General features: G+C 34.4%; 1 protein-coding gene across 1 annotated transcript; it reads right to left on the bottom strand.

The window, feature by feature from the left end:
- Positions 1 to 33480: 33480 nt before the first annotated feature.
- Positions 33481 to 60722, bottom strand: LOC126745077 (uncharacterized). Its single transcript, XM_050452765.1, has 11 exons — positions 60496 to 60722; positions 60068 to 60440; positions 51379 to 51818; positions 51045 to 51326; positions 46503 to 46843; positions 39680 to 39884; positions 39442 to 39611; positions 34553 to 34784; positions 34270 to 34496; positions 34034 to 34198; positions 33481 to 33651 (listed from the first exon to the last, which is right to left on the bottom strand). The coding sequence occupies exons 1-11, from the start codon at positions 60572 to 60574 to the stop codon at positions 33526 to 33528; spliced, it is 2640 nt and encodes an 879-aa protein (XP_050308722.1). The 5' UTR covers positions 60575 to 60722; the 3' UTR covers positions 33481 to 33525.
- Between the last annotated feature and the right edge of the window lie 11367 nt (positions 60723 to 72089).

Here is a 72089-nt window from a genome sequence, read left to right as displayed (position 1 = left end):
CCGTTATAACCCGGTGTTTTCGTAATGTAGGTGATGGAAATAAGCCGCTGATAGGGATTTCTAATGCAATTTTTGGGTTTAAAGAAAATCGATTTTTCGCATTTTCAAAGTGCTATAATTCCCTTAGTTTTTATCGAAACTCATTATAACCCGGTGTTTTCGTGTTGTAGGTGATGGGAACAAGCCGCTGGTATAGTTAATTCAAATTCGAAAAAAATCAATTTTTGGTGAAAAATTCGATACGGGGGGGTATACCCGAAAAATGAAAAAACCCAAACTTTGAAGGCCTATATCTCGGCTTCTATGGGAGCTATCGGGAAAATTCCAACGGTTTTGTCTTAGTTTCGCCGTTCTAAATCCAACGAGACCATCCGCAAGGTCGTAGCTCTTACGATAGCCGAGATATGGCATTTTTGATGCCCATTTTTGGCCTCAAAAACGGGGTAAAAAATTGACTTTTTTCCGAATTTTCAAAGAGCTATAATTCCACTTGTTCTGGTCGAATTCCGTTATAACCCGGTGTTTTCGTAATGTAGGTGATGGAAATAAGCCGCTGATAGGGATTTCTAATGCAATTTTTGGGTTTAAAGAAAATCGATTTTTCGCATTTTCAAAGTGCTATAATTCCCTTAGTTTTTATCGAAACTCATTATAACCCGGTGTTTTCGTGTTGTAGGTGATGGGAACAAGCCGCTGGTATAGTTAATTCAAATTCGAAAAAAATCAATTTTTGGTGAAAAATTCGATACGGGGGGGTATACCCGAAAAATGAAAAAACCCAAACTTTGAAGGCCTATATCTCGGCTTCTATGGGAGCTATCGGGAAAATTCCAACGGTTTTGTCTTAGTTTCGCCGTTCTAAATCCAACGAGACCATCCGCAAGGTCGTAGCTCTTACGATAGCCGAGATATGGCATTTTTGATGCCCATTTTTGGCCTCAAAAACGGGGTAAAAAATTGACTTTTTTCCGAATTTTCAAAGAGCTATAATTCCACTTGTTCTGGTCGAATTCCGTTATAACCCGGTGTTTTCGTAATGTAGGTGATGGAAATAAGCTGCTGATAGGAATTTCTAATGCAATTTTTGGGTTTAAAGAAAATCGATTTTTCGCATTTTCAAAGTGCTATAATTCCCTTAGTTTTTATCAAAACTCATTATAACCCGGTGTTTTCGTGTTGTAGGTGATGGGAACAAGCTGCTGGTATAGTTAATTCAAATTCGAAAAAAAACAATTTTTGGTGAAAAATTCGATACGGGGGGGTATACCCGAAAAATGAAAAAACCCAAACTTTGAAGGCCTATATCTCGGCTTCTATGGGAGCTATCGGGAAAATTCCAACGGTTTTGTCTTAGTTTCGCCGTTCTAAATCCAACGAGACCATCCGCAAGGTCCTAGCTCCTACGATAGCCGAGATATGGCATTTTTGATGCCCATTTTTGGCCTCAAAAACGGGGTAAAAAATTGACTTTTTTCCGAATTTTCAAAGAGCTATAATTCCACTTGTTCTGGTCGAATTCCGTTATAACCCGGTGTTTTCGTAATGTAGGTGATGGAAATAAGCCGCTGATAGGGATTTCTAATGCAATTTTTGGGTTTAAAGAAAATCGATTTTTCGCATTTTCAAAGTGCTATAATTCCCTTAGTTTTTATCGAAACTCATTATAACCCGGTGTTTTCGTGTTGTAGGTGATGGGAACAAGCCGCTGGTATAGTTAATTCAAATTCGAAAAAAATCAATTTTTGGTGAAAAATTCGATACGGGGGGGTATACCCGAAAAATGAAAAAACCCAAACTTTGAAGGCCTATATCTCGGCTTCTATGGGAGCTATCGGAAAAATTCCAACGGTTTTGTCTTAGTTTCGCCGTTCTAAATCCAACGAGACCATCCGCAAGGTCGTAGCTCTTACGATAGCCGAGATATGGCATTTTTGATGCCCATTTTTGGCCTCAAAAACGGGGTAAAAAATTGACTTTTTTCCGAATTTTCAAAGAGCTATAATTCCACTTGTTCTGGTCGAATTCCGTTATAACCCGGTGTTTTCGTAATGTAGGTGATGGAAATAAGCCGCTGATAGGGATTTCTAATGCAATTTTTGGGTTTAAAGAAAATCGATTTTTCGCATTTTCAAAGTGCTATAATTCCCTTAGTTTTTATCGAAACTCATTATAACCCGGTGTTTTCGTGTTGTAGGTGATGGGAACAAGCCGCTGGTATAGTTAATTCAAATTCGAAAAAAATCAATTTTTGGTGAAAAATTCGATACGGGGGGGTATACCCGAAAAATGAAAAAACCCAAACTTTGAAGGCCTATATCTCGGCTTCTATGGGAGCTATCGGGAAAATTCCAACGGTTTTGTCTTAGTTTCGCCGTTCTAAATCCAACGAGACCATCCGCAAGGTCGTAGCTCTTACGATAGCCGAGATATGGCATTTTTGATGCCCATTTTTGGCCTCAAAAACGGGGTAAAAAATTGACTTTTTTCCGAATTTTCAAAGAGCTATAATTCCACTTGTTCTGGTCGAATTCCGTTATAACCCGGTGTTTTCGTAATGTAGGTGATGGAAATAAGCTGCTGATAGGAATTTCTAATGCAATTTTTGGGTTTAAAGAAAATCGATTTTTCGCATTTTCAAAGTGCTATAATTCCCTTAGTTTTTATCAAAACTCATTATAACCCGGTGTTTTCGTGTTGTAGGTGATGGGAACAAGCTGCTGGTATAGTTAATTCAAATTCGAAAAAAATCAATTTTTGGTGAAAAATTCGATACGGGGGGGTATACCCGAAAAATGAAAAAACCCAAACTTTGAAGGCCTATATCTCGGCTTCTATGGGAGCTATCGGGAAAATTCCAACGGTTTTGTCTTAGTTTCGCCGTTCTAAATCCAACGAGACCATCCGCAAGGTCCTAGCTCCTACGATAGCCGAGATATGGCATTTTTGATGCCCATTTTTGGCCTCAAAAACGGGGTAAAAAATTGACTTTTTTCCGAATTTTCAAAGAGCTATAATTCCACTTGTTCTGGTCGAATTCCGTTATAACCCGGTGTTTTCGTAATGTAGGTGATGGAAATAAGCCGCTGATAGGGATTTCTAATGCAATTTTTGGGTTTAAAGAAAATCGATTTTTCGCATTTTCAAAGTGCTATAATTCCCTTAGTTTTTATCGAAACTCATTATAACCCGGTGTTTTCGTGTTGTAGGTGATGGGAACAAGCCGCTGGTATAGTTAATTCAAATTCGAAAAAAATCAATTTTTGGTGAAAAATTCGATACGGGGGGGTATACCCGAAAAATGAAAAAACCCAAACTTTGAAGGCCTATATCTCGGCTTCTATGGGAGCTATCGGGAAAATTCCAACGGTTTTGTCTTAGTTTCGCCGTTCTAAATCCAACGAGACCATCCGCAAGGTCGTAGCTCTTACGATAGCCGAGATATGGCATTTTTGATGCCCATTTTTGGCCTCAAAAACGGGGTAAAAAATTGACTTTTTTCCGAATTTTCAAAGAGCTATAATTCCACTTGTTCTGGTCGAATTCCGTTATAACCCGGTGTTTTCGTAATGTAGGTGATGGAAATAAGCCGCTGATAGGGATTTCTAATGCAATTTTTGGGTTTAAAGAAAATCGATTTTTCGCATTTTCAAAGTGCTATAATTCCCTTAGTTTTTATCGAAACTCATTATAACCCGGTGTTTTCGTGTTGTAGGTGATGGGAACAAGCCGCTGGTATAGTTAATTCAAATTCGAAAAAAATCAATTTTTGGTGAAAAATTCGATACGGGGGGGTATACCCGAAAAATGAAAAAACCCAAACTTTGAAGGCCTATATCTCGGCTTCTATGGGAGCTATCGGGAAAATTCCAACGGTTTTGTCTTAGTTTCGCCGTTCTAAATCCAACGAGACCATCCGCAAGGTCCTAGCTCCTACGATAGCCGAGATATGGCATTTTTGATGCCCATTTTTGGCCTCAAAAACGGGGTAAAAAATTGACTTTTTTCCGAATTTTCAAAGAGCTATAATTCCACTTGTTCTGGTCGAATTCCGTTATAACCCGGTGTTTTCGTAATGTAGGTGATGGAAATAAGCCGCTGATAGGGATTTCTAATGCAATTTTTGGGTTTAAAGAAAATCGATTTTTCGCATTTTCAAAGTGCTATAATTCCCTTAGTTTTTATCGAAACTCATTATAACCCGGTGTTTTCGTGTTGTAGGTGATGGGAACAAGCCGCTGGTATAGTTAATTCAAATTCGAAAAAAATCAATTTTTGGTGAAAAATTCGATACGGGGGGGTATACCCGAAAAATGAAAAAACCCAAACTTTGAAGGCCTATATCTCGGCTTCTATGGGAGCTATCGGGAAAATTCCAACGGTTTTGTCTTAGTTTCGCCGTTCTAAATTCAACGAGACCATCCGCAAGGTCGTAGCTCTTACGATAGCCGAGATATGGCATTTTTGATGCCCATTTTTGGCCTCAAAAACGGGGTAAAAAATTGACTTTTTTCCGAATTTTCAAAGAGCTATAATTCCACTTGTTCTGGTCGAATTCCGTTATAACCCGGTGTTTTCGTAATGTAGGTGATGGAAATAAGCCGCTGATAGGGATTTCTAATGCAATTTTTAGGTTTAAAGAAAATCGATTTTTCGCATTTTCAAAGTGCTATAATTCCCTTAGTTTTTATCGAAACTCATTATAACCCGGTGTTTTCGTGTTGTAGGTGATGGGAACAAGCCGCTGGTATAGTTAATTCAAATTCGAAAAAAATCAATTTTTGGTGAAAAATTCGATACGGGGGGGTATACCCGAAAAATGAAAAAACCCAAACTTTGAAGGCCTATATCTCGGCTTCTATGGGAGCTATCGGGAAAATTCCAACGGTTTTGTCTTAGTTTCGCCGTTCTAAATCCAACGAGACCATCCGCAAGGTCGTAGCTCTTACGATAGCCGAGATATGGCATTTTTGATGCCCATTTTTGGCCTCAAAAACGGGGTAAAAAATTGACTTTTTTCCGAATTTTCAAAGAGCTATAATTCCACTTGTTCTGGTCGAATTCCGTTATAACCCGGTGTTTTCGTAATGTAGGTGATGGAAATAAGCCGCTGATAGGGATTTCTAATGCAATTTTTGTGTTTAAAGAAAATCGATTTTTCGCATTTTCAAAGTGCTATAATTCCCTTAGTTTTTATCGAAACTCATTATAACCCGGTGTTTTCGTGTTGTAGGTGATGGGAACAAGCCGCTGGTATAGTTAATTCAAATTCGAAAAAAATCAATTTTTGGTGAAAAATTCGATACGGGGGGGTATACCCGAAAAATGAAAAAACCCAAACTTTGAAGGCCTATATCTCGGCTTCTATGGGAGCTATCGGGAAAATTCCAACGGTTTTGTCTTAGTTTCGCCGTTCTAAATCCAACGAGACCATCCGCAAGGTCGTAGCTCTTACGATAGCCGAGATATGGCATTTTTGATGCCCATTTTTGGCCTCAAAAACGGGGTAAAAAATTGACTTTTTTCCGAATTTTCAAAGAGCTATAATTCCACTTGTTCTGGTCGAATTCCGTTATAACCCGGTGTTTTCGTAATGTAGGTGATGGAAATAAGCCGCTGATAGGGATTTCTAATGCAATTTTTGGGTTTAAAGAAAATCGATTTTTCGCATTTTCAAAGTGCTATAATTCCCTTAGTTTTTATCGAAACTCATTATAACCCGGTGTTTTCGTGTTGTAGGTGATGGGAACAAGCCGCTGGTATAGTTAATTCAAATTCGAAAAAAATCAATTTTTGGTGAAAAATTCGATACGGGGGGGTATACCCGAAAAATGAAAAAACCCAAACTTTGAAGGCCTATATCTCGGCTTCTATGGGAGCTATCGGGAAAATTCCAACGGTTTTGTCTTAGTTTCGCCGTTCTAAATCCAACGAGACCATCCGCAAGGTCCTAGCTCTTACGATAGCCGAGATATGGCATTTTTGATGCCCATTTTTGGCCTCAAAAACGGGCTAAAAAATTGACTTTTTTCCGAATTTTCAAAGAGCTATAATTCCACTTGTTCTGGTCGAATTCCGTTATAACCCGGTGTTTTCGTAATGTAAGTGATGGAAATAAGCCGCTGATAGGGATTTCTAATGCAATTTTTGGGTTTAAAGAAAATCGATTTTTCGCATTTTCAAAGTGCTATAATTCCCTTAGTTTTTATCGAAACTCATTATAACCCGGTGTTTTCGTGTTGTAGGTGATGGGAACAAGCCGCTGGTATAGTTAATTCAAATTCGAAAAAAATCAATTTTTGGTGAAAAATTCGATACGGGGGGGTATACCCGAAAAATGAAAAAACCCAAACTTTGAAGGCCTATATCTCGGCTTCTATGGGAGCTATCGGGAAAATTCCAACGGTTTTGTCTTAGTTTCGCCGTTCTAAATCCAACGAAACTATCCGCAAGGTCGTAGCTCTTACGATAGCCGAGATATGGCATTTTTGATGCCCATTTTTGGCCTCAAAAACGGGGTAAAAAATTGACTTTTTTCCGAATTTTCAAAGAGCTATAATTCCACTTGTTCTGGTCGAATTCCGTTATAACCCGGTGTTTTCGTAATGTAGGTGATGGGAATAAGCCGCTGATAAGGGTTTCTGTAGCTATTTTTGATTTTAAAGAAAATCGATTTTTCGCATTTTCAAAGTGCTATAATTCCCTTAGTTTTTATCGAAACTCATTATAACCCGGTGTTTTCGTGTTGTAGGTGATGGGAACAAGCCGCTGGTATAGTTAATTTAAATTCGAAAAAAATCAATTTTTGGTGAAAAATTCGATACGGGGGGGTATACCCGAAAAATGAAAAAACCCAAACTTTGAAGGCCTATATCTCGGCTTCTATGGGAGCTATCGGGAAAATTCCAACGGTTTTGTCTTAGTTTCGCCGTTCTAAATCCAACGAGACCATCCGCAAGGTCCTAGCTCTTACGATAGCCGAGATATGGCATTTTTGATGCCCATTTTTGGCCTCAAAAACGGGGTAAAAAATTGACTTTTTTCCGAATTTTCAAAGAGCTATAATTCCACTTGTTCTGGTCGAATTCCGTTATAACCCGGTGTTTTCGTAATGTAGGTGATGGAAATAAGCCGCTGATAGGGATTTCTAATGCAATTTTTGGGTTTAAAGAAAATCGATTTTTCGCATTTTCAAAGTGCTATAATTCCCTTAGTTTTTATCGAAACTCATTATAACCCGGTGTTTTCGTGTTGTAGGTGATGGAAACAAGCCGCTGGTATAGTTAATTCAAATTCGAAAAAAATCAATTTTTGGTGAAAAATTCGATACGGGGGGGTATACCCGAAAAATGAAAAAACCCAAACTTTGAAGGCCTATATCTCGGCTTCTATGGGAGCTATCGGGAAAATTCCAACGGTTTTGTCTTAGTTTCGCCGTTCTAAATCCAACGAGACCATCCGCAAGGTCCTAGCTCTTACGATAGCCGAGATATGGCATTTTTGATGCCCATTTTTGGCCTCAAAAACGGGGTAAAAAATTGACTTTTTTCCGAATTTTCAAAGAGCTATAATTCCACTTGTTCTGGTCGAATTCCGTTATAACCCGGTGTTTTCGTAATGTAGGTGATGGGAATAAGCCGCTGATAAGGGTTTCTGTAGCTATTTTTGATTTTAAAGAAAATCGATTTTTCGCATTTTCAAAGTGCTATAATTCCCTTAGTTTTTATCGAAACTCATTATAACCCGGTGTTTTCGTGTTGTAGGTGATGGGAACAAGCCGCTGGTATAGTTAATTTAAATTCGAAAAAAATCAATTTTTGGTGAAAAATTCGATACGGGGGGGTATACCCGAAAAATGAAAAAACCCAAACTTTGAAGGCCTATATCTCGGCTTCTATGGGAGCTATCGGGAAAATTCCAACGGTTTTGTCTTAGTTTCGCCGTTCTAAATCCAACGAGACCATCCGCAAGGTCGTAGCTCTTACGATAGCCGAGATATGGCATTTTTGATGCCCATTTTTGGCCTCAAAAACGGGGTAAAAAATTGACTTTTTTCCGAATTTTCAAAGAGCTATAATTCCACTTGTTCTGGTCGAATTCCGTCATAACCCGGTGTTTTCGTAATGTAGGTGATGGAAATAAGCTGCTGATAGGAATTTCTAATGCAATTTTTGGGTTTAAAGAAAATCGATTTTTCGCATTTTCAAAGTGCTATAATTCCCTTAGTTTTTATCAAAACTCATTATAACCCGGTGTTTTCGTGTTGTAGGTGATGGGAACAAGCCGCTGGTATAGTTAATTCAAATTCGAAAAAAATCAATTTTTGGTGAAAAATTCGATACGGGGGGGTATACCCGAAAAATGAAAAAACCCAAACTTTGAAGGCCTATATCTCGGCTTCTATGGGAGCTATCGGGAAAATTCCAACGGTTTTATCTTAGTTTCGCCGTTCTAAATCCAACGAGACCATCCGCAAGGTCCTAGCTCTTACGATAGCCGAGATATGGCATTTTTGATGCCCATTTTTGGCCTCAAAAACGGGGTAAAAAATTGACTTTTTTCCGAATTTTCAAAGAGCTATAATTCCACTTGTTCTGGTCGAATTCCGTTATAACCCGGTGTTTTCGTAATGTAGGTGATGGAAATAAGCCGCTGATAGGGATTTCTAATGCAATTTTTAGGTTTAAAGAAAATCGATTTTTCGCATTTTCAAAGTGCTATAATTCCCTTAGTTTTTATCGAAACTCATTATAACCCGGTGTTTTCGTGTTGTAGGTGATGGGAACAAGCCGCTGGTATAGTTAATTCAAATTCGAAAAAAATCAATTTTTGGTGAAAAATTCGATACGGGGGGGTATACCCGAAAAATGAAAAAACCCAAACTTTGAAGGCCTATATCTCGGCTTCTATGGGAGCTATCGGGAAAATTCCAACGGTTTTGTCTTAGTTTCGCCGTTCTAAATCCAACGAGACCATCCGCAAGGTCCTAGCTCTTACGATAGCCGAGATATGGCATTTTTGATGCCCATTTTTGGCCTCAAAAACGGGGTAAAAAATTGACTTTTTTCCGAATTTTCAAAGAGCTATAATTCCACTTGTTCTGGTCGAATTCCGTTATAACCCGGTGTTTTCGTAATGTAGGTGATGGGAATAAGCCGCTGATAAGGGTTTCTGTAGCTATTTTTGATTTTAAAGAAAATCGATTTTTCGCATTTTCAAAGTGCTATAATTCCCTTAGTTTTTATCGAAACTCATTATAACCCGGTGTTTTCGTGTTGTAGGTGATGGGAACAAGCCGCTGGTATAGTTAATTCAAATTCGAAAAAAATCAATTTTTGGTGAAAAATTCGATACGGGGGGGTATACCCGAAAAATGAAAAAACCCAAACTTTGAAGGCCTATATCTCGGCTTCCATGGGAGCTATCGGGAAAATTCCAACGGTTTTGTCTTAGTTTCGCCGTTCTAAATCCAACGAGACCATCCGCAAGGTCGTAGCTCTTACGATAGCCGAGATATGGCATTTTTGATGCCCATTTTTGGCCTCAAAAACGGGGTAAAAAATTGACTTTTTTCCGAATTTTCAAAGAGCTATAATTCCACTTGTTCTGGTCGAATTCCGTTATAACCCGGTGTTTTCGTAATGTAGGTGATGGAAATAGGCTGCTGATAGGAATTTCTAATGCAATTTTTGGGTTTAAAGAAAATCGATTTTTCGCATTTTCAAAGTGCTATAATTCCCTTAGTTTTTATCGAAACTCATTATAACCCGGTGTTTTCGTGTTGTAGGTGATGGGAACAAGCCGCTGGTATAGTTAATTTAAATTCGAAAAAAATCAATTTTTGGTGAAAAATTCGATACGGGGGGGTATACCCGAAAAATGAAAAAACCCAAACTTTGAAGGCCTATATCTCGGCTTCTATGGGAGCTATCGGGAAAATTCCAACGGTTTTGTCTTAGTTTCGCCGTTCTAAATCCAACGAGACCATCCGCAAGGTCGTAGCTCTTACGATAGCCGAGATATGGCATTTTTGATGCCCATTTTTGGCCTCAAAAACGGGGTAAAAAATTGACTTTTTTCCGAATTTTCAAAGAGCTATAATTCCACTTGTTCTGGTCGAATTCCGTTATAACCCGGTGTTTTCGTAATGTAGGTGATGGAAATAAGCCGCTGATAGGGATTTCTAATGCAATTTTTGGGTTTAAAGAAAATCGATTTTTCGCATTTTCAAAGTGCTATAATTCCCTTAGTTTTTATCGAAACTCATTATAACCCGGTGTTTTCGTGTTGTAGGTGATGGGAACAAGCCGCTGGTATAGTTAATTCAAATTCGAAAAAAATCAATTTTTGGTGAAAAATTCGATACGGGGGGGTATACCCGAAAAATGAAAAAACCCAAACTTTGAAGGCCTATATCTCGGCTTCTATGGGAGCTATCGCGAAAATTCCAACGGTTTTGTCTTAGTTTTGCCGTTCTAAATCCAACGAGACCATCCGCAAGGTCGTAGCTCTTACGATAGCCGAGATATGGCATTTTTGATGCCCATTTTTGGCCTCAAAAACGGGGTAAAAAATTGACTTTTTTCCGAATTTTCAAAGAGCTATAATTCCACTTGTTCTGGTCGAATTCCGTTATAACCCGGTGTTTTCGTAATGTAGGTGATGGAAATAAGCTGCTGATAGGAATTTCTAATGCAATTTTTGGGTTTAAAGAAAATCGATTTTTCGCATTTTCAAAGTGCTATAATTCCCTTAGTTTTTATCAAAACTCATTATAACCCGGTGTTTTCGTGTTGTAGGTGATGGGAACAAGCCGCTGGTATAGTTAATTCAAATTCGAAAAAAATCAATTTTTGGTGAAAAATTCGATACGGGGGGGTATACCCGAAAAATGAAAAAACCCAAACTTTGAAGGCCTATATCTCGGCTTCTATGGGAGCTATCGGGAAAATTCCAACGGTTTTGTCTTAGTTTCGCCGTTCTAAATCCAACGAGACCATCCGCAAGGTCCTAGCTCTTACGATAGCCGAGATATGGCATTTTTGATGCCCATTTTTGGCCTCAAAAACGGGGTAAAAAATTGACTTTTTTCCGAATTTTCAAAGAGCTATAATTCCACTTGTTCTGGTCGAATTCCGTTATAACCCGGTGTTTTCGTAATGTAGGTGATGGAAATAAGCCGCTGATAGGGATTTCTAATGCAATTTTTGGGTTTAAAGAAAATCGATTTTTCGCATTTTCAAAGTGCTATAATTCCCTTAGTTTTTATCGAAACTCATTATAACCCGGTGTTTTCGTGTTGTAGGTGATGGGAACAAGCCGCTGGTATAGTTAATTCAAATTCGAAAAAAATCAATTTTTGGTGAAAAATTCGATACGGGGGGGTATACCCGAAAAATGAAAAAACCCAAACTTTGAAGGCCTATATCTCGGCTTCTATGGGAGCTATCGGGAAAATTCCAACGGTTTTGTCTTAGTTTCGCCGTTCTAAATCCAACGAGACCATCCGCAAGGTCGTAGCTCTTACGATAGCCGAGATATAGCATTTTTGATGCCCATTTTTGGCCTCAAAAACGGGGTAAAAAATTGACTTTTTTCCGAATTTTCAAAGAGCTATAATTCCACTTGTTCTGGTCGAATTCCATTATAACTCGGTGTTTTCGTAATGTAGGTGATGGGAATAAGCCGCTGATAGGGGTTTCTGTAGCTATTTTTGGGTTTAAAGAAAATCGATTTTTCGCATTTTCAAAGTGCTATAATTCCCTTAGTTTTTATCAAAACTCATTATAACCCGGTGTTTTCGTGTTGTAGGTGATGGGAACAAGCCGCTGGTATAGTTAATTCAAATTCGAAAAAAATCAATTTTTGGTGAAAAATTCGATACGGGGGGGTATACCCGAAAAATGAAAAAACCCAAACTTTGAAGGCCTATATCTCGGCTTCTATGGGAGCTATCGGGAAAATTCCAACGGTTTTGTCTTAGTTTCGCCGTTCTAAATCCAACGAGACCATCCGCAAGGTCCTAGCTCTTACGATAGCCGAGATATGGCATTTTTGATGCCCATTTTTGGCCTCAAAAACGGGGTAAAAAATTGACTTTTTTCCGAATTTTCAAAGAGCTATAATTCCACTTGTTCTGGTCGAATTCCGTTATAACCCGGTGTTTTCGTAATGTAGGTGATGGAAATAAGCCGCTGATAGGGATTTCTAATGCAATTTTTGGGTTTAAAGAAAATCGATTTTTCGCATTTTCAAAGTGCTATAATTCCCTTAGTTTTTATCGAAACTCATTATAACCCGGTGTTTTCGTGTTGTAGGTGATGGGAACAAGCCGCTGGTATAGTTAATTCAAATTCGAAAAAAATCAATTTTTGGTGAAAAATTCGATACGGGGGGGTATACCCGAAAAATGAAAAAACCCAAACTTTGAAGGCCTATATCTCGGCTTCTATGGGAGCTATCGGGAAAATTCCAACGGTTTTGTCTTAGTTTCGCCGTTCTAAATCCAACGAGACCATCCGCAAGGTCGTAGCTCTTACGATAGCCGAGATATGGCATTTTTGATGCCCATTTTTGGCCTCAAAAACGGGGTAAAAAATTGACTTTTTTCCGAATTTTCAAAGAGCTATAATTCCACTTGTTCTGGTCGAATTCCGTTATAACCCGGTGTTTTCGTAATGTAGGTGATGGAAATAAGCCGCTGATAGGGATTTCTAATGCAATTTTTGGGTTTAAAGAAAATCGATTTTTCGCATTTTCAAAGTGCTATAGTTCCCTTAGTTTTTATCGAAACTCATTATAACCCGGTGTTTTCGTGTTGTAGGTGATGGGAACAAGCCGCTGGTATAGTTAATTCAAATTCGAAAAAAATCAATTTTTGGTGAAAAATTCGATACGGGGGGGTATACCCGAAAAATGAAAAAACCCAAACTTTGAAGGCCTATATCTCGGCTTCTATGGGAGCTATCGGGAAAATTCCAACGGTTTTGTCTTAGTTTCGCCGTTCTAAATCCAACGAGACCATCCGCAAGGTCGTAGCTCTTACGATAGCCGAGATATGGCATTTTTGATGCCCATTTTTGGCCTCAAAAACGGGGTAAAAAATTGACTTTTTTCCGAATTTTCAAAGAGCTATAATTCCACTTGTTCTGGTCGAATTCCGTTATAACCCGGTGTTTTCGTAATGTAGGTGATGGAAATAAGCCGCTGATAGGGATTTCTAATGCAATTTTTGGGTTTAAAGAAAATCGATTTTTCGCATTTTCAAAGTGCTATAATTCCCTTAGTTTTTATCGAAACTCATTATAACCCGGTGTTTTCGTGTTGTAGGTGATGGAAACAAGCCGCTGGTATAGTTAATTCAAATTCGAAAAAAATCAATTTTTGGTGAAAAATTCGATACGGGGGGGTATACCCGAAAAATGAAAAAACCCAAACTTTGAAGGCCTATATCTCGGCTTCTATGGGAGCTATCGGGAAAATTCCAACGGTTTTGTCTTAGTTTCGCCGTTCTAAATCCAACGAGACCATCCGCAAGGTCGTAGCTCTTACGATAGCCGAGATATGGCATTTTTGATGCCCATTTTTGGCCTCAAAAACGGGGTAAAAAATTGACTTTTTTCCGAATTTTCAAAGAGCTATAATTCCACTTGTTCTGGTCGAATTCCGTTATAACCCGGTGTTTTCGTAATGTAGGTGATGGAAATAAGCCGCTGATAGGGATTTCTAATGCAATTTTTGGGTTTAAAGAAAATCGATTTTTCGCATTTTCAAAGTGCTATAGTTCCCTTAGTTTTTATCGAAACTCATTATAACCCGGTGTTTTCGTGTTGTAGGTGATGGGAACAAGCCGCTGGTATAGTTAATTCAAATTCGAAAAAAATCAATTTTTGGTGAAAAATTCGATACGGGGGGGTATACCCGAAAAATGAAAAAACCCAAACTTTGAAGGCCTATATCTCGGCTTCTATGGGAGCTATCGGGAAAATTCCAACGGTTTTGTCTTAGTTTCGCCGTTCTAAATCCAACGAGACCATCCGCAAGGTCGTAGCTCTTACGATAGCCGAGATATGGCATTTTTGATGCCCATTTTTGGCCTCAAAAACGGGGTAAAAAATTGACTTTTTTCCGAATTTTCAAAGAGCTATAATTCCACTTGTTCTGGTCGAATTCCGTTATAACCCGGTGTTTTCGTAATGTAGGTGATGGAAATAAGCCGCTGATAGGGATTTCTAATGCAATTTTTGGGTTTAAAGAAAATCGATTTTTCGCATTTTCAAAGTGCTATAATTCCCTTAGTTTTTATCGAAACTCATTATAACCCGGTGTTTTCGTGTTGTAGGTGATGGGAACAAGCCGCTGGTATAGTTAATTCAAATTCGAAAAAAATCAATTTTTGGTGAAAAATTCGATACGGGGGGGTATACCCGAAAAATGAAAAAACCCAAACTTTGAAGGCCTATATCTCGGCTTCTATGGGAGCTATCGGGAAAATTCCAACGGTTTTGTCTTAGTTTCGCCGTTCTAAATCCAACGAGACCATCCGCAAGGTCGTAGCTCTTACGATAGCCGAGATATGGCATTTTTGATGCCCATTTTTGGCCTCAAAAACGGGGTAAAAAATTGACTTTTTTCCGAATTTTCAAAGAGCTATAATTCCACTTGTTCTGGTCGAATTCCGTTATAACCCGGTGTTTTCGTAATGTAGGTGATGGAAATAAGCTGCTGATAGGAATTTCTAATGCAATTTTTGGGTTTAAAGAAAATCGATTTTTCGCATTTTCAAAGTGCTATAATTCCCTTAGTTTTTATCAAAACTCATTATAACCCGGTGTTTTCGTGTTGTAGGTGATGGGAACAAGCCGCTGGTATAGTTAATTCAAATTCGAAAAAAATCAATTTTTGGTGAAAAATTCGATACGGGGGGGTATACCCGAAAAATGAAAAAACCCAAACTTTGAAGGCCTATATCTCGGCTTCTATGGGAGCTATCGGGAAAATTCCAACGGTTTTGTCTTAGTTTCGCCGTTCTAAATCCAACGAGACCATCCGCAAGGTCGTAGCTCTTACGATAGCCGAGATATGGCATTTTTGATGCCCATTTTTGGCCTCAAAAACGGGGTAAAAAATTGACTTTTTTCCGAATTTTCAAAGAGCTATAATTCCACTTGTTCTGGTCGAATTCCGTTATAACCCGGTGTTTTCGTAATGTAGGTGATGGAAATAAGCCGCTGATAGGGATTTCTAATGCAATTTTTGGGTTTAAAGAAAATCGATTTTTCGCATTTTCAAAGTGCTATAATTCCCTTAGTTTTTATCGAAACTCATTATAACCCGGTGTTTTCGTGTTGTAGGTGATGGGAACAAGCCGCTGGTATAGTTAATTCAAATTCGAAAAAAATCAATTTTTGGTGAAAAATTCGATACGGGGGGGTATACCCGAAAAATGAAAAAACCCAAACTTTGAAGGCCTATATCTCGGCTTCTATGGGAGCTATCGGGAAAATTCCAACGGTTTTGTCTTAGTTTCGCCGTTCTAAATCCAACGAGACCATCCGCAAGGTCCTAGCTCTTACGATAGCCGAGATATGGCATTTTTGATGCCCATTTTTGGCCTCAAAAACGGGCTAAAAAATTGACTTTTTTCCGAATTTTCAAAGAGCTATAATTCCACTTGTTCTGGTCGAATTCCGTTATAACCCGGTGTTTTCGTAATGTAGGTGATGGGAATAAGCCGCTGATAAGGGTTTCTGTAGCTATTTTTGATTTTAAAGAAAATCGATTTTTCGCATTTTCAAAGTGCTATAATTCCCTTAGTTTTTATCGAAACTCATTATAACCCGGTGTTTTCGTGTTGTAGGTGATGGGAACAAGCCGCTGGTATAGTTAATTTAAATTCGAAAAAAATCAATTTTTGGTGAAAAATTCGATACGGGGGGGTATACCCGAAAAATGAAAAAACCCAAACTTTGAAGGCCTATATCTCGGCTTCTATGGGAGCTATCGGGAAAATTCCAACGGTTTTGTCTTAGTTTCGCCGTTCTAAATCCAACGAAACTATCCGCAAGGTCGTAGCTCTTACGATAGCCGAGATATGGCATTTTTGATGCCCATTTTTGGCCTCAAAAACGGGGTAAAAAATTGACTTTTTTCCGAATTTTCAAAGAGCTATAATTCCACTTGTTCTGGTCGAATTCCGTTATAACCCGGTGTTTTCGTAATGTAGGTGATGGGAATAAGCCGCTGATAAGGGTTTCTGTAGCTATTTTTGATTTTAAAGAAAATCGATTTTTCGCATTTTCAAAGTGCTATAATTCCCTTAGTTTTTATCGAAACTCATTATAACCCGGTGTTTTCGTGTTGTAGGTGATGGGAACAAGCCGCTGGTATAGTTAATTTAAATTCGAAAAAAATCAATTTTTGGTGAAAAATTCGATACGGGGGGGTATACCCGAAAAATGAAAAAACCCAAACTTTGAAGGCCTATATCTCGGCTTCTATGGGAGCTATCGGGAAAATTCCAACGGTTTTGTCTTAGTTTCGCCGTTCTAAATCCAACGAGACCATCCGCAAGGTCGTAGCTCTTACGATAGCCGAGATATGGCATTTTTGATGCCCATTTTTGGCCTCAAAAACGGGGTAAAAAATTGACTTTTTTCCGAATTTTCAAAGAGCTATAATTCCACTTGTTCTGGTCGAATTCCGTTATAACCCGGTGTTTTCGTAATGTAGGTGATGGAAATAAGCCGCTGATAGGGATTTCTAATGCAATTTTTGGGTTTAAAGAAAATCGATTTTTCGCATTTTCAAAGTGCTATAATTCCCTTAGTTTTTATCGAAACTCATTATAACCCGGTGTTTTCGTGTTGTAGGTGATGGGAACAAGCCGCTGGTATAGTTAATTCAAATTCGAAAAAAATCAATTTTTGGTGAAAAATTCGATACGGGGGGGTATACCCGAAAAATGAAAAAACCCAAACTTTGAAGGCCTATATCTCGGCTTCTATGGGAGCTATCGGGAAAATTCCAACGGTTTTGTCTTAGTTTCGCCGTTCTAAATCCAACGAGACCATCCGCAAGGTCGTAGCTCTTACGATAGCCGAGATATGGCATTTTTGATGCCCATTTTTGGCCTCAAAAACGGGGTAAAAAATTGACTTTTTTCCGAATTTTCAAAGAGCTATAATTCCACTTGTTCTGGTCGAATTCCGTTATAACCCGGTGTTTTCGTAATGTAGGTGATGGAAATAAGCCGCTGATAGGGATTTCTAATGCAATTTTTGGGTTTAAAGAAAATCGATTTTTCGCATTTTCAAAGTGCTATAATTCCCTTAGATTTTATCGAAACTCATTATAACCCGGTGTTTTCGTGTTGTAGGTGATGGGAACAAGCCGCTGGTATAGTTAATTCAAATTCGAAAAAAATCAATTTTTGGTGAAAAATTCGATACGGGGGGGTATACCCGAAAAATGAAAAAACCCAAACTTTGAAGGCCTATATCTCGGCTTCTATGGGAGCTATCGGGAAAATTCCAACGGTTTTGTCTTAGTTTCGCCGTTCTAAATCCAACGAGACCATCCGCAAGGTCGTAGCTCTTACGATAGCCGAGATATGGCATTTTTGATGCCCATTTTTGGCCTCAAAAACGGGGTAAAAAATTGACTTTTTTCCGAATTTTCAAAGAGCTATAATTCCACTTGTTCTGGTCGAATTCCGTTATAACCCGGTGTTTTCGTAATGTAGGTGATGGAAATAAGCCGCTGATAGGGATTTCTAATGCAATTTTTGGGTTTAAAGAAAATCGATTTTTCGCATTTTCAAAGTGCTATAATTCCCTTAGTTTTTATCGAAACTCATTATAACCCGGTGTTTTCGTGTTGTAGGTGATGGGAACAAGCCGCTGGTATAGTTAATTCAAATTCGAAAAAAATCAATTTTTGGTGAAAAATTCGATACGGGGGGGTATACCCGAAAAATGAAAAAACCCAAACTTTGAAGGCCTATATCTCGGCTTCTATGGGAGCTATCGCGAAAATTCCAACGGTTTTGTCTTAGTTTTGCCGTTCTAAATCCAACGAGACCATCCGCAAGGTCGTAGCTCTTACGATAGCCGAGATATGGCATTTTTGATGCCCATTTTTGGCCTCAAAAACGGGGTAAAAAATTGACTTTTTTCCGAATTTTCAAAGAGCTATAATTCCACTTGTTCTGGTCGAATTCCGTTATAACCCGGTGTTTTCGTAATGTAGGTGATGGAAATAAGCCGCTGATAGGGATTTCTAATGCAATTTTTGGGTTTAAAGAAAATCGATTTTTCGCATTTTCAAAGTGCTATAATTCCCTTAGTGTTTATCGAAACTCATTATAACCCGGTGTTTTCGTGTTGTAGGTGATGGGAACAAGCCGCTGGTATAGTTAATTCAAATTCGAAAAAAATCAATTTTTGGTGAAAAATTCGATACGGGGGGGTATACCCGAAAAATGAAAAAACCCAAACTTTGAAGACCTATATCTCGGCTTCTATGGGAGCTATCGGGAAAATTCCAATGGTTTTGTCTTAGTTTCGCCGTTCTAAATCCAACGAGACCATCCGCAAGGTCGTAGCTCTTACGATAGCCGAGATATAGCATTTTTGATGCCCATTTTTGGCCTCAAAAACGGGGTAAAAAATTGACTTTTTTCCGAATTTTCAAAGAGCTATAATTCCACTTGTTCTGGTCGAATTCCGTTATAACCCGGTGTTTTCGTAATGTAGGTGATGGAAATAAGCCGCTGATAGGGATTTCTAATGCAATTTTTGGGTTTAAAGAAAATCGATTTTTCGCATTTTCAAAGTGCTATAATTCCCTTAGTTTTTATCGAAACTCATTATAACCCGGTGTTTTCGTGTTGTAGGTGATGGGAACAAGCCGCTGGTATAGTTAATTCAAATTCGAAAAAAATCAATTTTTGGTGAAAAATTCGATACGGGGGGGTATACCCGAAAAATGAAAAAACCCAAACTTTGAAGGCCTATATCTCGGCTTCTATGGGAGCTATCGGGAAAATTCCAACGGTTTTGTCTTAGTTTCGCCGTTCTAAATCCAACGAGACCATCCGCAAGGTCGTAGCTCTTACGATAGCCGAGATATGGCATTTTTGATGCCCATTTTTGGCCTCAAAAACGGGGTAAAAAATTGACTTTTTTCCGAATTTTCAAAGAGCTATAATTCCACTTGTTCTGGTCGAATTCCGTTATAACCCGGTGTTTTCGTAATGTAGGTGATGGAAATAAGCCGCTGATAGGGATTTCTAATGCAATTTTTGGGTTTAAAGAAAATCGATTTTTCGCATTTTCAAAGTGCTATAATTCCCTTAGTTTTTATCGAAACTCATTATAACCCGGTGTTTTCGTGTTGTAGGTGATGGGAACAAGCCGCTGGTATAGTTAATTCAAATTCGAAAAAAATCAATTTTTGGTGAAAAATTCGATACGGGGGGGTATACCCGAAAAATGAAAAAACCCAAACTTTGAAGGCCTATATCTCGGCTTCTATGGGAGCTATCGGGAAAATTCCAACGGTTTTGTCTTAGTTTCGCCGTTCTAAATCCAACGAGACCATCCGCAAGGTCGTAGCTCTTACGATAGCCGAGATATGGCATTTTTGATGCCCATTTTTGGCCTCAAAAACGGGGTAAAAAATTGACTTTTTTCCGAATTTTCAAAGAGCTATAATTCCACTTGTTCTGGTCGAATTCCGTTATAACCCGGTGTTTTCGTAATGTAGGTGATGGGAATAAGCCGCTGATAAGGGTTTCTGTAGCTATTTTTGATTTTAAAGAAAATCGATTTTTCGCATTTTCAAAGTGCTATAATTCCCTTAGTTTTTATCGAAACTCATTATAACCCGGTGTTTTCGTGTTGTAGGTGATGGGAACAAGCCGCTGGTATAGTTAATTCAAATTCGAAAAAAATCAATTTTTGGTGAAAAATTCGATACGGGGGGGTATACCCGAAAAATGAAAAAACCCAAACTTTGAAGACCTATATCTCGGCTTCTATGGGAGCTATCGGGAAAATTCCAACGGTTTTGTCTTAGTTTCGCCGTTCTAAATCCAACGAGACCATCCGCAAGGTCGTAGCTCTTACGATAGCCGAGATATGGCATTTTTGATGCCCATTTTTGGCCTCAAAAACGGGGTAAAAAATTGACTTTTTTCCGAATTTTCAAAGAGCTATAATTCCACTTGTTCTGGTCGAATTCCGTTATAACCCGGTGTTTTCGTAATGTAGGTGATGGGAATAAGCCGCTGATAAGGGTTTCTGTAGCTATTTTTGATTTTAAAGAAAATCGATTTTTCGCATTTTCAAAGTGCTATAATTCCCTTAGTTTTTATCGAAACTCATTATAACCCGGTGTTTTCGTGTTGTAGGTGATGGGAACAAGCCGCTGGTATAGTTAATTCAAATTCGAAAAAAATCAATTTTTGGTGAAAAATTCGATACGGGGGGGTATACCCGAAAAATGAAAAAACCCAAACTTTGAAGACCTATATCTCGGCTTCTATGGGAGCTATCGGGAAAATTCCAACGGTTTTGTCTTAGTTTCGCCGTTCTAAATCCAACGAGACCATCCGCAAGGTCGTAGCTCTTACGATAGCCGAGATATGGCATTTTTGATGCCCATTTTTGGCCTCAAAAACGGGGTAAAAAATTGACTTTTTTCCGAATTTTCAAAGAGCTATAATTCCACTTGTTCTGGTCGAATTCCGTTATAACCCGGTGTTTTCGTAATGTAGGTGATGGAAATAAGCTGCTGATAGGAATTTCTAATGCAATTTTTGGGTTTAAAGAAAATCGATTTTTCGCATTTTCAAAGTGCTATAATTCCCTTAGTTTTTATCAAAACTCATTATAACCCGGTGTTTTCGTGTTGTAGGTGATGGGAACAAGCCGCTGGTATAGTTAATTCAAATTCGAAAAAAATCAATTTTTGGTGAAAAATTCGATACGGGGGGGTATACCCGAAAAATGAAAAAACCCAAAATTTGAAGGCCTATATCTCGGCTTCTATGGGAGCTATCGGGAAAATTCCAACGGTTTTGTCTTAGTTTCGCCGTTCTAAATCCAACGAGACCATCCGCAAGGTCGTAGCTCTTACGATAGCCGAGATATGGCATTTTTGATGCCCATTTTTGGCCTCAAAAACGGGGTAAAAAATTGACTTTTTTCCGAATTTTCAAAGAGCTATAATTCCACTTGTTCTGGTCGAATTCCGTTATAACCCGGTGTTTTCGTAATGTAGGTGATGGGAATAAGCCGCTGATAAGGGTTTCTGTAGCTATTTTTGATTTTAAAGAAAATCGATTTTTCGCATTTTCAAAGTGCTATAATTCCCTTAGTTTTTATCAAAACTCATTATAACCCGGTGTTTTCGTGTTGTAGGTGATGGGAACAAGCCGCTGGTATAGTTAATTCAAATTCGAAAAAAATCAATTTTTGGTGAAAAATTCGATACGGGGGGGTATACCCGAAAAATGAAAAAACCCAAACTTTGAAGGCCTATATCTCGGCTTCTATGGGAGCTATCGGGAAAATTCCAACGGTTTTGTCTTAGTTTCGCCGTTCTAAATCCAACGAGACCATCCGCAAGGTCGTAGCTCTTACGATAGCCGAGATATGGCATTTTTGATGCCCATTTTTGGCCTCAAAAACGGGGTAAAAAATTGACTTTTTTCCGAATTTTCAAAGAGCTATAATTCCACTTGTTCTGGTCGAATTCCGTTATAACCCGGTGTTTTCGTAATGTAGGTGATGGGAATAAGCCGCTGATAAGGGTTTCTGTAGCTATTTTTGATTTTAAAGAAAATCGATTTTTCGCATTTTCAAAGTGCTATAATTCCCTTAGTTTTTATCGAAACTCATTATAACCCGGTGTTTTCGTGTTGTAGGTGATGGGAACAAGCCGCTGGTATAGTTAATTCAAATTCGAAAAAAATCAATTTTTGGTGAAAAATTCGATACGGGGGGGTATACCCGAAAAATGAAAAAACCCAAACTTTGAAGGCCTATATCTCGGCTTCTATGGGAGCTATCGGGAAAATTCCAACGGTTTTGTCTTAGTTTCGCCGTTCTAAATCCAACGAGACCATCCGCAAGGTCGTAGCTCTTACGATAGCCGAGATATGGCATTTTTGATGCCCATTTTTGGCCTCAAAAACGGGGTAAAAAATTGACTTTTTTCCGAATTTTCAAAGAGCTATAATTCCACTTGTTCTGGTCGAATTCCGTTATAACCCGGTGTTTTCGTAATGTAGGTGATGGAAATAAGCTGCTGATAGGAATTTCTAATGCAATTTTTGGGTTTAAAGAAAATCGATTTTTCGCATTTTCAAAGTGCTATAATTCCCTTAGTTTTTATCAAAACTCATTATAACCCGGTGTTTTCGTGTTGTAGGTGATGGGAACAAGCCGCTGGTATAGTTAATTCAAATTCGAAAAAAATCAATTTTTGGTGAAAAATTCGATACGGGGGGGTATACCCGAAAAATGAAAAAACCCAAACTTTGAAGGCCTATATCTCGGCTTCTATGGGAGCTATCGGGAAAATTCCAACGGTTTTGTCTTAGTTTCGCCGTTCTAAATCCAACGAGACCATCCGCAAGGTCGTAGCTCTTACGATAGCCGAGATATGGCATTTTTGATGCCCATTTTTGGCCTCAAAAACGGGGTAAAAAATTGACTTTTTTCCGAATTTTCAAAGAGCTATAATTCCACTTGTTCTGGTCGAATTCCGTTATAACCCGGTGTTTTCGTAATGTAGGTGATGGGAATAAGCCGCTGATAAGGGTTTCTGTAGCTATTTTTGATTTTAAAGAAAATCGATTTTTCGCATTTTCAAAGTGCTATAATTCCCTTAGTTTTTATCGAAACTCATTATAACCCGGTGTTTTCGTGTTGTAGGTGATGGGAACAAGCCGCTGGTATAGTTAATTCAAATTCGAAAAAAATCAATTTTTGGTGAAAAATTCGATACGGGGGGGTATACCCGAAAAATGAAAAAACCCAAACTTTGAAGACCTATATCTCGGCTTCTATGGGAGCTATCGGGAAAATTCCAACGGTTTTGTCTTAGTTTCGCCGTTCTAAATCCAACGAGACCATCCGCAAGGTCGTAGCTCTTACGATAGCCGAGATATGGCATTTTTGATGCCCATTTTTGGCCTCAAAAACGGGGTAAAAAATTGACTTTTTTCCGAATTTTCAAAGAGCTATAATTCCACTTGTTCTGGTCGAATTCCGTTATAACTCGGTGTTTTCGTAATGTAGGTGATGGAAATAAGCTGCTGATAGGAATTTCTAATGCAATTTTTGGGTTTAAAGAAAATCGATTTTTCGCATTTTCAAAGTGCTATAATTCCCTTAGTTTTTATCAAAACTCATTATAACCCGGTGTTTTCGTGTTGTAGGTGATGGGAACAAGCCGCTGGTATAGTTAATTCAAATTCGAAAAAAATCAATTTTTGGTGAAAAATTCGATACGGGGGGGTATACCCGAAAAATGAAAAAACCCAAACTTTGAAGGCCTATATCTCGGCTTCTATGGGAGCTATCGGGAAAATTCCAACGGTTTTGTCTTAGTTTCGCCGGTCTAAATCCAACGAGACCATCCGCAAGGTCCTAGCTCTTACGATAGCCGAGATATGGCATTTTTGATGCCCATTTTTGGCCTCAAAAACGGGGTAAAAAATTGACTTTTTTCCGAATTTTCAAAGAGCTATAATTCCACTTGTTCTGGTCGAATTCCGTTATAACCCGGTGTTTTCGTAATGTAGGTGATGGAAATAAGCCGCTGATAGGGATTTCTAATGCAATTTTTGGGTTTAAAGAAAATCGATTTTTCGCATTTTCAAAGTGCTATAATTCCCTTAGTTTTTATCGAAACTCATTATAACCCGGTGTTTTCGTGTTGTAGGTGATGGGAACAAGCCGCTGGTATAGTTAATTCAAATTCGAAAAAAATCAATTTTTGGTGAAAAATTCGATACGGGGGGGTATACCCGAAAAATGAAAAAACCCAAACTTTGAAGGCCTATATCTCGGCTTCTATGGGAGCTATCGGGAAAATTCCAACGGTTTTGTCTTAGTTTCGCCGTTCTAAATCCAACGAGACCATCCGCAAGGTCCTAGCTCTTACGATAGCCGAGATATGGCATTTTTGATGCCCATTTTTGGCCTCAAAAACGGGGTAAAAAATTGACTTTTTTCCGAATTTTTAAAGAGCTATAATTCCACTTGTTCTGGTCGAATTCCGTTATAACCCGGTGTTTTCGTAATGTAGGTGATGGAAATAAGCCGCTGATAGGGATTTCTAATGCAATTTTTGGGTTTAAAGAAAATCGATTTTTCGCATTTTCAAAGTGCTATAATTCCCTTAGTTTTTATCGAAACTCATTATAACCCGGTGTTTTCGTGTTGTAGGTGATGGGAACAAGCCGCTGGTATAGTTAATTCAAATTCGAAAAAAATCAATTTTTGGTGAAAAATTCGATACGGGGGGGTATACCCGAAAAATGAAAAAACCCAAACTTTGAAGGCCTATATCTCGGCTTCTATGGGAGCTATCGGGAAAATTCCAACGGTTTTGTCTTAGTTTCGCCGTTCTAAATCCAACGACACCATCCGCAAGGTCGTAGCTCTTACGATAGCCGAGATATGGCATTTTTGATGCCCATTTTTGGCCTCAAAAACGGGGTAAAAAATTGACTTTTTTCCGAATTTTCAAAGAGCTATAATTCCACTTGTTCTGGTCGAATTCCGTTATAACCCGGTGTTTTCGTAATGTAGGTGATGGGAATAAGCCGCTGATAAGGGTTTCTGTAGCTATTTTTGATTTTAAAGAAAATCGATTTTTCGCATTTTCAAAGTGCTATAATTCCCTTAGTTTTTATCGAAACTCATTATAACCCGGTGTTTTCGTGTTGTAGGTGATGGGAACAAGCCGCTGGTATAGTTAATTCAAATTCGAAAAAAATCAATTTTTGGTGAAAAATTCGATACGGGGGGGTATACCCGAAAAATGAAAAAACCCAAACTTTGAAGACCTATATCTCGGCTTCTATGGGAGCTATCGGGAAAATTCCAACGGTTTTGTCTTAGTTTCGCCGTTCTAAATCCAACGAGACCATCCGCAAGGTCGTAGCTCTTACGATAGCCGAGATATAGCATTTTTGATGCCCATTTTTGGCCTCAAAAACGGGGTAAAAAATTGACTTTTTTCCGAATTTTCAAAGAGCTATAATTCCACTTGTTCTGGTCGAATTCCGTTATAACCCGGTGTTTTCGTAATGTAGGTGATGGAAATAAGCTGCTGATAGGAATTTCTAATGCAATTTTTGGGTTTAAAGAAAATCGATTTTTCGCATTTTCAAAGTGCTATAATTCCCTTAGTTTTTATCAAAACTCATTATAACCCGGTGTTTTCGTGTTGTAGGTGATGGGAACAAGCCGCTGGTATAGTTAATTCAAATTCGAAAAAAATCAATTTTTGGTGAAAAATTCGATACGGGGGGGTATACCCGAAAAATGAAAAAACCCAAACTTTGAAGGCCTATATCTCGGCTTCTATGGGAGCTATCGGGAAAATTCCAACGGTTTTGTCTTAGTTTCGCCGTTCTAAATCCAACGAGACCATCCGCAAGGTCCTAGCTCTTACGATAGCCGAGATATGGCATTTTTGATGCCCATTTTTGGCCTCAAAAACGGGGTAAAAAATTGACTTTTTTCCGAATTTTTAAAGAGCTATAATTCCACTTGTTCTGGTCGAATTCCGTTATAACCCGGTGTTTTCGTAATGTAGGTGATGGAAATAAGCCGCTGATAGGGATTTCTAATGCAATTTTTGGGTTTAAAGAAAATCGATTTTTCGCATTTTCAAAGTGCTATAATTCCCTTAGTTTTTATCGAAACTCATTATAACCCGGTGTTTTCGTGTTGTAGGTGATGGGAACAAGCCGCTGGTATAGTTAATTCAAATTCGAAAAAAATCAATTTTTGGTGAAAAATTCGATACGGGGGGGTATACCCGAAAAATGAAAAAACCCAAACTTTGAAGGCCTATATCTCGGCTTCTATGGGAGCTATCGGGAAAATTCCAACGGTTTTGTCTTAGTTTCGCCGTTCTAAATCCAACGAGACCATCCGCAAGGTCGTAGCTCTTACGATAGCCGAGATATGGCATTTTTGATGCCCATTTTTGGCCTCAAAAACGGGGTAAAAAATTGACTTTTTTCCGAATTTTCAAAGAGCTATAATTCCACTTGTTCTGGTCGAATTCCGTTATAACCCGGTGTTTTCGTAATGTAGGTGATGGAAATAAGCCGCTGATAGGGATTTCTAATGCAATTTTTGGGTTTAAAGAAAATCGATTTTTCGCATTTTCAAAGTGCTATAATTCCCTTAGTTTTTATCGAAACTCATTATAACCCGGTGTTTTCGTGTTGTAGGTGATGGGAACAAGCCGCTGGTATAGTTAATTCAAATTCGAAAAAAATCAATTTTTGGTGAAAAATTCGATACGGGGGGGTATACCCGAAAAATGAAAAACCCCAAACTTTGAAGGCCTATATCTCGGCTTCTATGGGAGCTATCGGGAAAATTCCAACGGTTTTGTCTTAGTTTCGCCGTTCTAAATCCAACGAGACCATCCGCAAGGTCGTAGCTCTTACGATAGCCGAGATATGGCATTTTTGATGCCCATTTTTGGCCTCAAAAACGGGGTAAAAAATTGACTTTTTTCCGAATTTTCAAAGAGCTATAATTCCACTTGTTCTGGTCGAATTCCGTTATAACCCGGTGTTTTCGTAATGTAGGTGATGGAAATAAGCCGCTGATAGGGATTTCTAATGCAATTTTTGGGTTTAAAGAAAATCGATTTTTCGCATTTTCAAAGTGCTATAATTCCCTTAGTTTTTATCGAAACTCATTATAACCCGGTGTTTTCGTGTTGTAGGTGATGGAAACAAGCCGCTGGTATAGTTAATTCAAATTCGAAAAAAATCAATTTTTGGTGAAAAATTCGATACGGGGGGGTATACCCGAAAAATGAAAAAACCCAAACTTTGAAGGCCTATATCTCGGCTTCTATGGGAGCTATCGGGAAAATTCCAACGGTTTTGTCTTAGTTTCGCCGTTCTAAATCCAACGAGACCATCCGCAAGGTCCTAGCTCTTACGATAGCCGAGATATGGCATTTTTGATGCCCATTTTTGGCCTCAAAAACGGGGTAAAAAATTGACTTTTTTCCGAATTTTCAAAGAGCTATAATTCCACTTGTTCTGGTCGAATTCCGTTATAACCCGGTGTTTTCGTAATGTAGGTGATGGAAATAAGCCGCTGATAGGGATTTCTAATGCAATTTTTGGGTTTAAAGAAAATCGATTTTTCGCATTTTCAAAGTGCTATAATTCCCTTAGTTTTTATCGAAACTCATTATAACCCGGTGTTTTCGTGTTGTAGGTGATGGGAACAAGCCGCTGGTATAGTTAATTCAAATTCGAAAAAAAACAATTTTTGGTGAAAAATTCGATACGGGGGGGTATACCCGAAAAATGAAAAAACCCAAACTTTGAAGGCCTATATCTCGGCTTCTATGGGAGCTATCGGGAAAATTCCAACGGTTTTGTCTTAGTTTCGCCGTTCTAAATCCAACGAGACTATCCGCAAGGTCGTAGCTCTTACGATAGCCGAGATATGGCATTTTTGATGCCCATTTTTGGCCTCAAAAACGGGGTAAAAAATTGACTTTTTTCCGAATTTTCAAAGAGCTATAATTCCACTTGTTCTGGTCGAATTCCGTTATAACCCGGTGTTTTCGTAATGTAGGTGATGGAAATAAGCTGCTGATAGGAATTTCTAATGCAATTTTTGGGTTTAAAGAAAATCGATTTTTCGCATTTTCAAAGTGCTATAATTCCCTTAGTTTTTATCAAAACTCATTATAACCCGGTGTTTTCGTGTTGTAGGTGATGGGAACAAGCCGCTGGTATAGTTAATTCAAATTCGAAAAAAATCAATTTTTGGTGAAAAATTCGATACGGGGGGGTATACCCGAAAAATGAAAAAACCCAAACTTTGAAGGCCTATATCTCGGCTTCTATGGGAGCTATCGGGAAAATTCCAACGGTTTTGTCTTAGTTTCGCCGTTCTAAATCCAACGAGACCATCCGCAAGGTCGTAGCTCTTACGATAGCCGAGATATGGCATTTTTGATGCCCATTTTTGGCCTCAAAAACGGGGTAAAAAATTGACTTTTTTCCGAATTTTCAAAGAGCTATAATTCCACTTGTTCTGGTCGAATTCCGTTATAACCCGGTGTTTTCGTAATGTAGGTGATGGAAATAAGCTGCTGATAGGAATTTCTAATGCAATTTTTGGGTTTAAAGAAAATCGATTTTTCGCATTTTCAAAGTGCTATAATTCCCTTAGTTTTTATCAAAACTCATTATAACCCGGTGTTTTCGTGTTGTAGGTGATGGGAACAAGCCGCTGGTATAGTTAATTCAAATTCGAAAAAAATCAATTTTTGGTGAAAAATTCGATACGGGGGGGTATACCCGAAAAATGAAAAAACCCAAACTTTGAAGGCCTATATCTCGGCTTCTATGGGAGCTATCGGGAAAATTCCAACGGTTTTGTCTTAGTTTCGCCGTTCTAAATCCAACGAGACCATCCGCAAGGTCCTAGCTCTTACGATAGCCGAGATATGGCATTTTTGATGCCCATTTTCGGCCTCAAAAACGGGGTAAAAAATTGACTTTTTTCCGAATTTTCAAAGAGCTATAATTCCACTTGTTCTGGTCGAATTCCGTTATAACCCGGTGTTTTCGTAATGTAGGTGATGGAAATAAGCTGCTGATAGGGATTTCTAATGCAATTTTTGGGTTTAAAGAAAATCGATTTTTCAACAAAGTGCTATAATTCCCTTAGTTTTTATCAAAACTCATTATAACCCGGTGTTTTCGTGTTGTAGGTGATGGGAACAAGCCGCTGGTATAGTAAATTCAAATTCGAAAAAAATCAATTTTTGGTGAAAAATTCGATACGGGGGGTATACCCGAAAAATGAAAAAACCCAAACTTTGAAGGCCTATATCTCGGCTTCTATGGGAGCTATCGGGAAAATTCCAACGGTCTTGTCTTAGTTTCGCCGTTCTGAATCCAACGAGACCATCCACAATGTCGTAGCTTTTACGATAGCCGAGATATGGCATTTTTGTTGCCCATTTTTGGCCTCAAAATCGGGGTCGAAAAAATACTCGATTTCTTAGTTCTGCTCGGATTCCCTTATAACCCGGTATTTTCGTGATCTACTTGATAAGAACAGTCCGCTGGTATAGTTAGTTCGAATTCGAAAAAAAAAAATTTTCTGAAAAAAATCCAAACGGGGGGGTATACCCGAAAAATGAAAAAACCCAAACTTTGAAGGCCTATATCTCGGCTTCTAGGGGAGCTATCGCGAAAATTTCAACGGTTTTGTCTTAGTTTCGTCTTTCTGAATCCAACGAGGTGATCCGCAAGGTCGTAGCTTTTACGATAGCCGAGATATGGCATTTTTGATGCCCATTTTTGGCCTCAAAAACGGGGTAAAAAATTGACTTTTTTCCGAATTTTCAAAGAGCTATAATTCCACTTGTTCTGGTCGAATTCCGTTATAACCCGGTGTTTTCGTAATGTAGGTGATGGGAATACGCCGCTGATAGGGGTTTCTGTAGCTATTTTTGGGTTTAAAGAAAATCGACTTTTCGCATTTTCAAAGTGCTATAATTCCCGTAGTTTTTATCGAAACTCATTATAACCCGGTGTTTTTGTGTTGTAGGTGATGGGAACAAGCCGCTGGTATAGTTAATTCAAATTCGAAAAAAATCAATTTTTGGTGAAAAATTCGATACGGGGGGTATACCTGAAAAATGAAAAAACCCAAACTTTGAATGCCGATATCTCGGCTTCTATGGGAGGTATTGAAAAAATTCCAACGGTTTTGTCTTAGTTTCGTCGTTCTGAATCCAACGAGGGCATCCACAATGTCGTAGCTTTTACGATAGTCGAGATATGGCATTTTTGATGCCCATTTTTGGCCTCAAAAATGAGGTCGAAAAAATCATCGATTTCTTAGTTTTGCTCGGATTCCCTTATAACCCGGTATTTTCGTGATCTACTTGATGAGAACAGTCCGCTGGTATAGTTAGTTCGAATTCGAAAAAAAAAAAATCTGAAAAAAATCCAAACGGGGGGGTATACCCGAAAAATGAAAAAACCCAAACTTTGAAGGCCTATATCTCGGCTTCTAGGGGAGCTATCGCGAAAATTTCAACGGTTTTGTCTTAGTTTCGTCGTTCTGAACGAGACATCCAACGAGACCATCCGCAAGTTCGTAGCTTTTACGATAGTTGAGATATGACATTTTTGATGCCCATTTTTGGCCTCAAAAACGAGGTCAAAAAAGTGACAATTTCCGAATATTCAAAGTGCTCTCATTTCCTTATTTTTGATCGAATCCTATTATAACCCGGTATTTTCGTGATCTACTTGATGAGAACAATCCGCTGGTAGGGTTAGTTCGATTTCGAAAAAAAAAAATTTTCTGAAAAAAATCCAAACCCCCCCGTTTATTTCGATTGGCGAAAAATTCGCAAAGCACAAAAGTCTTTATCGACCTCACTTCTCAAGAGTGCGTCAAGGTCCTATATTGTTACCAATGTTGTTTCCCTCTATGTAGATAAATATGAAAAGTTTTATGTGTTATTTTATTAGTCAATATACAGATGGTACGATTATAAATTCACTAGCAGATGAACCATTAAATATTTGTCAATACGTTTGTCGCATCCTACTGACTGCACCATATACGTATAAATTCAGGAAATAATAAGTAATTATGTACAATCATTTGTTAGTAACTCATATATGATTTTAGTCTTGACAACTTGGAATTTTAATACTAGTCAAAGTCTAGTAATTCATCACTAGTCAGTTAAATAAATCCGATGGAGTATGAATTTTAATTTAATTACGGACTAATTAAATAAATTTTAAAGCCTAAATATTGTTTTCATAGAGTAGAAATTTAATACTAATTAGATTAATCCACGTTCTATAAGTTTATCAAAATACGAATCGATTTTATATAATCTAATATATAACCATGACAATCATTAATATTATTTGAATTTGATTACCATGCATCCCACTAATAACGCGGTCGAAATTAAATTCAACAGCCATATTTTATATTTGATTAAATTTTGCATTTTGGCAAATGTACGAGTAAATTTTGTGATTATATTGATGTAGTAATTAAAGGTTTTTGTTCTCTTCGTGTAAAGCATTTAGTTATTAAATAACAGAGACATGATTCGCAAGGTAGCACGTTCCAAGTATTAAGCTAAATTAAGAGAATTTTAAATTAAAATGTAGACCAATAAAAATAGAAAGACTGTTTAATTATTGAACTAACAAGTGACGTCATGCCCCATATTGTAACATAAGCGGTCTTTAAAATATAGAGTGATATTTATTAAAAAAAAATATTTTAAAGAGTGGTTTTTTTCGTAATCCCAACGTAAACTTTTTCCAGTTGAAAAATCCCGTCCGAATTAATATTCACCGACGCTTAGTTCCGTCCATTTTCTGTTTATGAAAGTTGAACTGTGCATTCATAAATTAAATAAGTCTTCCTAAAGCGACAGATGCTCTCGTACGTAATGTTAACCGTATGGCATTAGAACTACTATTAAAAGTTGAACGCGAAACTTCTCTCTCGACATGTCACGGCTCTAAAACGACTTTTTCGTTCCGGTGAATTGTGGACTTTTATAAATGCATTCAACTTTTTTTTTATATATCCGTGATATGCTTTTAATTTGTTGCGTCAAATAGCTTTTAAGGGTCAGAAAAAAGGTTCTGTGAGTGCTTAACATTAATTTAAATAATTTGTTGTCTCCTTAGTACTCTCTGTCGTAAGGAATAACCAGAGTTCAAGTTATAGAACTAGGGGTCTCTTAATTAATTCCTGACATCATGGTGAATGCGTCAGGTGTCAGACATTGAGCATGCGTTCTAGCTTATGAAGGTTAATGATAAAGCAATAGGTTGATGGCTTATGATAAAAGCTCATAATTATCAAGTTTATTTAAAATAAGTCTATTAAATTCTCAATGTGGTCAGGATCTTAATCTGATTTGTGAACCATCAATTTTTCATTTTAGAAACAAGACATTCGACACAAATTTTTGAGGATTTTTTAAGTTATTTCTGCATGGTCATAGACAAATACGATCAGACATTTTTTTAAAATTCAGTAGCCTAACAAATACACAGAACTTGCATACTACTGGTTTGCACCCGTTAATGATTATAATATTGTGTTTTTTTCATATTAAGTATTGATAGGTTATTTAAATAAATTGTTCTCTTTTTCCTGAAGGAGTAATCAGTTTCAGATTTAGAACTAGGGTCTGCCAATAAGTTCCTGACGTCATGGTGAATGCGCCAAGTGTCAGACATTGAGCATGAGTAGGCGGAACTTGAGTTCTAGCTTAGGAAGGTTAAAACAAACATGTTTAATTTATATGATTTATGATAAAAAGTCGCATTTGTCAAGTAAGTCAAGAAATGTCAAGAAAGTCATGCATTCAATTTAAGAAGAACTTGCATAGCACTGGTTTTTATGTATTTATTACATTAATTTAATAATTTCTTGTCCTTAATGCTCCTTCCATAAGAAATGCCCAGAATGTCAGAAATAGAACTGAGGCCTCTCAATGAATTCCTGATGACATGGTGAATGCACCAGGTGTCAGATATTGAGCATGAATTGACGAAACTCGAGTAGGAAGGTTATAGGAAGGCTGATGAGAAGAAATCAAATTTATCAATTTACTAAAGCTTCTTTCTAAGGAATATTTCGTGAAAAAGTAAAATTTCCATGTCAAGCATAAAAGACTTTTTCCCATAAGTCCAAATTAGGCGGCAAAAGGAAGCGCGTTAATTCGAGCGAAACTGAAAAATTGATTTAACATATCCGAATCCGTTCCAGGAAAATATAGACAGAGCGCAATAAAAATGTTATTTTTCGGATTTCGAGACGCTTTTAGAGATCATTCGAGGGGAAGGATGCAGCTGCCAATTTTTATTTATATCAGAAAAATCTTCGAAAACAAACGTGGAATCCGCGCGAACAATGAGGCCAATTGATTTAGTCGGATGGGCTACTGTAGGTTTATTTATTTAACAAATAAGAATTGCTCAGAGTTTTCTGAAATTGCACTAGAACGCTTCGACTCTCTTTATACCCGAATAAACCTTTTACCGTATACACGTTTGGCCAAAACAGGTCTTGCGTGCAGAAATCAATGTGTTCACCTAAAATATCCCAGTCGTGTATATGATTATCGCTGAACAACTTAAAAATGAGTGATGATTGGGTCCAAAAACAATAATACACATTTGATTAATTTACAAAAATACTATATTAAAGCATATGAGTGTTTTCATGTTTTTCTTAATAAATGCACAGAATGTCGAACGAGATACACAAACGAGGACGGACTTATCCAGCATCTACCACTATCCATATGATTTTCTTGCATTTGTTGGGTCGATTTGGGTACGTTATCCTAAAAAAAAAAATATTTAGGTTTAATTTGTTTGTTAGTAAAATAGTATACAGGTTGTGTCTTTAATGATCACGAGTGCGGCTTTTGCTCTCACTTCATTGGATGCCAAAATACTTAAGCAATCACATTCAACAGAAAGTTAAAGTGAGAACGAGAGTGCTTGATCGATTCCTTAACTTCCGTCTCTTGTTTCTCTCCTATCATTTTTTGATTAACTTGACCCTTGTTATTGTAATTTATTAAATGATCCAAAGCCTTAGCTTAGTGTATACCCGGACCAGTATATATTGATACAGCCTGTATATTAAATGCTCAATATCATCAGTATCTTGATCTGATCTGAACAACACATTCCAAACCACCTTTATTGATCAAAACTAACCTCGTTTTTTTCGCAGGGAGTATCCTCAGTTAACAGATTATTGACAATATCCATTATATCATCCTCTTTAGAAGCTGTTTCACAAGAAGATGAACTAAAACTCTCAGATACAGTCACATGAATCCAATGCTCCTCCTCTAGATTCTGCATTGACTTTTCTGTAATCTAAAGAAATTTTATCGCATCCATATGCCACGAAACTGCATCTGGTCTAATTTACTGCGACATCTACATACCTGATATTTAACATAACGCTTATAAATCTCCTCTAGCCATTGCTTAAGGATTTCAAGTACCTCTTCATGTAGGTCATCCATATATATGAAATGTTTGATAACCCTTAAGCACCCAATGTTACTAAGGTTCCTAATGACCGAAAACATCCGTCTGCTAATTTCTTTTCTGGTCATTTTAATGATTTTCTTCTCAAATATTTCCCTTGGAAACTCATTGTCTGACCAACCTATAATGGTTAATTATTTCTTACAAGTGCATCAAAATTAGGTCTCGTTCTCTTACCAACTAATCGCATATAATGAGACTCGACCATCTTCCAAAATTTCAAAACCTCTTTTTGGACCCTATAGTTGCTATCTGTAAATGAGATCTCTTCCACGCGAGTGTACACTTTGGATAAATAGTCAAATTGTCCCTTGTCGCTGTTTTGCCAGAACAGTAAGGCAAGCAGACGTATTGCTTCTGTTCGTGCCTCGGAATCCGTTTCGGTATTGAGTACTTCCAGCACTTTTTCCTAAAAAGAAAATCTTCATTCAAGATTGTTCTGGAATTTGGACGAGAAGTTGCTGATGACGTATAATTTATGATCTCTCATAGGCATTTGACTATGTCACTGTGAAGTTTACTATTGAGCATTTTCTTATGAGCAGACTAAATCAACTCGACAAGGGCACATGAGATTTTGCTGGAACATTTGTTGAAACAATTCGAAGCCATGTTGATAATTCACCTATAGACTGGTGAGTCTGACCATGTAAAAATCTGATTGCAGGTTTGGGCCAAACATAGACAAATAGTAGAGGGAATAATTTATGACCTCTCACAGGCATTTGACCAGGGCACTATGAACATAAGGACCATTTGTAGAGAATATTCTTTTAAATATCCTGCTTTTTGTTTCATTAAAATATTCCCACTAGTTTTTGAGATATTGAACTATAAAGTAAATGGTCACCTTGAAGAGCATACATCATTTTTGGGTTCATACTCATAATCACCTTGAAGTGCCAATATTTCTAAAATTTTTCCCTGGAATATATTATACTATATGAAACATTTATAAAAAATATTCTTTTGAATACTATGGTTTTTATTTTATGAAAATATTCTCACTGGCTTTTGAAATATTGGACTTTAAAGTAAGCGGTCATCTTGAAAATCAGTCATTGTTCTTGGTTTTTGGAAATTATTATGTATATAAGTGCTGATAACTTTAAAAATATTTGTCGGACTTATTTACATCACAAAAGGCATTTATTAAGAATGTTCTCATGGACATTATACTTTTTATTTTATGGGAATATTCCCACTAGTTTTTGAGATATTGGACTTTGAAGTGAGTGGTCACCTTTAAGAGCAAACACCATTCTTGGAAACTATCATATAAAAGTGCCTATAATTCTTACAATACTTCTTGAATTAGATTACTTTATATAAAATATTTTTAAACACTATTCTTCTAAATAACATGCGTTTTATTTGATGAGAATATTTCTACTAGTTTTTGAGATATTGGACTTTGAAATGAGTGGTCACCTTGAGGATCAAACATCGTTCTTGGACGCAAGCACCTAAAAGTGCCGATAAATCTGAAAATATTTGTTAGACTAATTTACATCATAAGAAACATTTATAAAGAATATTCTCATAGACATAATGCTTTTTAGTTCGTAAGAATATTCCCATTTACTTCCGTGATATTGGACCATGAAGTGAATGGTCCTCTTTAAGAGCAAACATCATTTTTGGATACTCGAATGTCAATTCGATCACTTCGAAGTGTCAATATTTCTGAAATTTTTCCCTGGACTATATTATACTATATAAAACATTTATGAAGAATATTCTTTTGAATACCATCGTTTTTATATTATGAGAATATTCTCACTAGCTTTTGAGATATTGGACTTTAAAGTAAGGGGTCATCTTGAAAATCAGTCATTGTTCTTGGTTTTTGGACATTATCATCTAAGTGCTGATAATTTTGAAAATATTTGTCGGACTTATTTACATCACAAAAAGCATTTGTTAAGAATGTTCTCATGGACATTATACTTTTTATTTTATGGGAATATTCCCACTAGTTTTTGAGATATTGGACTTCGAAGTGAGTGGTCACCTTTAAGAGCAAACATCGTTCTTGGGAATTATGACCTAAAAGTGCCTATAATTCTTAAACTATTTCTTGAATTAGATTACAATATATAAAACATTTGTAAACATTATTCTTCTAAATAACATGCGTTTTAATTGATGAAAATATTCCTACTAATTTTTGAGATATTGGACTTTGAAATGAGTGGTCACCTTGAAGATCAAACATCGTTCTTGGACACAATCACCTAAAAGTGCCAATAATTCTGAAAATATTTTTTGGACTAATTTACATCATAAGGAACATTTATAAAGAATACTCTCATAGACATAATGCTTTTTATTTCGTAAGAATATTCCCATTTACTTCCGAGATATTGGACTATGAAGTGAATGGTCCCCTTTAGGAGCAAACATCATTTTTAGATACTCGAATGTCAATTCGATCACTTCGAAGTGTCAATATTTCTGAAATTTTTCCGTGGACTATATTATACTATATAAAACATTTATGAAGAATATTCTTTTGAATACCATGGTTTTTATTTTATGAGAATATTCTCACTAGTTTTTGAGATATTGGACTTTAAAGTATGCGGTCATCTTGAAAATCAGTCATTGTTCTTGGTTTTTGGACATTATCATCTAAGTGCTGATAATTTTGAAAATATTTGTCGGACTTATTTACATCACAAAAAGCATTTGTTAAGAATGTTCTCATGGACATTATGCTTTTTATTTTATGGGAATATTCCCACTAGCTTTCGAGATATTGGACTTTGAAGTGAATGGTCACCTTTAGGAGCAAATATCATTCTTGGGAATTATCACCTAAAAGTGCCTATAATTCCTAAACTATTTCTTGAATTAGATCACAATACATAAAACATTTGTAAACATTATTCTTCTAAATATCATGCATTTTATTCGATGAGAATATTCCTTCTAGTTTTTGAGATATTGGACTATAAAGTGAATGGTCACCTTGAGGATCAAACATCGTTGTTGGACACAATCACCTAGAAGTGCCGATAAATCTGAAAATATTTTTTGGACTAATTTACATCATAAGGAACATTTATAAAGAATACTCTCATAGACATAATGCTTTTTATTTCGTAAGAATATTCCCATTTACTTCCGAGATATTGGACTATGAAGTGAATGGTCCCCTTTAGGAGCAAACATCATTTTTAGATACTCGAATGTCAATTCGATCACTTCGAAGTGTCAATATTTCTGAAATTTTTCCCTGGACTATATTATACTATATAAAATATTTATGAAGAATATTCTTTTGAATACCATCGTTTTTATTTTATGAGAATATTCTCACTAGTTTTTGAGATATTGGACTTTAAAGTAAGCGGTCATCTTGAAAATCAGTCATTGTTCTTGGTTTTTGGACATTATCATCTAAGTGCTGATAATTTTAAAAATATTTGTCGGACTTATTTACATCACAAAAGGCATTTGTTAAGAATGTTCTCATGGACATTATGCTTTTTATTTTATGGGAATATTCCCACTAGTTTTCGAGATATTGGACTTTGAAGTGAATGGTCACCTTTAGGAGCAAATATCATTCTTGGGAACTATCACCTAAAAGTGCCTATAATTCTTAAAATATTTCTTGAATTAAATTACAGTATATAAAACATTTGTAAACATTATTCTTCTAAATAACATGCGTTTTAATTGATGAAAATATTCCTACTAATTTTTGAGATATTGGACTTTGAAATGAGTGGTCACCTTGAGGATCAAACATCGTTTTTGGACGCAAGCACCTAAAAGTGCCGATAATTCTGAAAATATTTTTTGGACTAATTTACATTATGAGGAACATTTATAAAGGATATTCTTATGGACATAATGCTTTTTATTTCGTAAGGATATTCCCATTTGCTTTCGAGATATTGGACTATGAAATGAGTGGTCACCTTGAGGATCAAACATCGTTTTTGGACGCAAGCACCTAAAAGTGCCGATAATTCTGAAAATATTTTTTGGACTAATTTACATCATAAAAAACATTTATAAATAATATTGTCATAGACATAATGCTTTTTATTTCCTAAGAATACTCCCATTAGTTTTCGAGATATTAAACTATGAAGTGAGTGGTCACATTGAGGAGCAATCATCGTTTTTTGACACATTCTTTTTGAAGTGCCAATAATTCGGAAACTGTTCCTAGGACTAAATTACCTAATAAAGAACATTCACCGGAACGTATTTCAGATACTCGAATCATACTGATATTGCTGGAATAAAACCTTCATTTAAATCAGGTAATGTGGTACTTCAGGAGTAAACACTATAGAATCCAGTTTGTTTATTATATCCTAAAGGTGGAAAAGATCAAGCTAATTGGTTGGATCCCTTAAGATACTAGTAAAGCATCCCACTTAATCATTTTCTTGTGTTGCAGATATACACAGTTAGGACAGTCTGTATTTTATGACCTCTGACAGGCATTTGACTGTGTCACTATAAATTCTATTTCAGACAATTGAAGCATATCATAATTGAAATTCCTTGAATGAAATCTTCATTTAATTCAAATAATTCGAAGCCATGTTCAACTGTAGACTGATGAAACTGGCTAAATAAAAAGTATTTGGATCGATATCATACAAAAGGATATTTGAAAGTAGTAAACTTTGACAGCAGAACTGCTATTGATTAGTGAAGAAATAGGTCTACGACTTACTGGTCACTCTTGGGGAGTTCAATCAGTTGATTGGGTGAAGTGTTATTAATTATAAGAGAAAAACGTTGTCGTATTATTAAACCTAGAAAAAGCATTGAATACTTTACCAAAGAAGATGAACTAAATTGAAATGTTCTATTTACAAACCTTAGTGGGACTGCAAATTCCGTTGCCTAGACTCTAAAATTAGAAGAATTATTTTACTTTTAGGTTCTATTTCCTCAGATCCAGAACACCCGATTCCAGATTGAAATTGACTTGTGAGTTACTCTCTTGCAAATGGAATCTACACGTGTTTTGTTCAGTTTAAGACATCGTCAGGCTCCTCACTCCTTCAAGATATTAATTCTGAAGTACTTACAAGAAGATTAGAGGTAAATAAAGCATCTTTCTCCGATTCAAGCATGATAAGGTCCTGTAAGCATTTAAACGCGGCAGCTCTGACCAGTGGATTTCTATCTTCTGTACAAATGGTCGCCACCACTTCGGGCAGTCCCGCTTTGGTCAATGTCCCACGAAACGACGGGAAACCTAAACTTAATAAAAATGCCATATTTATTAGTAGTGAGATTCTTTAATAAAAATGTTAATACACCTACTTTGGTATGCGGTGCGTGCAATTACCGAAACCACACTGAGTGCCACCTGTCTTATCTCGAAATCGCTGCTGAACAATTTGACGAATAACATTTGGCCGACATCTCGCATTCCGGAATCGTCGACCGAGTCTATTAGCATGAGCATTTCCGGGGACATTTTCTTGGCGATAATTAGTTTTAATAGTCTAAGTGCTTTAATGACGATCTACAAAAGGGGCTTTTTATTAAGATGCCGATAAGGTAAATTGTTTATTTACATTCCACTAGCTATTATTGCTGCTGCTTATCTTTAATGAAAAAATTATCCTTAGATGTTTGATATGGGCTATTTCTTATGTCTTCGAGGCGTTTTGGACTATTTTTTGATGTAAAAATTAATTATTTTTTAGGACTCGGTTCAATTTTAATATTTTTTTGTTTTGGGCTATTTTTTTATGTAAATTTTTTTTTTTTGGGACTCGGTTCAATTTTTTTTTTTTTCTTAATTGAAAAACTAGTTTTCTTCGGTGGTGTTGTATATTTTTGAGAAAAGGATTAAATGCACTTTTTAGAAAAAAAATAAAAGTCTAGGGTCGTTTTTGTTTTTAGAGAGTTATTTGGCTTCAAACTCAAAAACTGTAAATTTTTGTTTTGGGACTCAATCCACTTTTTAATTTTTTAAAAATAGAAGAACTCACTTTTTTGGTTTAATTTATATATTTTTCAAAATAGGATTAAATGCACTTTTCAATAAAAACATAAAAATCTATGGTCGTTTTTGGTCTTAGGAAGTTATTGCAAATCAAAGTAAATATATATAAATTTTTGCTTAAGAACTCTGTTTACGTTTTTTATTTTTTAAAAATAGAAAAGCCAAGTTTCTGCGGTTTATTTATACATTTAAAAAAATTAAATTAAATGCGCTTTTCAATAAAATATTCAAAAATTTAGGGTCGTCTTTATTTTTACGGAGTTATTTAGCTTCAAAGTCAAAAGTTGTACATTTTTTTGGGACTCGTCTAGTTTTTTTTTTTTTTTTTAATAAAAAACATTACTCTTGGAATTTATTTTATATATTTTTTAAATTAAAATTAAATGCGCTTTTTATTAAAAAATTAAAAATTTAGGGTCATTCTTGTTCTTAGGGATCTATACAGCATCAAAATCAATTTTTTTTCGGTATCGTAATTATTATTAAATTTCTCCAAAATAGAAAATATCACTTTTTGAACTTAATTTATGTATTTTTTAAAATAAAATTTAAGGCACTCTTGACTAAAAAATAAAAATTTAAGGTCGTTTTCATTTTTAGGGAGTTATTTAGCTTCAAAGTAAAAAATTGTATTTTTTTCGAACTCGATTCAATTTTAAATTTGTTTAAAATAGAAAAACCTTCTTTTTGGGTTTAATTTATAGGGTTTTTAAAATAGGACTAAACGAACTTTCAACTAACAAAATAAAAATTCAAGATTATTTTTGTTTTTAGGGAGTTATTTATAATCGAAGTCAAAAATAGTAATTTTTCGTTTAAAACTGTCTATTTTTTAATTTTTTTTAAATAAAAAAACTAATTTTTTGGGGTTCTTTTGTATAATTTTAAAATCAAGCTTAAATGAGTTTTTTATAAAAAAAAAATAAAAGTTTAGGATTTTTTTGTCTTCAGAAAGTTATTCAGCTCAAAAATCAAAAATTATAATTTTTTTTTTGGAGTTCTGTCTACTTTTTAATTTTTCATGTCTGAAAAAATTACCTTTTAAAAATAATTTACATATATATTTTAAAAAATGGGATGAAATGCACTTTTTAGTAAAAGAATAAAAATTTAGCGTCGTTTTTGTTTTTAGCGAGTTATTTAACATCAAAGTGAAAAATATTCATTTTTTCGGTTCACTTTTTAATTTTTTTAAAATAGAAAAACTCACTTTTTGAGTTCCACTTATATATTTTTGGAAATTAGATTAAATGCCTCTTTTAATAAAAAAATAAAAAGTGAGGCTCGTTTTTGTTTCTAGGGAGTTATTTACCCGCAAAGTCAAAAATTGCAAATATTTTTTTTGGGCCTATTTTTTAATTTTTTTAAAATAAAAAAAGTCACTTTTATAATAAAAATAAACTAATATATTGTCGGTTTACTGTCAAAACAAGATAAGTACATTTTTAACATTTTTGCGTTTAGTGCATTTTCGTAATCAAAATTTGTATATAAATTTACTGCATAAACCAGATAAGTGTTGGACAGTGAAAAGGTAGTAAATGATGTAGACTTGCTTTGGCAATTATTAATTTTGCTCAACACTGTTCAGCTAAAACAGGGTAAGTGCACATTTAATGCAAAATGTTACTTATCTGGTTTTGGCAGTAAGCCGACGATATATATATATACATTTCTTTAATAAACATTGGTTAGAACAGATGCCGGGTATTTAATGATTACAATATTTGTCGTTGCTTTAAATGTTGCCGTTATGGACATATTGCCAATGATTGTGAAGGAAGTAAGGTGTGCGGTAAATGTACTGGCGAACATGATGACAAAGAATGTAATGTGGATGTACCTAAATGTGTAAATTGTGCAGCGTCAAATCAAAAGTACGGTCTTAACTTAGATGTTCGTCATACTGTGTGGGAGATCAATAAATGTGATTCGTACAAAAGAATTGAGGGCCTCCAGCGAAATAAGTATACCAAATATTGTCTACAACTCAAGCATTGTCTATTTAAGCTCTCAAGGCTTTTTGAACAATAAGGATGAAATAATTGTTTTGTTAAAGGACTGGCAACCTAAGATCTTGTTTCTCAGTGAAACTCATGTATCAGAGGATATTGAACCCTGTGAACTTAATGTTGAGGGGTACAAACAAGAAAAGTGTGCGACAGACAATAATAGAACTGGAGGAGTAATTGCTTTAGTAAGAAATGATCTTCGATACAAGTTAAAAAGTGTGCAATGTGTTGAAAATTTTGTTTGGTTGTTGTTCTTGGAACTGTCTTCGTCTGGTGTAAAGTATTTGTGTTCTGTATTGTACCATCCTCCACAAAGACAGGATGCTGCCTTTATTGAGTTTTTTGATAACTACCTAGACGAGGTAAGCGATTTTAATGGCACTATTATTATTTTGGGAGATTTTAATCTGGATTTACTTAAAAACTCATTTTATGCTGACAAAATAAAGGATGTAATATTTTCCAGTAAATTTACACAAATTGTAAAATCGCCTACAAGAATAGTACCTACGAGCCAGACGCTTATTGATTATGTCGTAACTAACGTTAAAAATTTACCTCTTGAAGTTCATTTAACACCGAAAATCAGTGACCATTCCATTATCTCGATTAATGTTGATCATCAAAATATAATGACTCCGAATATAACTACTTTGAAAAGGTCTACTAAACATTATAACTCAGATCAATTGCAACATGATATTATTAGTACACCTTGGAACACCAGCATTTCAAATGTTAATTTACAAGCAGAAGCCTTCATCTTCTCTATTACATCAAGCCTCAACGAAATGTGTCCCATGATCCCAGCTGTCACAGAACAAAAATATCAAGATAAGAAGTGGATTATTTAATGGAATTTTTTATTTCTTAAAATTTAACTACCCTGTATGTTTAAAAGGTGCCTATTGTACTCTCAAGTGAGCCAAAAAAAAACTAAACGTCCAAAAACAATATCCTTGGCTGCCGAAACCTCTATCTTTAATTATCAGAGGGAGCCATTGGTAAGACCCTTGAATCGTGTGAAAATTTACCAGTCGTACAGTTTGAGAAAATTGAAACAATTTTACCATTAGTTGATCTAAAAACCGTAAGTACCGATGCAAAGTATTTATATGAGATGTGTCAAGGAATCTCTACTGGAGTTTTAAAAGACGATTGGGCTCTAAAAGCGCCAGGGAAAATGTCACACTCTAGATGGCTTACCACAGCCAATAGAGTCCTAAGGTTATACGTTGCTACCAATGAGCCCTCTCAAAACCTTAAAATGTTTACAGAGTTTATAGTAAAAGTGTATGCCGTATGCTGGTTTCAAATTAAATGCCATTGGTCTTGTAAGGATGGTGCTAGGCACTTGTTTAGCATTATAAATAAATCTCGTTACCTCCATGAAGAAATAAAAAAAGGTATTGATCCCGTAATTGAGAGAAATGGATTTTTGCGCACCCAGAAAATATTTTATTAGCCATGTTAGGAGATGATAGAAAACATATTCGAGAGTTAGCTAAGAAGGATTTTAAAATGCAGATCAACCGCAAAAACCGACGATGTTAGAATATTTCGCGTGAATAAATTGAATTTTGATTGTCAAGATTATGTCGACTTAATTGACTGGCAAAATGTTGTTATAAGCGAGCCCCCATTAACAATGGAAATTTCGAACGAAGAACTAACTAACATGACTTCTTTGGTTCCTGATGAAATAGGGTTATTAAAATTCCCTTGTCATTCAACAGTTAAGTTAGTTACTGAAGCCTCTATGGCGGTTTATGGCCCTGAAGCACGAGACGGATTTATTAGAGCTCGTATTGAATCAAGACAAATATTGCCGCAATTTGATACTAAAAAACGATTCTTAGCAGTTCTATAACAGATAAAAATTTAAAAAATTTATTCTAAGGGTGGGAGGGTAGGATGGAACTCGAGATGCAGCCACCTCCACGTGGTGAGTTATGGGTAGTTTTTCATGAAAAACTAGCTGAGAGCTGCATGTTTGGCTTTTTTTGCAGTTTTAAAGATTTTCTTAATTTTAAAATTTTCAAGGTTATTTCGGCAGCCGATGGAATCGTCATAAGTCATTCGGATTTTTTTGGCTAAATGAGAACCCCGAAAGGCATCTTTTGCACACCCAGGCATATTCGTTATCGAAAATTAGTTATTTTGGTCACCCTATTGTCCGATGAGTTTCGTCCTATCAATACTGTTCCTATATATGAAAAGGTCTTAGAAGTATGTGTAAAAGAGCAATTACTGCAGTTCTGTGATAACAACCAAATTATAGTTCCTAACCAATCTGGCTTTCGTGAACGTCAGTCATGTGAATCTGTACTTCTGAATATCTGTGATAATTTTTTAAAGGCAATTGACTCAGGTAATATGTGTTGGCTGTGTTTTTGGATTTTAAAAGGGCGTTTGAAACTGTTGATAGAGATATATTGTTGGGTAACTTAGAGCACATATGAATTAAGCTGAACGTTTTAAAGTGGTTAAAGTCTTATTTGTGTAATAGGTTACAACGTGTGAAGTTTAATAATGCTATGTCTGAAACTGTAAATGTCGATGTCGGTGTGCCCCAAGGTACTGTTTTGGGTCCATTATTGTTTTTATTTTACATTAATGATATGGTTAGGGTGGCTCAAAAATGAAATATTATTTTATTTGCTGATGATACTATGCTCTATATAGTTGGTCAACATCTACAGCAAATGGTTTGCGACTTGGCAATTTGTTTGACTGACTTTGTAACAATAAGTTAAGCTTAAATACCACAAAATCAAAATTTTGTATATTTGGTAGACGGTCGAAGACATCTTCTATTGACATTAAAAGTGTAAGTGTTTGTGTGGATGGACAGAAATTAGTTTACGAGGAGCAAATTAAATATCTCGGAGTAATTTTAGACTCGAACTTAACTTTTCAGGCTCATGCGAATTATATCATGAGAAAGTTTGCTAAAAAGGTAGGGTTCATTAATAGGGTGGGACAAAACTTATCAATGAATACAAAAATAACGTTATTTAATGCTATAGCTCTTCCGCATTTACAATTTTGTTCAACTCTTTTATATAATTTACCGCAATATAAAATCTCTCAATTGGAAAAAATTCAAAATAGGGCAATGAGAACAATATTGAGATGTAACCACTATACTCCTATTAAAATAATGTTAAATGTATTAAATATGTTGACCGTCCATCAACGAATTATGTTTAATGTTAATGTATTTATATTTAAGTTAGTGCTGTTTCGTGATGTCCATAATTATAATACAAATGCTTAATTCCGTGCTCGAATTTAATAAATTGCCTAATGACTTAAAAATCTGTAATAATATAAATAGTTTTAAACGATTATTAAGAGTATATATTTTAAAATTGTATTATTAGGCCCATGTTTTGTTTTTTATATTTAATTTTTGCCGTTTTAACCTCTTTGTATTTTATATGTAGCAATTTGCTAAATAAAGATTATTATTATTATTATTATTATTATTACTTTTGGAGTTGATTTTTACATTTTTTAAATAAGAATTAAGTACACATTTTAATAAAAAAAATAAAAATCTAGGGTCGTTTTTGTTTTTTACGGAGTTAATTAGCCTCAAATTCAAAAATTGTAAATTTTTTTTGAGACTCGGTTTACTTTTTGATTTTTACAAAATAGAAGGACCAAAAATTTCTTTTTTGGAATTGATGTGTACATTTTTAAAAATAGAGTTAAGAGTATGTTTTAATAGGAAAATAAAAATTTAGGATTGTTTTTGATTTTCGGGAGTCATTGAGCATCAAAGTAAGGAATTGTAATTTTTTTTGGGATTCAGTCCAATAATCCATTAAAAGACTCTAGTATTATTTTAAAAAGAATAATATAAACATTTTAATAAAAAAATAAAATTGTCTAAATTATTACATACATGCGTACACATGCATTTTTGCTTTTAATAACTAATTTGGGAATTTAAATAATTTTATGTAAAGAAAACATGAACCTACTACATTCACAACAATAAAATTATACCAAACAAGCTGATGGTACGTGAAATTTGTTAAATTAATTAAAATAAGCAATATACCTTGCAGCAAACCTATACTAACAAAAAAAAATTAAGTTAATTACTTACAGGTGACGACCAATTAATATAATACAACAAGTTATGCAGTGTCGTCGGCATATCGAACAACTTAAGCAGCCGACTAGAGTTTTCATCCAGAGATTCTATTAGTCCCGAGGTTATTTCCAATAACTTTTCCACCACCATCTGCTCGTCATAATTAATTATCCTGGTTTTCACGACACTAAGGAAATACGTGAAGCCATTCTCCAACGTTAAGGACAAAACGAATACGAGCCTCCTTAGGTTCGCTTGCGAGTAGTATTTCGATGCTTTGTAGGTGAAATCGATACTTTGAATGCAAAGTTCCGGTCGTAGAGTTTCGAGGATTTTATTGCGGAAGCGATAGCCTAAAAAATAGTAGGTTTTCCGGTCTATTAGTATAAATATAGTGTTTAGATATAAAATGTGTTTGCTCTAAAAAACCTTTTACTTAGGAGAGGCAATAAGGAGGTTACAGTGGTTTTTTTATGTCTTGGACAGATTTTCCAAAATTGTCTCTTACTCTGAAAATATTGATTTTATGAAAAAATTTATAGATACATATCTTGTTTCGAATTAAAAATTCTTTCTTATGAGATATATTGCATGAAAATCGGTTGGAAAGTAGAGACATTATAACAATTTTTGCTGTCTTGAACACATATTTCAAAATTTCCTTTTACTTATTAAAAGCTCTTGCACACGAGTTATGTCTTATGAAAATCAGCTGAAAAGTAAGAAATTGGGGCGGTTTTTTATGACTTTGACAGATTTTTCAAAATGTCTTTTTACTCAAAAAAAAATTGAAATTATGAAAATTTTTCTGGATACGGTTCTTGTTTGGAATTAAAAATTCTTTCTTCTGAGCCATATTTCATGAAAATTGGTTAAAAATTCGTGATATTATGACCATTTTTGATGCCTTTCCAAAATCTTATTTTTTTCATAAAATACTGAGTTTATGAAAACTCTTTTACATGAACCATGTTTCATGAAAATCAATGGAAAAACAGGGAATTTATGGCGGTTTATTTTATGAAAGAAAAGCGTCCAAATGAAAAACGACATATTATATAGTCATCGTATAGAAAGTCGCGGTCTTAGACAAATCGCATGATCGTGTGATAGAAGTGGCTGCAGACAACCCGCATGGATTATGAGTATCGTTTTTATTTAAACCGAATTAGCATGACATACATTAATGTAAACGCAGTCACGGTAAGCTAGTTAATAAATAAAATGTTAATGGATTATATTATTAACCTAGAAGCTTTCCAATACGACATTTTTGCAAACTACTAAGGAAAAAAAATTATCTTTAAAATGATCTATTAAATTTATTTATCAATTATCTGGTTTATCTGCATCCATGCAGTTTATCTATGACCACTTTTTCAAGCTCACATATAATCAGTAATGTACGACCTTAAAAAGTTGACAAGTTTTTTATCTTTCAATCGCTTTGGAGAAGTAATAAATACTTATGTATACTATTTTGATTTAACAAAGGCATTTGACTATGTCTCACATGATATTGAAATCTATCAAGACTCTCTCTTTATCTCTATTTCAAGTAGTTTTACAAAATTGCTTTCTCCAAATGAATCATTTGACTCTTTTAGTCCTCAGTGGCATTGAAGGAAAAATAGATTTTTTTAAGTTACCAAAGGTTTTTGATTGGGTGTCTCTTATGATATTCGCTTACTCTGAAAATATTGAGTTAATGAATTATTTGGAAATAAAAATTCTTTCATATTATCCATGTTTCATGGAAATAAGTAAGAAAATAAGGAATTTAGAGCGTTTTTTTATATTTTGGACAGATTTTCTAAAATTTCCTCTTACTCTGAAAATACTGAGTTTATGAAAATGTTTGTAGAGACATTTCTTGCTTGCAATTAAAAATTCTTTCTTATCAATTATATTTCATAAAAATCGATGAAAAAATAGGGAAATTATGCCGTTTTTTCATAGAAGCAAAGCGTCGTAATAAAAAGTGATAATGTCATATCTTAATTAATCAGACACGACCAAGTCGTGGTCTTAGACAAAACGCATGGATTATCGAACACTCTGGCGTGTGGTAGAAGCGGCCGCAGACAACCCGCATAGATTATGAGTACTTTTAATTATACTATATATTATACTATATAGACAATAATATTATTAGTAGTCCCAGGCCAGAATGCTTGTTATCCATATAGTTTATCTAACCACCTTCTCAAATCACAGAAATCGAAATATTTAATTAATGACGTGCGACCTTAATAAGTTCAAAATTTATATTTTAGTGTTTGCAACTATATAGGCATTTGACTATATCTGAAGTACACTTTCTTTTAGGTCTCAATAGCTTTAAAGAAAAAATAGGTACCTAAAAAATGTTTTAAGTTACCAAAGGCTTTTGACTGTATCTCATATGATATTCCCTTACTCTGAAAATATTGAGTTAATAAAAATTTTTGTTTATGCATTTCTTATCTGGAAATAAAAATTCTTTCATATTTTCCATGTTTCAAGGAAATCGGTGAGAAAATAAGGAATTTAGAGCGTTTTTTTATATTTTGGACAGATTTTCTAAAATTTTCTCTTACTCAGAAAATACCGAGTTTATGAAAATGTTTGTAGAGGCATTTCTTGTTTAGAATTGAAAATTGTTTCTTATGAGTTATGTTTGATGAAAATTGGTCAGAAAATTAAGAAATTATGGCGGTTTTTCTTTAAGACCTGGATAATATTTTTTTTGCATGATAGCCAGTTGGTTGATTTTTTTTTTACTCTAAAAATATTAAGCCTATGAAAATTTTTCTAGATACATTTCTTTTTTGGAATTAAAAATTCTTTCTTATGAGTTATATTTCAAGAACATCGGTGAAGAAATAGAGAGGTTATAGCGACTTTCTCATGACTTGGGCAAATTTTCCAAAAATGTCCTTTTACTCATAAAATACTGATAATATAAAAATTTTTGTAGTGACATTTCTTGCTTGCAATTAAAAATTCTTTCTTATCGATTATATTTCATAAAAATCGATGAAAAAATAGGGAAATTATGCCGTTTTTCCATAGAAGCAAAGCGTCCTAATAAAAAGTGACAAATTATCATAATGTCATATCTTAATTAATCAGGCACGACCAAGTCGTGGTCTTAGACAAAACGCACGGATTATCGAACACTCTGGCGTGTGGTAGAAGCGGCCGCAGACAACCCGCATGGATTATGAGTACTTTTAATTATACTATATATTATACTATATAGACAATAACATTATTAGTAGTCCCAGGTGAGAATGCTTGTTATCAATATAGTTTATCTAACCACCTTCTCAAATCACAGAAATCGAAATATTTAATTAATAACGTACGACCTTAATAAGTTCAAAATTTATATTTTAGTGTTTGCAACTATATAGGCATTTGACTATATCTGAAGTACACTTTCTTTTAGGTCTCAATAGCTTTAAAGAAAAAATAGGTACCTAAAAAATTTTTTAAGTTACCAAAGGCTTTTGACTGTATCTCATATGATATTGACTTACTCTGAAAATATTGAGTTAATAAAAATTTTTGTTTATGCATTTCTTATCTGGAATTAAAAATTCTTTCATATTTTCCATGTTTCAAGGAAATCGGTGAGAAAATAAGGAATTTAGAGCGTTTTTTATGTTTTGGACAGATTTTCTAAAATTTCCTCTTACTCTGAAAATATTGAGTTTATGAAAATGTTTGTAGAGGCATTTCTTGTTTGGAATTGAAAATTGTTTCTTATGAGTTATGTTTCATGAAAATCGGTCAGAAAATTAAGAAATTATGGCAGTTTTTCTTTAAGACCTGGATAATATTTTTTTTGCATGATAGCCAGTTGAAAATTTGAACCAATTTTCCGATTTTTTTTTTACTCTAAAAATATTAAGTCTATGGGAATTTTTCTGGATACAGTTCTTTTTTGAAATTAAAAATTCTTTCTTATGAGTTATATTTCAAGAACATCAGTGAAGAAGTAGAGAGGTTATAGCGGCTTTCTCATGAATTGGGCAAATTTTCCAAAAATGTCCTTTTACTCATAAAATACTGATAATATAAAAATTTTTGTAGTGACATTTCTTGCTTGCAATTAAAAATTCTTTCTTATCGATCATATTTCATTAAAATCGAAGAAAAAATAGGGAAATTATGCCGTTTTTTCATAGAAGCAAAGCGTCCTAATAAAAAGTGACAAATTGTCATATCTGAATTAATCAGGCCATACGTCATCACAAATTACTCTAACTTAGATACGGAAATCATGGTCCTAGACAAAACGCACGAATTATCGAACACTCTGGCGTATGATAGAAGCGGCCGCAGACAACCCGCATGGATTATGAGTATCGTTTTTATTTAAATGTGAACGTGGTCAATTAAACCTAACTAATAAATAAAATATTTATGAATGATATTATCACGTTATAGAACGTAAAAGCTTTTTTGAGTTATCAAAGGCTTTTGACTGTAACCCATATAAAATATGCGTGTCAAATGTCCCCAATATGATATCTGAGAATATACAGAGTATCAATAGGTACTCACAAATATTCAAAATTCCCAAAGAATACTCTTGCATAATAAGCCTTGACTCGTGGAAGATCGCGATATGACTCAATTTGGTCATCTTGTCCCAGGACAGCATAGAGGCAAAACTTTCAGAAAGAATCTCGCAAAGGCAACATATCGGTTCGACATGGAAGCTCAATAGTTCAGTCTCCATTTCCACTGTATTGAATTTCGTGATTTGCTTTGGTAGGGTCAGATGTTTGTTTTTCAAATATTTCATTGCGTAGTATGATACTTCTATTATGGCCATAATATTATCTAAAAAGAAAAAAATTGTTTTTTAAGGTTTAATAACCATGCGGTTGCTTACTCCTAGTAATTTCCCTGTCGAATATCCGTATTAAGCCAGTTATAGCTAACCCGTTCTCGTGCATAACTTTTATACCGTCGAGCACCGCATGCGAGTGATAAAAATTCAACAACACTTCGATGCGATACATTAAAACCGTCAGTTCTAAATCATCCGAGAGTAATGCGATTTTGTCGCACGTTTCCGCAATTTTATTTTTCGAAAATAATTTCATGATTTCCTCTTGTTCGTTTTCGATCAATCGCTCCAATATTTCCGCCACAAATAATCCGTGTGACGTAACATCTTTATATATTCGAGGACTGAAGACCATTACTGTGTTTAAATCGGATTGTTCGAGTGCCCGAGCCGTCATCGCTAATGGTTTTGTGAGAAATTGAAAAATGTTTGTCCTAAATTCGTCGCCTGCTTTTTCTAAGAGAGTCGCTAAGTAGTCGTACCTGAAAAGTAATAAAAATTAATTAATTAAATTAATTCTTGCATCAGAAAAGTCTAGATGAGAAGATTTGGAAAGCACCTTTAATCTGTGAAAAAATTTAGACAGAATTCAACGTTTTGCAAAAAGTCGACGAGAAATTGATAATTTCTCAACAGCTTAAAGGGAATTTCTCTAAAGGGCATTCTGCCATTGAATTCGGCACCATGGCAAATATTCGAAAAATCCAATGATTCAAGGGATGCAAAATTAAAAAACAAATATAGGATTTATTATAGAGAGTCGCCAAGTATTCATACCTGAAAAACAATAAAAATTAATTAATTTAATTATTTTTCCATCAAAACACTCTAGATAAGAAGCTTTGGAGAGCACCTTTAAACTTTGTAAAAATTAAGACAAAATTCAACTTTTTGGAAAAAGTCGATGAAAAATTGATAATTTCTCAACAGCTTAAAGGGAATTTCTCTAAAGGGCATTCTGCCATTGAATTCGGCACCATGACAAATATTCGAGAAATCCAATGATTCAAGCGATTAAAAATTAAAAAACAAATACAGGATTTATTACAGAAAGTTGCTAAGTAGTCATTCCTGAAAAGTAATAAAAATTAATTAATATAATTAATTTTTCCATCAGAACACTCTAGATGAGAAGCTTTGTGTTGTTATTTCAATATAAAAAGGTCGATATATTAGTTTATAGTTTTTTTGTTGGGCTCAAGAGCTTACATCACTATTAATAAATCTGCTTAGCTTGTATTCGATTTCCTGGGAAGTGGCCTTCTTAAAAAATGTTTATTAGGCAGTTTGTGTTTCTGTTTCTGTAAGCATCTCTTATAAAAAATAAAGTTAAAAGTAGTTGTCTTGCGGAGCCCGTTTTATAATCCTTACATTTTATCGATTAATTTCGTTCTTTAAATAAATAGCTTAAATAAATTAATCTTGGTGTTTTCATTGCGTCCTGAATCCTGTATATTCCAACAGGTTATGGGCCCAGAAGCGCAAAACACTTGATTTGGTTTATTTTTAAGTTTATTTAGTCGTGCCGTTGCGTCGTTAAAAAATATAATGGCGAGTAACGAAAGTACAATAATCGGTTCGGCAGTTGATAAACTGAAAGGGCGTGAAAATTATTAGGTGTGGAAGTTCCAAATGAGTGCGTTATTAAAGTTAGACGGCCTTTGGAACTGTGTTACTGGAGAATGGGCTGCGAATGCTGATAGTGCGGCTAAAGCGCGACGTGAGGAGGAAGCCTTGTCAAAAATAATTCTTTCTCTGGATAAGTCGACGTTTCCGCACGTGATGCAAGCCGAAAACGCTAAGGATGCATGGAGTGCCTTTGAAAAGGCGTTTGAAGACAAAGGGTTGCATCGAAAACTTAGACTGCTCCGAAGTTTATGCTCCATAAGGCTAGAAAACTTTAGCATCATGGAGAGCTACGTCAATGAAGTAATGGCTCTTTCCCAGCAACTGATCTCCATTGGGAAACCATTGGAGGATGAATTCTTAGGATTTATAATGTTGCAGGGACTGACTGAAGAGTACGAGCCTATGGTTATGGCCCTTGAAGATTCGGGTGTAGATATAACCTCGGACTTTGTAAAGACCAAATTACTTCAGGACAAAAAGTGGCAAAATGGCAAACTAAACGGGGACAGTGCTTTAGTTTCCAGGAAATTTAAGAAACCCCTATGGTGCTGGAGCTGTAAGCAGAAAGGACATTATTAAAATCAATGTCCTGCTCAAAATAAAAAGGACCCGGCTCAATCCTCAAATCCTACCAAAAATAAGGATCATCGAGAAGAGTTTATTTGCTGCTGCTCTGGGTGTTAATATGAATGGGCTCGTCATGGTACGTGGACAGTGGCGCGTCATCTTACATGACAAGGAATCGTGGTCTGCTAAAGGACATTACCGATTTGCAGTGGCGAAGCGTATGAGTAGACAAGGTAGACACTGTCTACCCAAAATTATCCAGTTATTTGTCATTAATTTATTACGTAATTATTTCATGTAATTGTTGAATTCAAATTAAAAAACAAATAACACAGAATATAGTCGCTCTCCTTACTAATATTATATAGTCTCTAAACGGCTAGAATATCTATCTATCTATAATATCTAAGGCGCGCCCCGCCTGACGCACCAATTAAAATAAAAATGCAGGGCTGACACCCAATTAATGTATACGAGCCCCCGAAGGACACATTGATATTTGTCTTCGGAAATTTGGAGCATCTAATCGAACCATATACGCATCAAGCAGGTGACAGAGGTCCGGCCGCAACAGTATTCAGCCTATTACGTATGCAAAATTTACTCGCGGGAAAGACATTTGAGCTTTTGTCTATCGAAGTCGACCAGCTATTTTATTATGCTCTTGAGGGTTATTGTTTATGGACACGCTTGATCTGGTCGGCCGCAATACATCTTCAGTTTTGTTTTTTGATAAATCTGCATTTGGCATTTGGTGCGGGCGCGTGCTATTGGGCAGTGTGAATAAAAACTTAGCTTTTGCTTTTAGTCAGAAGTATAAGCTTTAGCTTTTACTAATAGCACTTACTGAAATTTAAGTGAATAACCTTTTGCTTTTACTTACTAGCGAAAGCTAGATATTTTAAGTATTTACTTTTTAATTAAGTTTTTATTTGGTAAATCATCCAATGGTGTTATGCCGTACCCTTTATCGCCTAAAATAAGTCCATAGTTTTGTTGACGCCTTCTCATCATACCAAAAATGTTTGGTCTACCTAAAATACGACTGTCGTGCACCGAGCCAGGCCATTGAGCATCTACGGATGTAAAAATTGCTTTTGCGTCACAAGTTGCTTGCACATTTATACTACATCATCCTTTCCTATTCATATACTTGTCACCATGTAGCGATGGCGTTATTATTGGTACATGAGTGTCATTTGCACCAAAAGCACAGGGAAATCTATACAACTCTACCCATTCGTTGATTGCCTGCTCAGTCGAGTTTTTTGTAGGAAATTTCATCCAAATTCCTGCCTTTTCAACTATTTTTGGTAAAACGTGAGATATCGTTTTACATATTGTTGTTCTATGAACTCCTTCTTTTCTGATCCTTATTTGAAATCCAGAATCACTTAGAAATGTTTTTTTGGACTCAATGCACAACTGTAGTCTCCACTTTTGGCTCCAAAAAATGGTTAGCTATCCACTCAACAATTTCTTCACTAAATCTATACAGATCGTGGTATTCTTCGGTACGACTTTCTTTTCTTTCGGGATAAAATTTTACAGATCTTATATTCATAAATGCAGCCATTTCTATCAAACTGTTTAATAATACTAAATTTTTAAGCCAGGGTCTAACAAGCTTGCAAAAATGTAAGCTTTTCCTTAATATTCTTAGTAATTGCTTATCTTTATTCCCACCATTTTTAGACAATGCTAACAACTTTATCTTTTGCTATTGTATTAATTAGTAAAAGTTACTACTTACTTTTAATCCATTGCAAAATAAGCATTTGCTAGGAAAATGTAAGTTTTAGCTTTTACTAAATTCTTATTCAAACTGCCCATTATAATTTAATAATTAGTATTTTTATTTTTGGGTGTATAGAAAAGATTTTTTTAGTGGATATTTTAGGGGTTATTTATGAACGACTGTTTGATATTGGCAATTGTATTTTAGTTGTGTTTTTATTTGTCTTTAATTAATTTTAAAATAATGGACATTATAGATCTATAAGTTATGGTTATACCTTTGTTGTGTTTTTTTGTAAGTAGTATTTATTTTTATCTATCTATCTTTTTATGCTAGTAGTAATAATTTTTTTATTTTTTATATCACTACATATTTTTCTCTTTAAGTTAATATTTTATGCGCTTTCATTCTCTATTTCATTAAAGTGAATAATATTGAATACACATTTTTTTCTAATTAACGATTTTTATTGTTTGTCTACCCGAAAGAAAAGTTCACGCTTCGCCACTGCCGATTTGCACTCAGGACAGGAAATAATTGTGGCAAATGACTCGAAACTGTGTGTCAGTGGTACCGGTTAAAGTGTCATGAAACTAGAGCAAGATGGCAGAGAAATGGACATACAAGGAGTTAAATATGTTCCAGAACTTTCTGTAAATTTGTTATCTGTGAACTCTATGGTTTCGAAGGGATACTGTGTTTATTTTGACTCCGAGGGATGCAAAATAGTTGACCAGGAGAGTGAGGAGCCAGTAGCTACGGTGACAAATGTTGATAGCAGTTATAAACTGGATATTGTTACGGATTATGTCAACGTCGCAAGTACCTCAAATTCACAGATGCTGTGGCATAGGAGATTGGGACATCTCAACCATTATAGCATGAAATTGCTACAAAATGGATTGGCAGCAGGTATTTCTTATTCCGAAAAACAGCTTCCGGAATACTGTGAAAGTTGTCTTAAGGGCAAACAAGCAAGAAAACCGTTTCCCTATAAAAAGGACAAAGAGGTTGTGCCACATAAACTAGACCTTATCCACTCAGATCTTGTGGGACCTATGGAAGTTGAATCTTTTGGTGGTAAAAAATATATATTCACACTAATAGATGATAATACTAGTAAATTATTTTGTTATTTTCTAAGTACAAAAGATGAGGTTCCAGAAAAATTCAAGGAGTTTTGCTGTATGGTGGAAAATCAAGTAGAACGAAAAATAAAAGTTTTAAGGATGGATAATGGCGGTGAATACTGTAACGAAAAATTACAATCTTGCGTGATCGTGGGATTAAGCATGAATTGACAGTGCCGTACAATCCTCAACAGAATGGCGTGGCAGAACGCTATAATCGCTCCATACTTGAGAAAGTTCGTTCTATGCTGATGGATTCTAATAGTCCAAAACAAATGTGGGCGGAGAGCCAATATAGCGGTATATTTGTTAAATCTGTCTCCAACAAAGAAACTACCTGGATCTACGCCAGCAGAAAAATGGACTGGCAAGAAGATTGATATAAGCCACCTAAGGATCTTTGGGTGTAGGGCTTATGTTCACATACCAGATGTCAAACGGAGGAAACTAGATTCTAAGAGCAAGGAATACATATTTGTGGGTTATTGCGAAAATAGTGTTGGATACCGTCTTTTGGATCCAAGTAACCATCATGTAAAAATAGCCAGAGATGTTGTATTTTTAGAAGACTCAATGCCAGATCGTGCTAGTTTGGATGCTCATACTTTACAAGAGACTTTAAGGGTGATAACACCACCAGAGACTCTTGACGAAGCTGTAGAGAGTAATACTCCTAGTACTACCAGTACAACTGATGAGTTCGAGACATCGTCAGAGCGTACAGAATCACCAGACGAAGTGAATAGTGAAGTATTAGTGAGTGAAAGTGAAACGTTGTTGATTTTGCAATGATAACATTATCAAATGATCTAGAGCCAACAACTGTTTCTGAAGCATCAAGTACCAGAAGTTCTGAATAGCGACAAGCTATTAAAAATGAATTAGATGCTTTTAACGCTAACAATGCTTGGGAATTGGTTGACAAACCTCACAATAAAAACATTGTTAAAAATAAATGGGTTTTTAAAATCAAACATAATGAAAATGCGGAAATTGTTAAGTACAAAGCTAGGCTAGTTGCTAAGGGCTTCACCCAAAAATATGGTGATTACCTTGAAACTTTTTCACCTGTCATTAGATTTAGTAATTTGAGGTTATTGTTGGCTATGGCAGTAGAATTAGATTTAGAAGCCGATCATTTAGACGTAAAAACTGCATTTCTAAATGGTGACATTGATGAGGAAATTTTTATGAGTCAGCTTAAAGGTTTTGAAGTTCAAAGTTCAGAAAACAAAGTATGTTTATTAAAAAAGGGAACTTATGGTCTAAAGCAATCATCTAGACTTTGGTATGAAAAAGCTCATAAAGTACTTTGCAATTTAAAATTTGTGCAATCAAGTATAGAGCCTTGTATTTTCTTTAAAGTTACTCAGAGTTCTCTAGTTGTTTTAGCATTCTACGTTGATGATTTCTTTCTTTTCTATAATAACCATACAGAGGCTAAAATTCTAAAATAGGAGTTCACATCAAAGACTTAGGACCAATTTCTCATATTCTAGGCATGAAAATAGATAGAAAGGACTTTCTAAAGGCGAATTAAAAATTAGTCAAGAAAACTACATACAAAAATTATTAGATAGGTTTGAAATGACTAATTGCAATACTGTTACTACTCCAGTAGAGTTAGGTAAAAATTTCGCTGATGACGAAAGTTTTTATGACGCCCCATATCAGCAATTAATCGGATCAATTATGTATCTTGCAGTATGTACAAGACCAGATATTGCTTTCTCTGTCTCTTTCTTTAGCCAGTTTAACAATAATCACTCTAAAGAACATTGGTTAAGTGCTAAAAGGATTCTTAAATATTTAAAGGGAACTAAAAGTTTGGGAATTGTTTATAAAAAATCAAATGATCCTTTGACTGGTTTTGTTGATTCCGATTGGGCAAACAATGTAGTTGATAGAAAATCTTTCTATGGGTATATTTTTACATTAGCTATCCGTTTACTAGGGGATCTTGGTAGTGTCAAAAACAAAAAACAGTAGCATTAAGTTCAACAGAAGCTGAATATATTGGTATATGTGAGACATCAAAAGAGGCTTTGTATTTAAGGTTTGCATTATGCTTTGAAATTTTTGCAATTAATGATTCTTGTAAATTTCTTAAAACAAATGTGCCTATTGTTATCTATAACGATAATCAAAGTGCGATAAAACTATCCGAAAATCAAACGTTTCATAAACGCACTAAACATACATACATATCAAATATCATTTCATTCGTTAAAGTGTTCTTAGTGTAGTACTTAATGTTAAGAGGTATTCTTTTATAGAATTGTTCTTTGCTTATTTTCAGACCTTTTATATTGAGGGAGGATGTTGTTATTCCAATATAAAAAGGTCGATATATTAGTTTATAGTTTTTTTTTGTTGGGCTCAAGAGCTTACATCACTATGAATAAATCTGCTGAGCTTGTATTCGATTTACTGGCAAGTGGCCTTCTTAAAAAATGTTTATTAGGTATAAAAATGTTTGTGTTTCTGTTTCTGTAAACATCGCCTTCAAAAAATAAAGTTAAAAGTAGTTGTCTCGCGGAGCCCTATTTATAATCATTACATTTTATCGATTAATTTCGTTCTTTAAATAAATAGCTTGAATAAATTAATCTTGGTGTTTTCATTGCGTCCTGAATCCTGTATACTCCAACACTTTGGAGAGCACCCTTCAACTTTGAAAAAATGATGACAGAATTCAACATTTTGCAAGAAGTCGACGAAAAATTCATAATTTCTTAACAGCTTAAAGGAAATTTCTCTAAAGGGCATTCTGCCATTGAATTCGGCACCATGGCAAATATTCGAGAAATCCAATGATATCTCGAATCAAAAAATAAAGGGATTAAAAACTAACTTTACTGGAATTTTTAATTTAAAGGACTTAAATACGTGACGTGCTAACTTCGTTAATTTAAATAGAACACCTTATATATTATTACATTTTTAGACTGAAATTTTAATAAATTTAATGGGTCACATACTCTACTTTGGACAAACGGTTCTTGAGTTATAAACACTTGAAAACCATGATTTAGTTTAGTTAGGGATTGCATTTTTGACAAAATACACTGTGCTGATTAAATTATCCTCTTGTATAATTAAATTTTGCATTTCAACCGTCTAACTAACATAATTTTCAATTCTAAAAATATTGAAAACTAAAGCACCAATTAGGTGCAAATTGCTCTGGACTAATAAAGCCTATAGAGATGAAACTTTAAGGGTAAATGAGCAGACCTCTGTAAACAAAATTGTGAACATCGATTTCTTTACATTCTTATCATTTCTGGATTCCAGAACAGTTAAATTCAATACATTATACACACGGAGAAACTAGACCTACAAGGATCAAATGTCACTGCTTAGTAATTTTATCCAGGAAATAATCGATCAAAGCATTGCTTTCAATTTGTGGAAAGATGCTTCTTTGAGAAAAATATTTTTTATGCTTTGGCATCAATGTATATGATTGAAAGGATATAATCAGAAAAATGATTACAGACATTTTGCACTAAGAATTGATGCACGTGAACCTACAACTGTGTATTATTGAGAAGTATATATAGTAATAACTAACACTATCTTATGTGATTCATGTATTTTACTTTAACAAATAAATAATTAATATTAACAACAAGTGTGCCAAACGTACTTATAAGTCACTCACCCTTTTTCCAAAATCTCCGAGTCACTTCCACTTTGATACTGTCTAACAATAGAATACACGTCCATCCAGTAATTGGTGTCAACACTCCATTTAACTCCACTCGTATGACTTAAAATTAAAATAAGCATTTTGATAAACAGCAATTTAATATTGTCCTCCGTTTCCAGTTTCGTGGAGTTCGAAAACCTGATGAGTTTCTCCAGAGTTTCATGCGAATTGACGACGATAAAACCGGATTCATTTTTACAGATTTTACTGGCAATTTTCAGTAGAAAAGTCACATTTTCACCGTCAAAGGAGTCCACTAGGTTCTTAAATGTTTTGGCTATATGGTCCTCATAGAGGTGCAGTGTTGCATCATTGACTTCGTAACCTTAAATATTCGTAATATGTATATATAAGTTGCATTAATTAAGAAGAAGTCTTACCGAAAAGTTCCTTTTCAAAACTGACCTCACTTGGTGCGTTTATCTCGAAATATATGTTCGGAATAGTACAGGCCTCCATGTCTATTAAATTCACCACTTTAATAAAGCCTATGCATCATAACGGCGATTTATTAAAAATTAATTGACTATACAAAATATTAACTTCAAATTCGTCGCAAACGATGATTTAGATTAATTCCAAGTAAACAAGATAACGTTACTTCGAGCCTGGCAAATGATTATCATTAATTTATATACAATGCAGTGTCTATAGTTAATTTCATGATATAAAAGGAAACAAAAATATAAGATAATATCCTTTCGTGAATATGAAATGGTTGCACAATATTAGGAAACTTATTATCACTTTAAGTGGATGTCGCGTATCTGTGTATGTGTATTAGTTTGTCTTATGCCAGATGCTGTCCAGAGTGTACACTAAAGGTCCAGATAGTCTGATTGGGTTTAACTTGGAGGACATTAATTAATTGTCCATTCCATCCTCTTCCTAGCAATCTCGTGCTCTATGGAAATCTAAGAAAGTGTAAAGAAAAAAAGAAAAGAAAGTGTTAAGAAGTTTCTTTCTAAGCAAGATGTCATTGCTAACGCAGCTTTTAAGAGATCACGGTTTCGTGATTTTGCTTTTACATTGGGTGCTGGACCGCCAACTTTATTGTACCATGAGCTGGCTCCCAGTATCTCCAGGGTATGACTGGTTGATTGGAACGGCTTTTTTTTGGGGGTTTTTCTTAAATAACAGCGCGTTGCGGAAAAACGGTAACATTTAAAGAAAAACGGTTTTTAGTGGATTATAGCCAGATTGTGTCCGGTGATTTTAGAAAAAAAATGGTTGTCGTAGGTATCATAGGTATGCCGGTATTAAGCGTCAAAGTTAAAAAAAGGTGTAGAGTAAAAACTACTCTACGTAGAAGGTTGTAGACTATGTCGAAAAATAGGATTTAAAAAGTTCTTAAAATGTTAAAAGTTTGAAATTTCTAGGTGTTGCCAATAAAGAGTTATTAAGAAAAGTAGGAAAAAACGGTAAAAAAAAAGGCTCAAAAAGGGGTTTATATTTGTTAACACAGCTCACCCTGTATAATACGTAGCGTCATGAATGATACCTCTATTTAATCCTAAAAGATTAAGCTTTCAAATGGTGTAAACAAAAAAAAATTAAAAAAATTTTTTAAAAGTAGAAAAAAATTTATTTCTCGAAAAATTCACTTTTTTTTTTTGAAAAAAAAATTTTAAGTTTGAGCTCGTTTATCTCGGAAAGAGTTTCTTTTGGAAAAAAATAGTTTTAATAAAAAAGAAAGCTACATTTACGTAGAAAAGGGCTGTTTTGTTTGCATTGTCAGGAACATTACCGTTTAAGCCCCACAACCGTTTAAGTCCGCGAAGAACCGCGCAAAAAGTTCAAAATTCATTCACAGAAAAATCTTACTTCTAGAGGGTTTATCTCAAAAAATTTTCTTTTCTCAGTCAATTTTCCTCTATCGATCAAAGACCCTTTTTTCGCGAAAAAAGCAGTTTTTTGCCACGCCCCAAAAAAAATTTACATTATCACGTAGCCTCAACCTCCCCACATAAAACGGTGAAAACCAGAAAAAAAAAAATTCGCCATAGAACCGAAGTTATTAGCGTTTATGTGACGCAGGGTCCGAAAATCCCTCAATTTAGATAGATGCGTTCTTACAATTGTAAAAACACATTAAAGCTAGTGTCCACGGCTGGGCGTTCAGTCCCAAAATGTAAAATAGCATTCTGGAACCACGTGCCCACCCGTGGGTCACCGCAAAAAAATTACAAAAACAGCCAAAAGTCGACCGAGTATTGATCCACAAACAACATAAACTGCAAAAAAATATCCAGAATGAAAATTTGGTCCCTGGAAGTAAAATCCAAATGCCCACCGGTGGGCACGCGGGGCTCAACGTGTTAAACACATGTTTTTAGTAAAACTTAAGGAGCTATACTGGTTCAAATCACTAGCTAAACCAATCAACATAAAAAGCGTCTTTTTACGAAGCTTATTTCAAATTTTATTGGAGATGTTCCCTCAAAGTTGTCAGATTTCTTGGTGCGTTTCTTTATTTACTTTATTATTTTTACACTGTATTCAGTTTTTTCTTTTACATATTTTTGGCTACTCTAGTAGAAAATGAGAAAATTGCATCAAAATATCAGTTTTTTGTCAAAGTTTAATAATTTTTTAAGAGTGTTTTGTCATATGAGCTCTGTTTTCTACTACTTAATAAAAAAAATACCTTAATAACATTTCAGTATTTTCCTGTTAAGAGCATACAGGGTGTCCATTCAAAGATAATTCACATTCTTTTGGATGTCAATTTTTGAATTCAAGAATCAATCTTAAAGCTAAACCATCCAATATAAAAAGCGTCGCTTTACGAAGTTTAATTTAAATTTTATTAAAGATGTTCCTTCAAAGTTGTTAGATTTATTGGTGCGTTTCTTTAATTACTTTATTGTTTTCACACTGTATTAATTTTTTTCTTTCACATATTTTTGGCTACTCTAGTGAAAAATTAGAAACTGCATCAAAATGTAAGTTTTTTGTGAAAGTTTTAAGATTTTTCAAATGTGTTTTTTTTTAATTACTTAAAAAAAAAGAATACTTAAATAACATTTCAATATTTTCCTTCTAAGAGTCCAGTGAAACATTCCCTTTGACGTAAATGTTGAAATCCAAGGATAAATCTTGAAGATAAACCATCCAATGTGAAAAGCGTCTCTTTACGAAGTTTATTTCAAATTTTATTAGAGGTGTTCCTTGAAAGTTGTTAGATTTCTTGGTGCGTTTCTTTAATTACTTTATTGTTTTTATACTGTATTCAATTTTCTCTTTCACATATTTTTGGATATTTTAGAAGAAAATGAGAAAACTGCATCAAAATGTAAGTTTTTGTCAAAGTTTTAAGATTTTTCAAACGTGTTTTTTTTTTAATTACTTAATAAAAAAGAATACTTAAATAACATTCCAATATTTTCCTTCTAAGAGTCCAGTGAAAGATTCCCTTTGAAGTAAATGTTGAAATCCAAGGATAAATCTTGAAGATAAACCATCCAATGTGAAAAGCGTCTCTTTACGAAGTTTATTTCAAATTTTATTGGAGGTGTTCCTTCAAAGTTGTTAGATTTCTTGGTGCGTTTCTTTAATTACTTTATTATTTTTATATTGTATTCAATTTTTTCTTTCAGATATTTTTGGCTATTTTAGTAGAAAATGAGAAAACTACATTAGAATGTCAGTTTTAAGACAAAGTTTAAAGATTTCTTAAGTGTGTTTTTTTGACTTAAGTTCCGTTTTCTACTACTTAATAAAAAAAATACCTTAATAACATTTCAGTATTTTCCTGTTATTGGCATACAGGGTGTCCATTCAAAGATAATTCACATTCCTTTGGATGTAAATTGTTTAATTCAAGGATAAATCTTAAAGCTAAAGCATCCAATATAAAAAGCGTCAATTTACGAAGCTTAATTTAAATTTTATTAGAGGTATTCCTTCGAAGTTGTTAGATTTCTTGGTGCGTTTCTTTAATTACTTTATTGTTTTTACACTGTATTCAATTTTTTCTTTTACATATTTTTGGCTACTCTAGTCGAAAATAAGAAAAGTGCATCAAAATGTCAGTTCTATGACAAAATTTTAAGATTTCTTAAGTGTGTTTTTTTCACATAAGTTCCGTTTTCTACTACTTAATAAAAAGAATACCTTATCAACATTTCAGTATTTTCCTGTTAAGAGCATACAGGGTGTCCATTCAAAGATAATTCACATTCCTCTGGATGTAAATTTTTGAATTCAAGGATAAATCTTAAAGCTATACCATCCAATATAAAAAGCATCGCTTTACGAAGTTTATTTCACATTTTATTAGAGGTGTTCCTTCAAAGTTGTTAAATTTCTTGGTGCGTTTCTTTAATTACTTTATTGTTTTTACACTGTATTCATTTTTTTCTTTCACATATTTTTGGCTATTTTAGTAGAAAACGAAAAAACTACATCAAAATGTCAGTTTTTCGTCAAAGGTTTAAGATTTTTTAAATGTGTTTTTTTCACATTGCTTAATAAAAAAAAATACTTAAATAACATTTTAATATTTTTCTGTAAAGAGTCCAGTGAAAGACTCCCTTGGACGTAAATGTTGGAATCCATGGATAAATCTTAAAGATAAACCATCCAACATAAAAAGCGTCTCTTTACAAAGGTTATTTCAAATTTTATTAGAGGTGTTCCTTCAAAGTTGTTAGATTTCTTGGTGCGTTTCTTTAATTAATTTATTATTTTTATACTGTATTCAATTTTTTTTTCACATATTTTTGGATATTTCAGTAAAAAATGAGAAAACTACATCAATATGTCAGTTTTTTGTCAAAGTTTTACGATTTTTAAATGTGTTGTGTTTTTCACGTAATCTCTGTTTTCTATTACTTAATACAAAAAACACCTTATTAACATTTCAGTATTTTCCTGTTAAGAGCATACAGGGTGCCCATTCAAAGATAATTCACATTTCTTTGGATGTAAATTTTTAAATTCAAGGATAAATCTTAAAGCTAAACCATCCAATATAAAAAGCGTCGCTTTACGAAGTTTAATTTAAATTTTATTAGAGTTGTTCCTTCAAAGTTGTTAGATTTCTTGGTGCGTTTCTTTAATTACTTTACTATTTTCATACTGTATTCAATTTTTTCTTTTACATATTTTTGGCTATTTTAGTAGAAAATGAGAAAACTGCATCAAAATATCAGTTTTAAGATAAAGCTTTAATATTTCTTAAGTGTGTTTTTTCACATAAGTTTCGTTTTATTCTACTTAATAAAAAAAATACTTTAAAAACATTTCAGTATTTTCCTGTTAAGGGCATACAGGGTGTCCATTCAAAGATAATTCACATTTCTTTGGATGTAAATTTTTAAATTCAAGGATAAATCTTAAAGCTAAACCATCCAATATAAAAAGCGTCGCTTTACGAAGTTTAATTTAAATTTTATTAGAGGTGTTCCTTTAAAGTTTTTAGATTTATTGATGCGTTTCTTTAATTACTTTACTATTTTCATACTGTATTCATTTTTTTCTTTTACATATTTTTGATTACTTTAGTAGAAAACGAGAAAACTGCATCAAAATGTCAGTTTTTTGTCAAAGTTTAATGATTTTTTAAGAGTGTTTTTTTCATATGAGCTCTGCTTTCTATTACCTTATAAAAAAGAATACCTCAATAACATTTCAATATTTTCCTGTTAAGAGTCCAGTCGAAGACTCCCTTGGACGTAAATGTTGGAATCCAAGGATAAATCTTGAAGCTAAACCATCCAATATGAAAAGCGCCTCTTTACGAAATTTATTTTAAATTTTATTAGAGGTGTTCCTTCAAAGTTGTTAGATTTCTTGGTGCGTTTCTTTAATTACTTTATTGTTTTTACACTATATTCAATTTTTTCTTTTACATATTTTTGGCTACTTTAGTAGAAAATAAGAAAACTGCATCAAAATGTCAGTTTTTTGTCAAAGTTTTAAGATTTTTCAAACGTGTTTTTTTTTTTAATTACTTAATAAAAAAGAATACTTAAATAACATTCCAATATTTTCCTTCTAAGAGTCCAGTGAAAGATTCCCTTTGACGTAAATGTTGAAATCCAAGGATAAATATTGAAGATAAACCATCCAATATGAAAAGCGCCTCTTTACGAAATTTATTTTAAATTTTATTAGAGGTGTTCCTTGAAAGTTGTTAGATTTCTTGGTGCGTTTCTTTAATTACTTTATTGTTTTATACTGTATTTAGTTTTTCTTTTACATATTTTTGGCGACTTTAGTAGAAAATAAGAAAAGTGCATCAAAATGTCAGTTCTATGACAAAATTTTAAGATTTCTTAAGTGTGTTTTTTTCACATAAGTTCCGTTTTCTACTCCTTAATAAAAGAAAATACCTTATCAACATTTCAGTATCTTACTGTTAAGGGATTACAGGGTGTCCATTTAAAGATAATTCACATTTCTTTGGATGTAAATTTTTTAAATCAATGTTAAATCTTGAAGCTATACCATCCAATATAAAAAGCGTCGCTTTACGAAGGTTAATTTAAATTTTATTAGAGGTATTCCTTCGAAGTTGTTAGATTTCTTGGTGCGTTTCTTTAATTACTTTATTGTTTTATACTGTATTCAATTTTTCTTTTACATATTTTTGGCTATTTCAGTAGAAAATGAGAAAACTGCATCAAAATATCAGTTTTAAGATAAAGCTTTAATATTTCTTAAGTGTGTTTTTTCACATAAGTTTCGTTTTATTCTACTTAATAAAAAAAACACTTTAAAAACATTTCAGTATTTTCCTGTTAAGGGCATACAGGGTGTCCATTCAAAGATAATTCACATTTCTTTGGATGTAAATTTTTAAATTCAAGGATAAATCTTAAAGCTAAACCATCCAATATAAAAAGCGTCGCTTTACGAAGTTTAATTTAAATTTTATTAGAGGTGTTCCTTTAAAGTTTTTAGATTTATTGGTGCGTTTCTTTAATTACTTTACTATTTTCATACTGTATTCATTTTTTTATTTTACATATTTTTGATTATTTTAGTAGAAAACGAGAAAACTGCATCAAAATGTCAGTTTTTTGTCAAAGTTTAATGATTTTTTAAGAGTGTTTTTTTCATATGAGCTCTGCTTTCTATTACCTTATAAAAAAGAATACCTCAATAACATTTCAATATTTTCCTGTTAAGAGTCCAGTGGAAGACTCCCTTGGACGTAAATGTTGGAATCCAAGGATAAATCTTGAAGCTAAACCATCCAATATGAAAAGCGTTTCTTTACAAAGTTTATTTCAAATTTTATTAGAGGTGTTCCTTCAAAGCTGTTAGATTTCTTGGTGCGTTTCTTTAATTACTTTATTATTTTGTACTGTATTCAGTTTTTTCTTTTACATATTTTTGGCTACTCTAGTAGAAAATTAGAAAACTGCTTTGAAATATCAATTTTTTGTAAAAGTTTTACGATTTTTTAAATGTGTTTTTGCACATAACTTTTGTTTTCTCCTACATAATAACATTTCAATATTTTCCTGTTGAGAGCATACAAGGTGTCCAGTGAAAGTCCAGCATAATAAGAGTCCCTTTACGAGGCTTATTAATAAATTTATAAACGGTTTCCTTTGAAGTTGTTACCTTTCTTGGTGCGTTTTTTAAATTTCTTTATTGAGGGAATTTCTTTGGTTTATTTTGAATTTTTATGATGGGAGATAACAACACTATAGTGAAAACCATATTTGTACTAAATTATTAATATGTTGTACCTGTTACGAATTTACGAATGGTTTCTTTACATTGGTCTACTTCGTCTTGTAGCGTTTTCATTTTATTCATTAGAGCTTCAATCTTAAAAAAACTGATTTTCAGCTTCCTGTACCAGGTTGACAAAATTTGTGCTTCTGCATTAGAAATTTTTATAGAAATGCGTAAATCTTAACTTGGAAAATGACCCACTGGAATTTTGTTTCCTTATTATTGTTGCACTATCATAAATTTTAAAAACAATGGACTTATGAAAAATGAATGGAATAAAGGTATTTAGCTAATATTTTTTTTACACTGTAACAGCCTTTGAGACGCTTGAAACTTGTCTAACTATCTGAATTAGTCTTGAAACCATCAGAATGTCAACTCAAGCTCAAGCTGATTATAACTTACTTTAATGGTGTGAGATCTTGTATCCAATCAGTTGATTAAACCGCTACCTGATCAAGATCCGGATTTTTTAATATTCTATAAACATCCTTGGATCCTATGGATTCCATCAGCTAATCATCAAGAACTGAATCAATATACTGGTCTAAAGAACGAGCATGTTTTTAATTACAGCAATATATGTAGTAACAAAGAGTGCGAGCTGAAATAGGCGCCAGTTAAAACAAACGGCTTCGTTAAAAGCTTCCGATAGCGTTTCAAATTAATTTGAAAATTTCAGCCTCAACGATTGTAGATCCGATTTTCTCCGCCCTTAACTCGGCATTTTTCTCCAGTTTAATTGCCTTTTATTGCAGAACTATACACATAATTTCAGCACTTATCGCTTTTATAGAAACAAAAGGAAACAATTAAACTCGGTGGCGGCCAAACAACGTCAAACGGAAGGAAGATGAATGTCGCGCTATAGAGCCAAAATAAAAACCGAACGAAATACAGAGGGAAGAAAATAATAAATGGGATGAGCGTTTTTGTTGTTATTTAATATAAGGGCGGGGAGGGGGATGGGGGGTTGGTGGAAGCTGGAATAGGCAGTGTAGAAGAGCTATTCAGAGGTTTTTGATACTATCACCGAAATGATTATTAATGGTCTTAAAGGGCGCTCTATAATAAAATGACCATTTGTCATAAGGAGCGATTTATTTGGAAATAAATCTTTTTTGTTCTCTTTCGTTTGTTTGATTAAGTGTCGAGGAAGTTCACTTTCTTTGTTGGAAAATATGCTTTTAAGTAAAATAAGCCGTTGTAGCGGTACGAGGCGTGACATCAGTTGTTAGTCTTATAAGTCCTTATTAATGGTGGTGTTCACAATAATTACAAGAAAAACGTGCATAACAACTTCCCTAATCACTAAAAAGTGACTCACCCAAACCCTTTCATGCATTATTCCTGAGGCCGAAGGTCTCCAACTAACTTTTGACGTCACGACAATGAAGGAACGTTCTGCGCGTGGAAATCTGAACCTACAAACCACTGATTGTGAATTTATTTAATTGTTTGGTTTGTGGACTATAATTGGCCTATTCTTTCTTAAACTAATTTGAGCCTTAAGCAACATTTGCAAAGAATATTCTTCTTAATATTGTCATTTTTATCTGGCAGGAATATTCCTATTGGTTGTCTAGTTATTAAACTTTTAACTAAGTAGTAAAGTCAAGAACCTCATTTAGTAATTACGTAGATTGAATAGAACGATAGGATAAAAAATCACTTGTGAACCAATCCTTTCATTTATCTTTTTACTGCACCATATGCACACCTCTGTATTGGCTTTTGATGTTTGCAGATGACACAGTTTTCTTATCTATTGTTTATGCTGATGAGACAGTCTCCAGAAGGACTTGACCACTCTGGGTGATTTAGTAAAGGTCCATAAATGTCCTTATATTTTGAATCCCTGTCGAAGATCTACCCTTACAAAAACAAACAAGCCCTTAAGACAGTATGTAATGAATTACTCTCTATATTTGGACATTTCAAAGGCCTCCGATAGGGTCAATTAATTTAAAAAAGTTGGATGTTGAAGGTTCAGTTTTGTATTGAGGTCAAACAGTGGTCGAAGCACATCATCATGTGCAGGTCTCTATATTGCTGAACAACTTACCCCAATCACTAAAGAGCGATTAATATAAAAACCATGAAGTTTCCGTGCATTAGTCCTGTACGTATTACCAAAGAAAATAATAGTAAACTATAGAAAATCCATCCCGTGTAAATTTTTTGACCACCTACCCCGCTTTTCGAGCGAGGATCCATCGGTGAAATTACGCGTTGAAATCTGGCCGATGGCTTGGCTGTGTTGCAAAATTTAATTCGGCGGCTGCGACTCGGCTGAGCAACACAATATTATTTTTGTTATTCGCTCTTGTGATGGACGTAATTCTGTTATTTTTTTTTAATTTTGTCATTGCTTCTGTCATACATAATGTCGGGCAATGTATGCCAATATTATGACTGTAGGCGAACTAGAAGAGAGAATCCTACCTTAAAGATGTTTAAATTTCCTTATAAAAATCCAAGTATTTGCTAAAGTTATAGATTTTAGAGATATAAGATTTTAAATTGCAGTAAGTCCTAGAGTTCTATAAACATACTCAACCTTAACAGTGCCTTAGTAAGTAAGTACAGGGTGTTCCATTTAAGAGGAAAAACGGCATATTTTTTGACTTTCCCGGTATATTTAAAAAAAATTGAAGATAGCCAATCGACGTATTTTAACTCGAAGAATTTCAAAATCGTAATAAGAAAACAATTCCATAAAAAACAAAAAAGACTGACGACATTGTTTTCTTATTACGATTTTCCAATTCTCCGAGTTAAAATACGTCGATTGGCTATTTTCATTTTTGTAAATATACGGAAAAAGTAAAAAATATGCCGTTTCCTTTTAAATGGAACACCTTGTACCTAAAGTTCGTTTCATGGGTCTTTAACTGTGGCTCCTAGAAGAGCCAGGTATAAATACGTGTATTTTTACGCAAAGTTACAGCTGAATACCTGTGAAATGATTAATTTTTGAATACTAAAAATTAAATTTCAAGAATAAAAATATATAATACCGGTTTAAATAGTCAAATTACAAAACAATAATTACTTTGAGATAAAACCTTAAAAATAGTACCATGAAAAATAATAATAGTTATTTATTAGAGTAAAATAGGCGTTTTAAAATTACTGCCTTTGCTAAAGCTCGTGTAGTAAACTTCATCATTTTAGTCCCTATTAATCATTTTACTGCCTCATCTGTAAAAGTCAATAAAGTGAACTTTTTGAGTGAAGGCGAAAAATATATTATTTTATTTTATTATACTGAATCTTCTAATCTTGACCAACTTTAAAGTATACAAACTCAAAAATTAGCGAATCGTCGAATTTAGATCATCAGGTTGACAAAAAATATAAGTTACGCTTTTCTTTTTAAATAGGTAGGTAATTTATGATACCAATTTTGGGGAAGATTGAGGATTGTTGATATAAATATTTTTGATAGAACTTCTCTTTTGCGCGCCATCGTTTTTTTGTGCTCATGCAGTTTTGTATACTTAGTGTTGCCATTGCTAAGTGGGACACAGGAAATCCCATGTTATTTTTTATAGGGATTAGCTTTCCTCTTTAACTTAGAGAAAAAAGTATTAAAATTTATTAAAGAGCACTAAAATCTACAGCCTATAAAATAGTACAGCAATAAAATAGCACGTTACGCACAGACATTTCTTACTTATTTAAATAGGTTAAATCTCTACCACTTGTTACTTTGATAGCCAAAATACCTTTGACATATATATCAATTCACGCCGGTTCTGTGAGCTTTATTAAGCCTTATAGCCAAAAATCTATATAAAAATTAAAAAATTATCTTTTTTTATTGCAATGTATTTACAGGTAACAACCAACATTTTTTTATCTTGACTAGTGGACCGTTAAATAAGTTTGTCATTTTATACATGCCTTTTGCATTGGTAGTAAATACAGTAGTTCAGTCCAAAAGATGTTTATTTTGTCCAAAAAACATTTTATTGAATATAAAGTGCAAGATTGTTTGAGTCTCAAAATAAAGAACAAAATTATTGCTCAAAAAGAGATTTCTACTTGGCTAGGAAGTAAGGACGATTCTTGTTACTCACACAAACTTTTTTTAGTGCATCATTTGGTTATCAGTAATATATTTAAATTTTGCAAATGGGACGAGCCTTTAAAAAAAGAACAAAAACAAAAACTAAAAAATTTAAAAAATAAGTAGTTTTTTGTATTATTTGTTATTATCAAGCTTTCTTCATTATACAGGGTGTCCCACGAACTGACGCGATCGATATATCGA

Source organism: Anthonomus grandis, chromosome 15 (assembly GCF_022605725.1).
Source record: "Anthonomus grandis grandis chromosome 15, icAntGran1.3, whole genome shotgun sequence".
Taxonomy (NCBI): domain Eukaryota; kingdom Metazoa; phylum Arthropoda; class Insecta; order Coleoptera; family Curculionidae; genus Anthonomus; species Anthonomus grandis.
The sequence above is the reverse complement of the archived record's forward strand: the minus strand, read 5'-3'. Positions and strand labels throughout refer to the sequence as shown.

Bases quoted from the DNA above. Each gene is read 5' to 3' on its own strand.
- LOC126745077 (XM_050452765.1), bottom strand. From the start codon at position 60,574: ATGGAGGCCTGTACTATTCCGAACATATATTTCGAGATAAACGCACCA. The intron at 51,327-51,378 runs GTAAGCAACCGC...TTTTCTTTTTAG, and splicing joins CGACAGGGAAATTACTAGGA to ATAATATTATGGCCATAATA. The intron at 39,885-46,502 runs GTAAGTAATTAA...CCCCTTTTGTAG, and splicing joins ATATTAATTGGTCGTCACCT to ATCGTCATTAAAGCACTTAG.